Source organism: Chamaea fasciata, unplaced genomic scaffold, assembly GCF_029207755.1.
Source record: "Chamaea fasciata isolate MVZ Bird 193981 ecotype frontalis unplaced genomic scaffold, bChaFas1.0.hap1 SCAF_45, whole genome shotgun sequence".
NCBI lineage: Eukaryota > Metazoa > Chordata > Aves > Passeriformes > Sylviidae > Chamaea > Chamaea fasciata.
The window spans coordinates 1,227,807-1,298,794 of NW_027094130.1; the positions used below are offsets into that span (position 1 = coordinate 1,227,807).

The window sequence follows — 70,988 nt, forward strand, 5'->3', positions numbered from 1 at the left end:
CCTCCTTCAGGCACGGCGCTTCTGCCGGGGGAACCGAGGCCAGCGGCAGGCAGGGACAGCTTGTCAGGTCACATCTGCAGGAGCCGGGGCCTCACACGGCTCTGGGAGGAAGCGCCTGCAGTGCTGGAGTTGTGCACTGAGCCAGAGCAAAGGGGTGAAATGCGGAGTGTTCTGCAGAAATATTCCGGGGCGCCAGGCCAGCCTGCTTTGTGCTCTCTGGCACACAGCAAGCACTGTGCAATGCAGCCCTGAGCTGCTGGGAGAGGGGTGTTAGAAAGGAGCCAACTCTTAGATGAAATTAAATGGGGAGACAAAGTCCTCAAAGCCAAAGAGAACTGTTTCTGAGGAAGGATTCACCTGAGCTGGGTGTGTATCTCCCTCTCCCAAGAGCCAAACACACACACAACACACACACAGAAAATGCTGCTTTTTACTGCCTTTCCCAGCCCAGGGCGAACCGTGTCCCCTTTCCCTTTGGCCGGGAAATAGGAAACTTGTATTCTGTCCCCACCGCCTCCTTTTCTGACCCCTCCCCTCTTCCCCTACTTCCCTTTTGGTCTGGTCTTCACGCTGGCCCCTCTCCCAGCTCACAGCAACACCCAACAAATCAACTAGAACAAATCCAAACCCTAAATAACAACACCTAGAACCAACAACTTTCCTTCTTTCTTCTAATAACCCTTCAGCTGAAGCAAAATATTACCTCCTATCTCACTGAGGGAATCGGGTATGAGCCTGAGGCTTGTGCTTGAGCAGTGAACAGATTTGGGAGTAGAAAGGTTTCAGTCAGCAATTTGTGTTTTTCTTTCTGAATTGCTGAAGGAAAGACACACTCTGGCTTCAGTCAGCAAAAACATTTTCAAGGTGCATTGAGGACATGCTTGTGAGCAATTCCCAGAGAAGGCAGGTTTTGAGAAAATGTTGAACTGTAACAAATTGTGAATTCCCTTTGCATTAACAGAGTGTTGAGCCCTCTATTCCTCCGGAGCAGTGATTGATGTGTGCAAGTGGCTACCTTAGCCTTGAGAATAGAGTAGTCTTCCCAAGAATGTAGCTGGAATGAATTCAAGGGGAAAAGAGTGGTTGTAGGAGGCTCTTGGGCATCAGAGGAGAATTGCAGGAATGGGATGTTCCCCAAATGACCACCAGAGACTCTCAAGAGAGCCCTACTCTCCTGTCAGTAACTTCTGAGAAGCGATTTAAATATGTCAACTAATTTGAGGGAATGTTTAACCTGTGAGTTTCAGCACAGTAATGAGTAGGTCTTGTTTCCATGGTTACAAATGAGTAGGTGGGATTTCTGGCTGAGCACGTGTTAGGAAAGTGATTCCCCACGCACCCAGCACTGAAATAAAGTCATGCCTCCTTTCTCACACCGAGCTGGCACCAGGGATCGGAGCCCTTCTTGGTAACTTTGATTTTAGTCGCTTCTGTTGAAAGGTGAAAATGAAACCTTTTCCAGCTGTTCCCCTCGGGTTTACATTTCTGGGGGCCAAAGCTCTGTGCTGCAGGTGGCCCGGGTGTGTGCAGAGCAATGCAGCCTCCACAAAGCCCTTGGTTTCCCCACAAGTCGTCATGATTTGTTGCCAGGTGTGCCCAGCTGTGGCAGGAGAAAGAGCCCGCAGTGCAGTGGGCGCCGTGCCCTGCCCGGCCAGGGCTCTCTGGCACAGAGGAGCAGCAGCAGCACCTTTCAACCCACTCCTGCCCTGGCCTCACCTGGGACACAGAAGCCTCTGGAAATCAGCACCACCTGGCCCCTTCCCAGCCTGGAGCAGCTCCTGCTGGTGGGCACATCCTGCACTTCTGCTGCTTCCGAACAGGAATCAAGGCACAGGGGGAGACGGACATACAGAGAAGCCCTGGGCTAGTGCAATAAATGGGCAAATGCATGGGGGAATGTGTTAGGAATCATTTCAGCTGTCATGCCAATACTGCCTTCTCTCCTTTTCTCCCTTCACGTTTCCTGTTCTTTTCCCTCTCACATTTCCACCCCTTCCCCCTCCCGAGTCTCACAGTTTTCCTGTCATGTTTGCCTCCCAAGTTTTACTTCTTTTCCCCACCCTTTTCAGCTCCCTTTCCTCACACTTTACCTCTCACATTTCCCCACCTTCCCACTTTTTCCTGCTTTTTTGTTCTCTCATGATTCTCACAGTTTTTCCCTCATTAATCCTACCATTTTCTCCCCTCATGCTTTTCTCCTTTCATCAGTCATTTTTCTCCAGGTTGTCTCCTCATGTTTCTCACATTTGTCCTCGTGTTTCCCAGCGTTTCCCTCTCCCATTCCTCCCACTTTTCCCCTCACATTTATCATTCTTTCCCCCTCATGTTCCTAATACTTTTCCTCTAGCATTTTGTGCCCTTTTTTCACTCTTGTTTCCTGCCACTTTTCCCATCAAACTTCCCACCCTTTTCCCCCCCTCATGTTTTCTGCCTTTTTCTGCCCTCTGGTTTCTCACAATGTTCCCCTCAGGATTCTCACCAGGTTCCCCTCACATTTGCAGCCTGTTTCTCTCTCTTTGCCAGTAAACTTTCTCACTCTCTTCCCCGCACATTTCCCTCCATTTTCCCCATATGTTTCTCACCCTTCTCCACTCACGTTTCTTAGAATTTTCCCGTCATATGTCCTGCCTTTTACTCCTCTCACCTTCCTCTCCTATTTTCACTCACATTTTCACCATTTTCCCCTCCGTTTTCTCACCCTTTCCCACACAGGTTTCCTACCCTTTTCTTCCCTCACACTTCCCTCCTTTTTTCACTCCCATTTCTCACATTTGTCACCTCATGTTTTCTGCCTTTTTTCCCCTCACATTTCTTAACCCACTGCTTCCTGTCAGTGACTCTTCCTCTTCAGTAGCTGATGGGCTTCCCTTCTTTTTTCCTGCAATCCCCTCCTCCAAAGAATGGGTGCCAGAGCAGCGCTCCAGGAAGCCCCTGCCCGTGTGTCTGCTGAACAGAATGGCTGTGCTCAACTTGAACAATCTCGTGAAGAACAACCTAAACTGCAGTGGACTTCCTCCTTCAGTTTTGGTTTGTATTTCAATTCCCACATGGAAACTCCCATGGGAAAAAATTTCTGGCTGACTTCAGAGGCCAGGACAGAACTGAGTGGTTTCCCTCCTGTCCCCCAGCCCTTCCTGGCCCCAGGGGCTGATGGCATTTGTACTCCCTCAGGTTCATCTCCCCACACCAACACCATGGGGGTGCTCAGGCCTGCTCTGGGCACTGCAAACAGGGGCTCCTGAGCCAGAGCTGCCGTGTCTGTGCCTGCAAGGATGCGGCCCCCGTGTGAGCTGGGAGAGAGGCCAGGGCTGCAGAGGGGGGATGTTGTTGGCAGGTGCATGAGGACGCTCTGGGACGCTGCCCGGGGGTGTCCAGCACAGTGGGGATGGATCAGCCCCTGCTCTGCTGCTCCTTCCCGTCTCCCCCAGGGACCCTGCAGAGCCCCAGCCGGGCTGTTTGCCCCCAGCCTGCCCACGGCCACCCTGGGGCTGCTCACGGGGCTTTTCCGTGCACAGCATTGGGCCTGGGCGTGTTCTGGAGAGAGCCTGGGCAAGGAGCCTGGAGCAGCGAGGCCCTGCCCTGAGGCGTCAGCGCTGCCCCAGCGGAGCCCATGGCCTGTCCCTGCTGCAGCCCCGGCACTGCCAGCCCCAGCCCTGTGCCCGGCGCCGAGAGCACTCCGGCCCTACAGCAACACCAGGGCCAGGAGGGCAGCGGGGCAGGGCCACGGGAGCAGCGCTGCCAACACCAAGGGATGCTGCTCCTGGGCACAGCTGCTGTGCCAGCACTGATCTGCCCCCAGCTCTCATCCAGAGAAGAGAACCAAAGGGGGATCTCTGCAGAAAACTTGCCTGCCAGATCCTTGGGTTCCTTTAAAGCCACCAGGAGTGCAGCCCCTCATTGACACAGTCTGTGGCCACAGGGAAGGTGGAGACAAACAAAATGAGAAATGGCACAAACAGTGACACTGCTTTGTGGACAATATTACAAAAGTAAAACAAAGGAAAAGAACCTCCAAAGTAAAGCAACAAGAGGTATCAAAAATGACTTTTATGACAAGTGATTTTGAGAAACTGGCCAGCAGTTTAATGTTTGTGAAACCATCCAGCCATCAGTTTTCCACACTGCAGCCTCGAGCTCCTGCTTCCTCAGGCTGTAGATGAGGGGGTTCACGGCTGGAGGCACCAGCGAGAACAGAACTGACAGGGCCAGATCCGGGGATGGGGAGGAGATTGGGGGGGCTTCAGATATGCAAACATGGCAGTGCTGAGGAACAGGGAGACCACGGCCAGGTGATGGCGGCAGGTGGAGAAGGCTTTGTGCCGTCCCTGCTCAGACGGGATCCTCAGCACAGCCCTGATGATCTGCACATAGGAGAAAACAATGAACACAAAACAACGTAATCCTAAAGAGATGGAAAAACCAATGAACCCAAACTCCCTGAAGCAGTAGTTGGACTAGGAGAGCTTGAGGATCTGGTGAACCTCGTGGAAGAACTGGCCCAGCGCATTGCCATGGCACAGGGGCAGGGAAAATGTATTGGCCGTGTGCATGAGAGCATTGAGAAAGGCACTGGCCCCGGCAGCTGCTGCCATGTGGGCACAAGCTCTGCTGCCCAGGAGGGTCCCGTAGTGCAGGGGTCTGCAGATGGACACAGAGCGGTCATAGCACATGATGGTCAGGAGCAAATACTCTGCTGACATGAAGAACAGAAAGAAAAAGAGCCGTGCAGCACCTCCCGTGTAGGAGATGGTCCTGGTGTCCCAGAGGGAATTGTGCATGGCTTTGGGGACAGTGGTGCAGGCCGCTGAGGGCCAGGTTGAGCAGGAAGAAGAACATGGGGCTGTGCAGGTGGTGGCCGCAAGCTATGGCGCTGATGATGAGGCCGTGGCCCAGGAGGGCAGCCAGGGAGATGCCCAGGAAGAGGCAGAAGTGCAGGAGCTGCAGCTGCTGCGTGTCTGCCAATGCCAGCAGGAGGGAAGCGGCTGATGGAGCTGCTGTTGGACATTTGCTGTGGCTGCACATGGGGACATGTTCATGGATAAAGGACAGTGACAAGTCAGGACAGGCTGCTTTGAGCCAAACATGGCTCATTCCCTGTGGACTGTCCCACTGTGATTCACCCACCCTTGTTCCTGCTCTGGGAAAACCTTCACCCAGGTCCCTGCCTGAGCTCCAGTTGTGCTGTCTGAGTGTGCCAGGAGCAGCCAGGCCTGTGCATGGGGGCTCTCCAGGAGCCGTCCCTGCCCCGCTGCCCTGGGTTTTTGGCCATGTGGCAGAGGGACAAGCCTGGATATTCAGGATTTGTCAGTGGAATCACTCCTAATGCAGAAAGGCTTGTTGCCATCTTCACTCCCACTTCTAAAGGGCATGGAGAACAGGAAGGAATTATAGGCATTATTTTCCTGCCCACACATCATTCCTGGTTCTCTGAGGTCAGAAATCCCCAGCATTTCTGCTGCACCAGACCTTGCCCAGAGCAGAGGGATCCCTGAATGTCTCACCCTCTCCAAAGGTCTCTGGGCAAGGTCCTCAGCACCCCCTTCTGCCAAGGACACTCACAGCTCCCTTGGCAAACCCAACAGCATTTCCTCAGCTGTGGCATCTCTGCACTTCCCCGTGGCACATTCAGGGAACTGCCAGAGGCTCTGGCACAGATCTGCAGGCAGGAGGGCAGCTCAGAGCTTGGAAGGATGCAGCAAGGAGATCCCCGGGTGTGCCCATGATGGGATCTCAGGGAGGGGGCTCAGCTCATTCCCCTTTCCCATGGACTGCTTTGCCCGCAGCCACACAGCTCACAGGGAAGTTCGGACACCCCATTCCCATGGACACAGCTGCCTGGCAAGAATCCCAAGGGCAGTGCCTGGCTCAGCTGCTGCAAATGCCAGAGCCTCCCTGAGAGCACCAGATGACAGTGACAGTATCAGGGGAGGGCAGAACCAAGAGAAGATGTTGTGGGGCTGTGCCTGGGAGGGCAGGGCAGACACAGCCAGGCACTCAGGACAGTGTTCCCGTGCCCAGCTGTGCACAGCACCTCCCACACACCCACAGTGCCCTCCTGCCCCCAGCACTGCTCTGTTCAGCCCCCTCTCCTTCCCTGAGCCTCTCCCTGGGCCTGGACATTTCCCTCCTGAGAGGAGCCTTGTCCCTGCCAGTGCTCACAGAGCCCATGCCACCCTCTGCGCCCTGGGCCCAGCCCTACAGAAACCTGCCTGTCTGCAGGGCCCGGCCTGGGGCAGGGTCTGTCTGCAGCTGGGCAAGGGCAGCTCAGGAGAGCCCTGCTGGGCCCTGCAAAGGGGATGCTGCTGCTGCTGCTGAGGGCTGAGGAGTGGCTGAAGGCCCTTTAGGAGGCTCCCAGCAGAGAGACTGACCACCCAAAGTTACAAATCAGGAGTCTCTGTAAATGATTAAACAGGACTCTGATGATCCTAGGTGTCCCTTTCAACTCAGAATGTTCTGTGGTTCTGTGATTACAATTCCTGTTCTGCTTCACTCATCCTCTTTTGCCTATAATCAGAAGAGAAAAAAACCCCTTGCAACAGCGTTACAACAGTGAAGTAAAAACCAGACCTTTCTTGGAAACTTCCAGGTGTCTCAGTGGGAATGAGGAACACCCAGCCCCTGATTTCAACAATTGATTAGAGGTTGATTAATTAGGATATTTAACAGAAACATCGAATAGGAAATTCAGTATCCACAGCTACAAACCCCTGGGTCAACCCATTGGAGTAGGTCCAAGGGCTTCTTTGTGCCACTTTTTTTTCTGACTGCTCACACTCTGGTTTAAAAACAAAATGTTCATCTTGTAGGTCCACTTCCTGACAATAAGACTGGGCAGTATTTCAGGAATATATTTTGAAGCTTATTGTTCTACAATCTAAGATAAAGGGTAGGAAATGTTGTAGAGTTAATGAAAGATTATAGTAATACAAGTATATAAAAGTAGTTGAATAGAGTCATAGTAGTTGAATAGAGTTGATTAAAGATAATAGTTTTATAACTACATAATAGTAGTTAACAGAGCTACGAATAAATGAAAAATGCATCAAAAGCAAAAATGTTTTTGTCATCACCCCAACTTTCCCATCCTTCTCCAAGCAGGAAATTGAAAACACTCTCAGGAAAGCTCCTGGTCTTTGCAGCAATACCAGGCTTAGCTTCCTTTGGCAAGTGTCCTCCGGAGCTGTGCCCAGGCTGGTCTGGAGCTGGGCGCAGCCCTGCCCCACACAGCCCCTCTCAGCAGCAGCACCTGCCCTGCTCAGGGTGGCTCCTTCCCCCCACAGCTTCTCCCCAGCGCTGGCAGCAGCTCCCCGGGCCAGCTGAGAGCTGTCCCTGGCAGGCAGCAGGGTCCCTGGCCCAGCGCAGCGCCCTGGGCTGCAGGACCCTGCTCTGCACGACAGCCCTGGGCACCCCTGGCTGCAGCCCCGGCTGCTCAGCCCTGCAGCAGAGCCCGGCAACAGGGAGCTGCCCTGTGCTGTGCCTCGGGGGCTGCAGCAGGGACACCCAGCCCTGCCCTGGGGCCACATGCCTGCTCTGCAGCCACGCTGAGAGTCCTCCTGGAAGGGCCTTAAAGCTGTGGGATGTGCCGGCTTCAGGAGATCCCTGCAGGAGCTGCAGCTTCTCTTCCCCCAGCCTGGGAGTGACTCTTCCTAACGCTGCGAGGATTTGTCCCCCAGTGAGCCCTCAGTGAGCTCTGCTCTGTGCTGCCAGCCCAGGCTGAGTTGAAGCCCTCTGTGCCTGTGTGCTGTGCCCGGGGTGGCTGCAGGCAGTGCCCCAGCCCTGCTGGGCTGGGCACAGGAGCTGCTCCTGGGCAGAGCTGTCTCTCTGCAGCGCTGCCCTTGCCAGGAGCTGCCTCTGTGCCAGGAGCCCGGCCCAGCTCAGCAGCACAGACACGGCACAAGGGCTTGAGTGACCCTCTCCAGGCTTGTGCTGAGGCCCTGAACATCAGTCCCTGAGAGGGAGCTGGAGAAACCTCTCAAGAATTCAAAGTCAGAATCCAGCTCCAAAGTTTCTTGAAGTTTTACTGGGTCCCGCTGAGGGACACGACAGAGAAAGTGTCCCCAGGCCCCAGCCAGAGCAGAGAACTGCAGGCAGTGATGACACGTGGGGACAAAGAGGAGCCAAGTCTTGGTGCCCTGGGCCACAGCAGCCTCTGTGCCACCAAGGGCCGTGAGGAGTCACCTTGTCCTGAGGCCCTGGAGCCTCCTGGCACAGCCCCGGCAAGGCTGGGCACTGTCAGCCCCTTGTCCTGCCCTCAGCATCCCCCTCCCATCCCAGTGGCCTCAAGGATGTGCTGGAAGGAGTCCCTGGGGAGCCTTGGTCAGGAATGGCCCTGGGGGCTCCTTAATGCTCCCAGGGACTGCAGGCTTTTCAAAGGACTTAGGGCTTTGCTTTTGCCTTGGAGTCTCAGAGAGGTTTGTGCAATCACGGCCTCCAGTTATCTGCTTTAATTAGTCCCTTGAGAGGCTTTGTCAGTAATGACACTCAGTGCACTCATTAATGCTTCAAAGCACTTCAGGTTTTTAAAGGTACTTGATGCTTCCCTTTTAAAACTGACTTTGTGAAAGGTCTGTGCCATTGTTGCCCAAATTATCTACTTTAACAAGTCCTTTGTGATTCTCAATCAGTAAAAGCACTCAGTGGGGCTCATCAGTAATTCCAGCTACTCAAGGTTTATTCAAGGACTTTTTTTTGGCACTGAGTCTGAGAGGTTTGTGCACTCGTGGCCTCCAATTATTTGCTCTAATCAGTCCCTTGAGATTTTTACTCAGTAACAACACTCGGTGGAGCTCATTCATGCTTCAAGGTAATCGGGGTCATTTAAGCACTTCTTTTTGCCACTGAGTCTCTGAGAGGTTTGTGCAATCATGGCCCCAATTATCTGCTTTAAGGAGTCCCTTGAGAGCTGTGCATTGACACTCAGTGGGGCTCATTCATGCTTTGAGATACTCAGGGTGTTTAAGGTACTTTGGGTTTTTCCTTCCCACACTGAGTCTCTGAGAGGTTTTGGTGCAATCCTGGCCTCCAATTCTCTCCTCCAAGGACTCCATGAGGAACCTGTGTTGGGGATGGACCTCAGGGTGACCCTTTAATGCTTCCAGACACTTTGGGTTTTTCCTCTGACTTTGACTCCTGGAAAGGTTTGTGCAATCTCTTCTCAGGCCCTGAGGTTCCAGGGCTCAGCACCAAATGCATCACTGGGCTCATTAGGAGAAAGCAAGTCCTGACAAACCACGGCTGTGCCTTGATTTCCTTCTGGCCTGGTGCAGTTCCTTAGGAAGTCTTTTTTTCCTAGAGTTATGGAGAAATATTTCAAAGAGCGTCGAAGGAATCAACACTCTTCTTTTCAAAGGGGGTATTTTTCTCTTGAGAGCAGAGGTCATTGCAGCATTCAAGTGACTGATACTGATCCAGGGTCTCTCCTAAGGAAGTCTGGCCTGGTCAGAGGAGCTGTGCCTTGAGGTCTGATCCACTTTGGACAACCATGCTCCACATTCCCTAACCCCATCCTGCCTCTCCTCACTCACCTGGGACCTGCTTTGCTCAGAGAACTGGGTTCACTCAGACAAAGAGAGGTTTTCTTCCTTTCTTAGCAATCAAAAACTCCTAAGTTCCAAACAATCTCCTCAATTTGTGGCAAGCCCAAGGTGTCACCAAGGAGGTTCCCCTTCCCCAAGGCAGAACCATGCAAGGAATGTTTTAGACACCAATGAAGATGCACAATAAACAAAAATTTAGAGTCGGCTGGAGGCAGAATTAGACCAACTCCTCAAGGACAGACAAGCTTTGAACTCCTTGCAAGTCAAAGCTCCAGGTGGGTTGTTGGGAGGTGTGCGTGAGGCAAGAGTGAGGGCAAGGGAAATGCAGAGAGCCCTGGAAGTGCTTCTGTGCACACAGGCTGTGGGGAAGGGCGCTGCAGCCCAGGCCTGGGCCAGGAGTGAGGCTGGATCATCATCCCAAGCTGCCCGGGGCCATGGCAAGGGGCTGTGGCCATGGACACTGGCCTGAGCCCAGTGCCTGGGCCCCTTGCCCAGGGCTGGTGTCAGTGGCCAGAGCCAGAGGGGATCCCTTGCTGGGGGCTGTGCCACGGCCACCTGCCCTGTGCCGCGCTGGCTGCTCAGGCACCGCGGAACCAGCAGCAAACGCCGCTGCCAGGGCCAAAGGCAGCTCAGCCAGGCAGAAAGGGGCACTGCTGGGCACTGGTTCCATGGCAACCCTCCCTGGGAGACCACACCTGGGTCACCTGTCCCGGCAATTGCCACGGAAACCCGGCTCATTGGGAATGCAATGGTGGACAAAGGTTTTAGGAGGGCCTGTCCCAATAGGACAAAGGGTGCTGGTTTTAAACTGAAGGAAGGGAGGTTCAGATGCGGAGAGATAAGGAAGAAATTTCTGAGCATGGGGCTGGTGATCCACCAGGACAGGCTTTCCCAGAGAGCTGGTCAATGCCCCCTCCCTGGAAACATTCAAGTCCAGCTGGGACAGGGCTCTGAACAACCTGATCTGGTGAAAGATGTCCCTGCTCATCGCAGGCGTTTGGATGAGATGAGCACTGCAGAGCTCTTCCCATCCCAACCATTCCAGGATTGCATGGGGAGAAGGGGTTGCTCACTGGACTCCATCCACTCCCTTGACTCCTCCTTGTCTCTGCTGGAGCCCACATCCAGCAGCCAAAGCCAGCCCCTTCTCCGGCCTTTCCCCCCCTGCCCCAGGGGCTGCCAGAGCCAGGGAGGCACAGGTGACCTTGAGGCTTTGCAGGGCTCAGGCACAGCGGCTGTGCCAGAGTCAGGGCTGAGGTGTCACTCTGCGGGCTGGGGCAGAGCCCAGGCAGAAATGAGCCCTGAAGCAGCAGCTGTGCAGTGGGGGCCAGCAGGCCGGGCTGCCAAGGGAGGCTTCTGGCCATGGCCTGGAAGCAGCTGCTGCTGCCAAGGTGCCTTTGGTGCCTCAGGCTCTCCCTGGCACAGCTCCCAGCACGGCACTCTGCACTTGTGCCCGAGCCCTTCGTTGTGTTGGCTTGGCCTGGGGCTTTTCCTGCAGCGGGACCTGCCCTGGTCATGGCACAGGAAAGGCAGTTCCTCATGGAGCAGGAGGCTCTGCCTGGAATGGGCTCAAACAAGTCCAACAAGGCCCTGTTTACTTCAAAATTGCTTCCTAGAGCACTATATTCTATATAATTGTTACAGCTCCTATACTGTGGAGTAAATAACTCTCTTTTCTCTATTTGCTCTGTTGTGTAAATAAATCTTTCTGTCTAATCCTGATCAGAATCAATCATAGCTGCATTTATGGAAATATATCTGGTATTGAATCGGTAATCCTGGGGGACAAATTGCATTGCAGTTCAATTCCACCTGTCCAGTCTTTTACACGTAAACCTTTGACAAAGTCTGGGACTAGGATTGGATCCAGCCACTCCCAGTCTCCTCTCTTAGATGGAATTTGAAAAGTCAGGCATCCTGGAGGGGTTTGAGGATCCATGGTGTCTGTTGGGTGTCATTTCTCCACCTCGTGACTCAGCAGGAGTTTCTCCAGTGAAGAAATGAAGCTTTTGCCTGAAGCTCCCACTCTGCCCATGACAGGAAGCTGTCAGAGTCTGTCCAAGGATGTGATATGCCTCACGACTGTCTCCAATGATTGAGGACTGAGACCCCAGGCTCTGAAAGCAGCCCCTGGCCTGGCTGAGGTGGAACGCTTGCCAAGTCTCGGAGGAGTGGTATGCATCTCCATGAGAGCGGAGTGCAAGAACAATGGAACTGGTCACAGTGGACTGAGCCAAGGCTGCCTGTCCAAACTGGGCTGTCCGTACTGGAGGTACGGTTTGCAGCTTGTTCCTGACCACTCAGCCTTTACACAGCTGGCTCCCGCTTTGGCTCTGTGCCCCTTGCTTTGCTTCCCGCCTTGACCAACCTATAAAACCTCTGGAGACCCCCGCTCACTTTTGTGATCACCCCACTGGAGAAGATCGCGTCTATAGGCATCGTTAGGCGTCAAAGACTCGACCCTCCACGTTCATAGCTATAATCCCCTTCCCCTCTTTCTCTCTCTTTCTTACTATTTTTTATTTCTCTCCCCACTATGGCATTTGTTGCCACTGAATAAAGGTGCATTTGTGATTGAGTAAACTGAGTTTGTCCCCCGCTGTGTCTTTTGTGCTCTGAAATCCCTAAAACAAACCATCAGGTTCCCTGCGTATATTTGCGGACCCTGACATTAAATTGGTGTCACGGACAGGATCTTGATGGACAGAGGGGTTGCGGGTTTTGTATAGCTTGTAACAGGGGAAGGACCCTCGTCTCAGCCGCACCTAGCACGCCACTTGGGTGAGCGCTGTTAGAAAGCAAGGGGGGCCAGGGAAAATTCCCACACACTGTACACACCCAGGCGTATAGCACTCCCTCTCATCAGGATTTCACAAAAGGATCTCATTGTGCAAAAGATGGGACTGTAGTTAGGTTTTGTGTGTTTTGGGCTGCTTGGTGTCGTTGAGGAGACAACTCTTTGGAACTAAGGTGAACCTCCCAGGCAGTTTTGGTCTCCTCGCCCATTCCAGGGAAGCAAAGGGAAACAGTTTTAGCTGTGCCTTTGGTGTAACTTGAAGTGTACCTCCCTGAGAGTGGTTTTGGTCCCTGCACAAAATGAGTGAAAAAGATAAGAATGCATTTTATGCTTTGCTAGTGCAACATGGTGCTAGACCTTCTTCAGATGGAGAAAGGTGGGCACAGAATAATTGGTTTAACTTTGAAAACATTGTAGATAGAATATATTCTTTGCAACATGATGCTAGATACAAACTGGGCAGAAATAAAACCATTCTTTGCTCAGTTTTGGGGGCCTGTCTTTCGGCAGCCATAGAAACCCGTTTTGAACGGGTGAGTGAAGAAAAAGCAGTAATAGAATCCCTGCAGAATTTGGTAGAAGCTTTGCAAAAACAATTAGAACAGGAAAGAAATCAGAATTATTTGCTGCAGATTTCCCTTGCAGAAGGGCGAAGTAAAAACTTAAAATCTGCAGATTCACCCACAGAAGGAAAAATAGAAGGAAAGGAGACATACAACATGAAACAAATACACCCTCAGAAAGAATTAGTACACATGCAAAATTGTGGGGAACACTGTTGCTCCAACTTGAGACCTCTCATCAAAACAGAATATAATTATATAAATGAAGAAGATGGTGATCCCCACATAACCACCAAAGAAATACCATACACAGCCACTGAATTAGCTAAATTAAAGAAAGAATACTCCCGCCTCCCTAGTGAATCAGAGACGGAGTATGTTTTCAGAGTTTCCCTCACAGGGGGCGACCAAATTAAATTAAGTGAACAAGAAGCAAGTGGCTACTGGGGACATGGAGTTTTCTTAACAACAGGAAACACACATGCTCCATGGTCCCTGACACAGCGTGCAGCTCACTGGGCAGGGGGGTTAAACCCCCTTGAGAGGGGCGACCCTCTGGCAATAGTCGGCACCTCAGACCAACTCCTAGAAAACATACACAAAGCTGCATGCTTGCAAATGATACAGGAAAGAAAATTAATCTCTGGCTGTGAGTCGCCAATGCAACAGCCTGTCAAACCTGAGATTATGACCCCCCTCATTCGAGGTCTGCCAGAGTCTCTTAAACCAACAGCAATTCTTCTTCAAAAAACAATAGCATCTATCACTCCGGTAGATAGACTTGAAAGATTTCTCGGACATACAAGAGATCAAACTGGTTCCACTGACTCCTCACCTTTCACAACTCCTAGCACACAATCTAACAGCAGTCATAAACTTTGGACATGGAGTGAGGTAGCAGAGGAGTTAATAAGTTACAGTAGAAAATATGGACCAGTGAAGTACTCAGAGGACAAACCAGAAAAACCCAGAGGAGTCAGGCACATTGCTTCTCCTAATGAAAAACCAGAAAAGGGAAAACAAATTTCCAGTCGGCAGCAGCTGTGGTTGCTAGGGCTGAAAAGGGGAGTTCCACGAGAAGCAATGGATAACTTCCCTTATGATAAATTGGCTAAAATAATTTCCAATTGGCCCTGTCCCAAACCTATTGTGTTGGAATCATCCAACCAACAACTCAGTGCACCTCCTCTTCCACAAGCCTTGGGCAACCAGCCACAACATTCCCCAACACAGGTTTTAAGCAATGAGACACAGCATGCTCTCTCCCTGCTTCAGGGAAGTGAAACACACCAACCTCCTTTAAACTAGAAACTCCGTTTCTTGATAGTGAGCGAAGAAACGGAGACTGGATGTTTTTGAGGAAGCTCACAAAGGACCCGAGAACAGGGGACATATTGATTACAGCAATAGTTGGCCCCAAACAAATATTAATAACTTTTGTTGTGGACACAGGGGCCCAAATCAGTGCATTGAAAATCACACACGCCCAAAAGTGTGGGCTTGTTCCCAGCAAAAAACCATGTTGTGTTTTAAATGCCCTGGGAACTACAGAGTCTATGAGTATGGCTCTAGTAAAACTCACACTGCCCGGAGAAGACAACCCAATAGCTGTCCAAATGGTCATTGGAAACATTCCTGACAGTTTGTTAGGGATGGATATACTTGCTGGGAGACAATGGGAAGACTCAGAAGGCTTTCTCTGGTCTTTCGGAGCTCCCAGCCTTAACATCAGGCTGCTACAAACAGCTCCTTCCCTACCGCTCAGCAAAATCACTTCTGTGAAACAATATGCTTTACCCTCTGGTGCTAAAGATGGCATCAAGCCAGTCATTCAGGAATTGAAAGATCAAGGAGTAATTGTTAACACTCACAGCCCTTTTAACTCACCAATCTGGCCAGTTAAAAAACCCAATGGAAAGTGGAGACTGACAGTTGATTACAGACGGCTTAATGCCAACACAGACCCTCTTACAGCAGCGGTCCCAAATACAGCTGAATTAATAATATCAATTCAGGAAAAAGCTCACTCTATTACGGCAACAATAGATGTTAAAGACATGTTTTTCATGATACCCATACAACAAGAAGATATGGACCGTTTTGCCTTTACATGGGAGGGACAGCAATATACCTTCACACGTCTACCCCAAGGGTAGCGACACTCCCCCACTTTAGCCCACCATGCTTTAGCCCAAGAATTAGAAGAACTATCTAAACCTGACACTGTAGCTGTTTACCAATCCATAGATGATATTTTAGTGGGAGGGGAAGAAAAAGAAGTAGTGGAGGATGTTCAACAGAAAATAATTTCCCACTTAGAAAGCCTTGGTTTGCAGATCCCCTCAGAAAAAATACAAAAACCTTCTCAAGAAGTGAAATTTTGAGGCATCTGGTGGAAAGGAGGTATAACATGCATCCCACCAGACACCCTAACTTCTTCAGATCAAATCAAGATGCCCGAATCTAGAAAAGAACTCCAACAAGCTCTAGGACTGTTGGTATTTTGGAGAAAACACATTCCAGATTTTTCAATTATTGCCAGACCTCTTGATGATTTGTTGAGAAAGGGACAAAATGGGACTGGAGCCCTTCTCAGGAAGAAGCATTACAATTGTTGATTTTTGAAGCCACAGCTCATCAGGCCCTAGGCCCTATCCACCCAGCAGATCCTTTTCAGGTAGAATGGGGATTTGCTACCTCAGGATTGTCAGTACATATATGGCAAAGGGGTCCTGAAGGCCCAATCAGACCTGTTAGCTTCTACTCCCGTGGCTTGAAAGATGCTGAAAAAAGATATACAACTTGGGAGAAAGGCTTATTTGTTGTTACCCAAGCTCTCATAGAAGTAGAAAAAATCACAAGAAAACAACCAATTGTGTTGAGAGGTCCCTTTAGAGTCATTAAAATAGTGATCACAGGGACTCCACCTCCTGAAGGGGTAGCACAACGAGCCTCAGTAAGGAAATGGTATGCACAAATAGAGCATTCTAATAACATCTTTTCAATTACTGAAGGCGCTGTGAAAAATTTACCAATACAAGACACAGAGAATCTGAACAGCAGCCAAGACAAACCTGCCTCGGTTCTTAAAATAGCCCCTCCCTTCTCCCCTGAGCAAACAGCACATTCATGGTTTACTGATGCCTCAGCTAAGCGTGAAGGAAAAGTGTGGAAATACAGAGCTGTAGCTTTGCACACTTCTTCTGCAGAGCGGATCATTACAGAAGGGGAAGGCAGTGCCCAAATTGGGGAACTTAGAGCTGTTTGGAGTGTTTTCCAGAGGGAGGCACAAAACACCTCTCTTGTCTGTATTTACACTGACTCCTATGCTGTATAGAAGGGCTGCACTGAATGGCTGTCTTTCTGGCAACAGAATGATTGGGAAGTTAACAGAATTCCAGTGTGGCAGAAAGAAAAGTGGCAAGAAATTTTACAAATTGCAAGTCAAGGGAATTTTGCTGTAGGGTGGGTAGCCTCTCACCAGACAGATGATAATCCAGCAGGAGAATGGAATAACAGAGCTGATGAATTAGCAAAATTAAGTCCTCTGAAAAAGGATGAAATTACTGAAGATTGGGAGCACTTATTAGAATGGCTGCATGTAAAACGACAACACACAGGTACAAAAGATTTATACAAGGAAGCTCATGCCCGGGCTTGGCCCGTTACCAGAGAAATGTGTAACACCTGCATTTCAGCCTGTGAGCAGTGTCGCAAACGGCTAGAAAGACATCCTTTAGAGGATAACCCAATACACTTGAGGACAGGTAAAGGCTTATGGGATGCATGGCAGGTAGATTACATGGGTCCCTTTAAGCAATCAGGAGGTAAACATTTTGTGTTAGTGGGGGTTGAGATTACATCTGGATCAGTTCAACCCGAGGCATTTAAAAGGGCTACAGGGGGAAACACTGTTAAAGCATTGCAGATATGGTTCGGGACTTTCCCGAAACCACAGGAAATTCAATCTGATAATGGGTCACACTTTACTGCTAAAGTAGTACAGGAATGGGCAAAAGGTGAAGGGATAAAATGGACTTTTCACACTCCCTATTACCCTCAAGCTAACGGAATTGTAGAAAGGACTAACGGTCTTTTAAAACGACTTCTGAAGCCACAAGAGGGAGGCTGGGATGGCCGGTTGCATAAAGCTGTGCAAAGTGAAAATGAAAGATGGGGGGTAAATGGGTGCCCCAAAATTACTGCTTTTTGCCCAAATCCTCTGAGCTTAATCTCCTCACAAAGAGGACCAAATGATCCCGAAAATCCAGTTCATGACCCGGGACACCCTGTTTTGGTAGACCTCCCTACGGTGGGAGAAGTACCACTTGTGTTGAAAACTTCTCTGAATAAAGTTGCGTGGATAGCATCTGATGCCTTAGGAAAAGAACATCGGATAAATACCCGCTGGATAATTCCATCATTTTAATGTTCTGCCCTTAGGTGGCAGATTTTTCTGTGTTTTCCTATTGCAGGAGAACTCCGAGGGGACACTTCAAGTGACATGAAAACAAAATAACCATGTTAACATTATTAATACTTCTCTGTATCCTGCCACACTCCCATGGCCAGGAGGCAGCTGAGTGGCCGTGGTCTGAAGCCACTGTTAGATATACCAGTACTCAAGAATCACATCCCAGAAGTCGTCACCTGAACCTGGCAACCTCAGGGTATCATGGTGGTCCACGTGAGTGGGGATGGGATAAGAATGAACGGGTTACAACTCTAAATGGAACAGTTGGTTTGGGGATATTTTTGTGGGTGGATGTTGGGATCGGGATTGTGTGGGGCTGGGTGGGTGGGATGTGGTTTGATAGTAAATCAAACTTGGAGAGTTCTTGATCACATGGACTGGGATCACATGGACTGGGATTTCACAGGCTGGACCATCTGGATCAGAACCATAGAGACTGGGATCATCTGGACCGGGGTGGCCGCCTCGGAACGATGCGAACCGAGGCGGTCCCGCCCGGCCCAGGGCAACCTCCCCGTCCCTCCCAGTCCCGCCCGGCGGCGCGGCCAAAACTCCCCAGAACGAACGCGGCGGTCCCGGAGCGATCCTGGAGCCGATCCCGGAGCGATTCCGGGTCCGATCCCGGTCCCTGTTTCGGCCTCGGTCTCAGTCTCGGTCCCGGAGCGCTCCCGGTGCTGATTCCGGTCGCGGTGCCGATCTCGATCCCGGAGCGGTGCCAGTCTCGGTGCCAGTGCCGGTTCCAGTTTCAGTCCTGGTCTCAGTCTCGGTGTCGGAGCGGTGCCGGTGCCGTTTTTGGTCCCGGAGTGCTCCCAGTGCCAATCCCAGTCTTGGTCCCGGAGCGGTGCCAGTCTCGGTGCTGGTTCCGGTGCCGGTCTCGGTCTCGATCCCGGAGCGCTCCCGGTCTGGGTTCTGGCCGCAGTCCTGGAGCAGTCCTGGTGCCGGTGCCGGTGCCGGTTCCGAAGCGCTCCCGGCGCCGGTCCCAGTGTCGGTGTCGGTCTCAGTCTTGGTTCCGGTACCAGTTCTGGTGCCGGTTTCGGTGTCGGTCCCACAGTGCCGGTCCCGGAGCGGTGCCGGTCTCGGTTCCGGATTCGGTCTCGGTCTTGGTGCTGGTGCCGTTTCTGGTGCTGGTCTCGGTCTCGGTGCCGGAGATTTTAGGGTCTTGCGGGTGATTTTAAGCCAAACCGGGCCCTTTTAGGACCGCGCGTTCCCTTGACCCCGCCCATTCCCCCTCAGAATTCCCGCCGTTTCCTGGACCCCGCCCCTTTCCCCTCCCAGTTCCCGCCCTTTCTCTGACCCCGCCTCGTGCCATTCGTTCCCCGCCCTTTCATTGACCACGCCCCTTTTCCCTTGGGCCCCGCCTATCTGCTGGCGCGTTCCGTCCAGCGCATGCGCAGACGACCCAGAGGTGGCTCTCCCGGGCGCCGCTATCTTTGTTCCCGGTCTCCCGAGTCGGCTCCGACGTGTCCGAGACCTGCGGGGGGGGAATGGGGGTCTATAGGGGATCTATAGGGGATCCATAGGGGATCTATAGGGGTCTGAGAGGACCTGGAAGTCTCCTTAGAGGATTTGGTGGGGGATCTGCAGGAGATTTGGGGCGGTCTGTAGGGGCTTTGGGGCGGTCTGGGGATCCCTAAAGGGGGCTGGGCGGGTCTCGGGGCTCTATCGGGGTCTGGGGCTCTGTAGAGGGTCCAGCGGGGTCCGTAAAGGGGCTCCGGGCGTCCCTAAATGGGGTCTGGGTGTCTGTGGGGGATTTTTTGGGGGGTTGGGGGGTCTGTAGGGGATCTCTAGGGGTCAGCGGGAGCCTGTAGCGGGTCCGGAGAGGTCTGGGGGTGTCTGTGGGTCCCTGTGGGGGATTTGGGGGGTCTGGGGGGGTCTGGAGGTCCCCAGGGGGGTCTGAGGGGATATGTAGGGGCTCGATAGAGGGTCCGGGGGCGCCTGGGGGACCCTATAGGGGATCTGGGGTTCTCTGCATGGGATGTGAGGGGGTCTGGGGGAGTCTTGGCATCTCCATAGTGGAGTTTTGGGGCCCATAAAGGAAATTTTTGTGAATTTTTGGCTCTGAGCAGCTAATTCTTGGAAATTTGGGGTCCAAATTGGGCAATTTTGGGCGCTCTGTTGGGATTTTTATTTTGAATTTTGGGGCCTCTGATAGGAATTTTGGGGAATTTTGGAGGAATTTTGGGTCCAAACGTAGGAACTTGTGGAATTTCCTGTCCAAGCGTGGGAATTTTGGGTAATTTTGGGTCCTAACTTGGGAATTTGGGGAATTCTTTTTCCTAGATATCCTCTTCAAGTTCTCGGTGAGTGGCAGCACGGCACGGGCAAGTCCTGCCTGCTGCACAACTTCATTGAGAGCAAGTGTAGGAATTTCTGTGAATTTTCAAGGATTTTGGCAGTTCTAGGGGGTCGTGGGATTTTTGGGAATTTTGGAGGGATTTTTTTTCATTTTGGGGGACGTCTTGTGTATTTTGAGGGGATTTTTGAGGTATTTTTAGGACTTTTGGGGTGGTGTTTTTGCATTTTTAGAGTGTTTTCTGTTGCAGTTTGCGGACTTTGGGGAATATGTTGGGAATTTTGAGAAATCTGAGGAGTTGGGGGATTTTTAGATAATTTTGGAGAATTTTTGGGGAGTTTGGGGGGTTTTTAAAATATTTCTGGAGATTTTTAGGATTTGGGTTTTTTGGTTTTTTTCTTTTATTTTCTGGGTGATTTTTGTTGGTGTTTAGGGAAAATTTTGGACATTTTTTTGGAATTTGGGAAATTCTGGGTAGTCTGGGAAATTTTGGGAATATTACTGGAATTTTTGCAGGCATTTTCTGGGTTTCTTTCTTTTTTGAGCTATTTTGAGGCTTTTTTCAGTTTGTTTTTTTCTATAGTTTTCCTTTTGTATGCAATTTTGGGGGGATTTTTTTTTTTAATTTTTTGGGAATTCTGTGTCTCCGGGCGCTCCCCCATCCTGCGGCATTTTGGGCAATTTTCTGTCACTCTTGGGTCATTTTTGGTCACGCTTTGGGTCATTTTCAGCCGTATTTTGTAATTTCGGTGGCATTTCTAGTCAGTTTTGGGTCATTTGGGGGCCATTTTGTGGCCATTTTCTGTCACTTTTCGGGCATTTTTGGTCTCTTCAGGGGCGTTTTTGGTGCCGTTGGAGCCATTTTTTGCCGGTCTCAGTCCCGGTCTCCGGGCGGTGCCGGTCCCGGTGCCGGTCCCGGTGCCGCTCTTGGTCCCGGAGCGCTCCCGGCGCCAATCTCGTTCTCAGTCCCCGTCCCTGGGCGGTGCCAGTCTCGGGGCTGGTTCCGCTGCCGCTCTCGGTCCCGCTCTCGGTCCCAGTCCCGGAGATTTTAGGCGGGTTTGGGTAATTTTAGGCCAAACTGGGCAGGTTTAGGGTGGATTTTCGGCCCCTTTGGATGATTTTAGGCCAAATCTGGTGGGTTTTAGGGTGGGCTTTAGGTACATTTCATTGATTTTAAGCCAAACCAGGTCTTTTCAGGGTTGATTTTACGCCCTTTTTAGGAGTTTTAAGGGGATTTTTTGCCATTTTGTGTGGATTTAAACCAGTCTGGGCAATTTTAGACGACATTGGTTGGTTTTAGACCCCTTTAGATGATTTTATCCCCAACGGGCTGATTTTAGACCGAACCCTGTGGCTATAGGGTGGCTTTTAGTGCCCTTTGGGTGATTTTAGGCCACTTTGTGGGGATTGCAGGCCTCTTAGGGTGATTTGAGGCCAGACCTGATCCGTGTTAGGGTGGATTTTAGGCCCTTTTGGAGAAATTTAGGCGCATTTTGGTGATTTTAAGCGAACCCGGGCGGTTTTAGGACCGCGCGTCGCCTTCGCCCCGACTCTTTCCCCTCACGATTCCCGCCCTGTCCCTGACCCCGCCCCTTTCCCGTCCCAGTTCCCGCCCTTTCCTTGGCCCCGCCCTCCCAGGCTCAGCGGCGGCAGGAGCGGGAGGAGAAGACGAGCGGAGGGAGCGGCGGCTCCAGCGCTCCCTGAACTGGCGGCACCGCCGGGATCATCGCCCCCATCCCGCAGGTGGCCGGGGAGGGGGAGCTCGCCCCAAATATCCCGGGGGTCCCTGGGTTTGGGGTTTTTGGGGTGTCCCGGTGTCGGCAGAGCCCCTGGAATTGCCGGGACCCCGCTGGGGCTGGAGGGGCGGGATGGGCGGGAAAGCGGTTCGGGGTCCCGGTGCCGGCAGTGTCTGCTCCCAGTATGAGCCTAGTCAGTCCCAGTATGAGCCCGGTCACTCCCAGTATGAGCCCGGTCACTCCCAGTATCCGTAGGTGGGGAGACAGAAGAGGGGGGAGCTTTAAGGGTTCCTGGGACTCGCCGCAGCCCGGGGCGGGCAGGCACCGAGCAGACCGGCGATCTCCTTCCCCTTCCCTGTGACACGGAGGCAAATCCCATCCTGCCCTTGTCCTTCCTCCCCCAGACAAGGAGCCGAGCATGGAGAGCAGGGAGGACAAATCCCCGCGGCAGAAGCTACTGGCAGAGGCCGTTTTGAGCGGCTCCACAGCGCAGGAATGCAACGGAGAGGAAAAGGGCCGAAGATCCCTGAGGAGGAGGGGCTGCAAACGCAGCTGGCGAGGATGTGAGGAGGAAAGAGCCAGGCCGGGCCGGGAAGGCGGCCGGAGATGGAGCCAGAGCTCAGAGCTGGTGGTCCATGAGCAGCTTCGTGATGGGGAGAAGCCCTACAAGTGCTTCGAGTGTGGGAAGAGCTTCAGCCAGGCCAACAGCCTGATCTGCCACCAAAGCATTCACACAGGTGAACGGCCCTACGAGTGTGGGGAATGTGGGAAGAGCTTCAGCCAGAAAATCAACCTGATCCAACACCAGAACATCCACACTGGGGAAAGGCTGTACAAGTGTGGGGAATGTGGGAAGGGCTTCAGCCACAGAGCCAGCCTGAGCTTGCACCTAAAAATCCACACTGGGGAGAGGCCCTACAAGTGTTGCCAGTGTGGAAAGGGGTTTCGGGTCAGCAGCAAGCTCCTTGAACACCAGCAGACACACACAGAGGAGAGGCCCTTCCGCCGCCCTGACTGCGGGAAGGGCTTCAGGCACAACCCCAACCTCATCATCCACCGGCGCATCCACACTGGGGAGAGGCCCCAAGAGTGTCCCCAGTGTGGGAAGAGCTTCTCACAGAGCTCAGCCTTGACCCAACACCAACCAAGGCAGCATCAGGAAAGCCCTGCCAGTGCCCCCGGTGCAGAAAGAGCTTCGAGCTCTGCTCCAGCTCCAGCCCCCACTGGAGGAGCCACATTGGGCAGAGCCCCGGTGACCCACATTCCCTGTGTTCCGTGTTGGGAAGTCACCTTGCCGATTATCCTTTTGATTAGACCTTAGTTATTTTCTCTTCTCCCTCTCTTTGTACTGCAAAAGCCAAGAGAGATTGTAGCCCTGCTTTCGTGCCTGAGATCTTTTGGTTTTGTGAAATTCTTTTCTCAGGGAATTTTCTGTAAACAAGAGGAGTGTTTTTCTAAAAACTGTAGCATTGTTTTTCATTCCTTTTCCTAGGAGAGACTTCTTCTTGATGTCCCTCTGGTCTGACCAGTGTGATTGATGAGGTTTGTCTTTTTGTCACCAATCAGATTGGTCTGTGTAAAATACTAAGGGAGACACATTCGAAAAACTAAAGGAGTCATTTTCAGCCTTGGGAAGCTCCGAGTCTCCCAGCTCGGTCCCGCCCAGTCCCGCCCGGAGGCGCGGCCAAAACTCCCCGGAGCGAGCGCGGCGGTCCCGGAGCGATCCCGGAGCGATTCCGGGTCCGATCCCCGTCCCGGTTTCGGGCTCGGTCTCAGTCTCGGTCTCGGATCAGCGCCAGTGTCGGTGCTGGTTCCGGTGCCGGTCTCGGTCTGTCCCGGAGCGCTGCCGGTCTCGGTTCTGGCCGCGGTCCTGGAGCCTTCCCGGGGCCGGTTCCGAAGCGCTCCCGGTGCCGGTCGCAGTGTCGGTCGTGGTCTCAGTCTTGGTCCCGGTACCAGTTCTGGTGCCGGTTTTGGTCTCGGTCTCGATGTCGGTCCCAGTGCCGGTGCCTGTGCGGGGCCGGACTCAGTTGCGGTGACGGTCTCAGCCTTGGTGTTGCTGCGGGTTCCGGTGCTGATCTTGTCTCGGTCTTGGTCCCGTTCCCGGAGATTTTTGGCCCATTTGGATGATTTGAAGCTAAACCTGGTGGATTTACGGTGGATTTTCGGCACAATTGGCGATTTTAGGCGAAACCGGGCGGTTTTAGGACCGCGCGTTCCCTTGACCCCGCCCCTTTCCCGTCCCAGTTCCCGCCCTTTCCTTGGCCCCGCCCTCCCAGGCCGGGCCCGGGCCCGGGGGAGGAGGAGGAGGGAGGGAGGAAGAGGCGCAGCGGCGGCAGGAGCGGGAGGAGAAGACGAGCGGAGGGAGCGGCGGCTCCAGCGCTCCCTGAACTGGCGGCACCGCCGGGATCATCGCCCCCCATCCCGCAGGGGGCCGGGGAGGGGGAGCTCGCCCCAAATATCCCGGGGGGTCCCTGGGTTTGGGGTTTGTTGGGGGGATGTTTGGAGCTCGCGGGGATCCAAAGCCGAGCAGCAGATGCCCCTCGGGGGGATCATCGGGCACTCCCCGGGAGGTGTTTTTGGGGGGTCCCGGTGCCGGCAGTGGCTGCTCCCAGTATGAGCCCGGTCAGTCCCAGTATGAGCCCAGTCTGTGAAAAACAATGTTCACTTTCTATGTAAATTTTCAGAAACAGGTTTAATAGAAAATGAGTCAGTTAGGAGATAAAAAAAAAGCTAAGTACGTTTGGCCGGTTGGCTTGGCATTTAGCCAAGTCCACACTCTGCTGTATCAGAGTCATTCTTTAAATACCATTTCCATTGTATCAACCTGTTGAATGTTCATATTTTTCCATAAACTAGTTTCCATATTCCGGGAACTGTTTTGCATGGTCCCTCCTTGGGTCCGCTGTTTTAGGGCATGCGTGTTTCTTGGCTGTGTCTTCATTATCACCTCCAGCTTGGGCCTTGGTCCATACTTTCTTCAGATGGTAGATGCTGATAGTTGGTATCTCAATAGCAGAGTCTCCTTTACATGTTCACTAGATGTTATCCCGACCAAACAGACAGTTTAAGCATACTATATCATCTAGTACCTCTATGCCTAATTTTCTTTACTAATAGCAGAACTAAAAAAACTTATATCATTACACAATATTCTTAACCATATAGAACACATCTTGCAAAAAGCCAAGTTTATAATATGCATTTATAACACCGGTCAGTCCCAGTATGAGCCCAGTCAGTCCCAGTACCCGTAAGTGGGGAGACAGAAGAGGGGGGAGCTTTTTGGGTTCCTGGGACTCCCAGCAGCCCGGGGAGGGTGGGGACTGAATAGATGAGGGACCCCAATAAAAGTGTGACCCCCCAACAGCTGGGACAGGGGGGAACCAATTTGGGCCTTGGAGCTGCAGGTGGACACAGGCAGCTGCTTCTGCTCCCTCTGTGTGTCCCCGTGTTCAGCAGTGCTGCTCCATCAGTCTGTGCCCAGCAACGGGGAAAAGCCTCAGCCCTGCAGGGCCAGCGGGAAGGGAGCTGCTCCATACAGGAACAGGAAACAAAGGAAACACATTCTTTAGGATGTGTTTTCTGTTAAAAAAAAAAAAGGATGAAAAAAAAAGAGAAAAGAGAAAACCGGAAAAAATACAAAAGATAAAAACTGCCCCAAAACCGTGTAGTTAAAAGTCTTCCATAACTGTGGATTAAAAAGATGTAAGTGATGTTTTGAAATGAGAACTCAGTTGCTTTGTAAATGTGCTCGTGGCAAGGATTCATCAGCTGCATTCTTTTGCAGATTTTGGAATTATTTCCTAATATGAAGTAAATTTAAACTTAAAGCAATAGGAAATTGAAAGATGGATTGTGTACGACTGCATCTTGAGTGTAAAAATTTGGCAGTTTGAAACTTGGAGCAAAAGTGTTGCAAATGAAAGTTTTAAATCCCATTGGATTGTGTGACAGCAGTTTTTCCTATACTATGTGTAGCAGCCCAAGGATTTCATCAGTGGGGTGGTGGGTGCTTTTAGCTTTGTCCTGTGCCACTCTGGGATGTCATGAAACAGGACTTCACCTGCCACCAGCCCGCGTTTCCCTCTGCCACCCCAGCTCCGTGGACCTTGTGTCCCCCAAAGCAGACACAAAGTTTTCCTGCTGCTCTCCCTTTGCACAAATCCACAGAGAGCTGGGATTGTTCCAAGTCTTGTCTCTCCATTGTGCCATATTCCTAAAGAACCAGCAGCCCATCCCGATGAATACAGCGAGTTACACTGATGGTTGTCAGCTCCATTTCCTGCCTAGAAATCCTGAAACTGCTTCTAAATGCTGCTCTCCTCAGCTCTTAGACACCTACTCACACAAAGCTGGGAAAAAATCCCCTGGCTTCCGGCTTACAAGTGAGCCAAAGTTAGAGCTCTGTGGAAAATCTCTATCCATCCCTATCCTTTTAATACATCTGTATGTGAGGTGTGCATGGATGTGTCTTGTATAGAAAGGAAGGAGTGCACAAGCACCGTGCCTGACACTTTCCCTCTCTGTGTTCATTCCATACCCATGGGTACAAAGACATTATGGAAACCCTGGCGCAGACAGAGCCTTCTGTGCATGGATACAGAGACATCCAAGAGCCCCTTGGTCATCCTGCTGGAAGGACGACAAAAAGGGTGTGGGAACTCAGCAGTGAGGAGAGCTGAGGGCTGGAGAGCAGCTCTGAATGACACTAAAATGTCTCTGGGCCACTGAGACATTGCTACTCTTCAGCCAGTGCCAGTCCCTAAGCCTGGGACTCAGTCTTCCTCATGCTGAGGGGCACCAAGAAAGGCAACAGTGTGATGGAGACTGGCATGGGCTGGGAACTCACTGGGGAAAAATAGAGAGCATTGTGAAGGAAAAGGCAGGTGGAGGACAGAACTGTTCAGAGAAGAGCTGAGCTACAGCTTGAGCAGGCTTAAAAATGTCATTTGGGGCCATCCCAGATTGATTTCATTTCAGAAGGTATTGAACAAGTTTATTTTTTGGGCGGTATCATGTTTTCTCTTGGAGATGTACACTCTGCAAACTTGAGCCGCATTGCCAAAATGCTCAAGGCAAGTCTCTGCTGCAGGGCACACCATTTCTTCTTTGGCTGATTCCGGCCCGGTGCTGAGCCCAGCAGAGCCCTGGCAGAGCCCAGAGCAGCCTCAGCACCCGCAGAGCCCGGCTGCAAGGACAGAAACCAGAAACCGCCCGTCAGCTGAAGGCTCCTGTGCCCTTGTCCCAGCCGCCCGCGGTGCCCAGGCCACGCTGGCCGTGCTCAGGGCTGGGCCCAAAGCTGCCCATCAGTGCTGGCAGGACGTGTGCCCAGCCTGCAGCCAGCCACGGCGCATCCAGCCCTCAGCAGCTGCCCAGAGCAAGATGCTCCTGTGCTGGCTGCCATCTCCCAAAAGCTCTTACCCCACCCGTGCCAAGAAGACGGGGACCCACCTCACGCCATCCGCCGCTGGAAGAAAAGCTGCTCCCAAACCACGTCCTCAGCCTTCTCCAAGGGCGCGGCCCATCCACGCCACAGCTGGTCCCAAGCACTTCCCAATCCAAACTGGACACCACCTAGAACACTTCCTTTAGAAAAACAAACAACCAATTAACAGACAAAAAGGGGAAACAAGGGAAAAGGTAAAAGATGTGATCTCTGTCAGGGGCTTGAGGAAGGGCCAATTCCGACATGCTTGGGAAAAACCCACCCACCAGTGAGGGAAGCCCATGCTTTCACTCTTCCCCCCTGCACTGCCCCCCAAAAAAATGGTGATCCCAGAGCAAACAAGGGCAGTGGAGCAGCCCAAGCCCTTCCTTGCCTGCAAGGCAAAGCAGCCCATGGACAGGCTCTGGAGTCCCACCTCTGCTCCCACCTTGGGGGTTTGTTTGTGTCGGGCTGGCTGCCCCAGCCCCAGCCCAGGGCACGGTGGGTGGTGGGGGCTGTTGGCAGGGCCAGGAGCCAACTCCCATTTCGTAACCACCCCAGCCTGTGCCCCCAGCCCTGCCAAAAAGCAGCTTGGCAGCCCACTGAACAATCAGTTGGACCTGCCCCAGCAAAGGGAGGAACCTGTGGTTCCTGGACAGGCCGTGCAATGCCCAAATCTGGGAGCATCCCCCTGTGCGTGGACTCATCTGCAAATTGGCTAGGGAGCCTGGCTTTGAAGAAGGTGCCAGAATCGAAGTCAGTCATCTTCACCTTTGTGGTGGCCAGGTCCCAGAAGAGGTTTTCATCCTTGATGTTGTCCTCGCTGTCTCCAGCAGCAGCAGCCCCACGTTGTCCAGCTTCTCCAGGGGCTCCTTCTCGTTCCCTGGGGGTGAGACCAGGCTCTCAGGGCTCTGCCCAGGGCCCCAGCTGTCAGTGAACCAGGACAAGCAAAACCAGCCTGGATGGCAGCCACCAGTGCTGGGCAGAGCAGCTCGGCTCCAGCACGAGGGCTGCCTGTGCCCATCCCATGAGCCCTGCGCAGTGACACAGGCAGGACAAAAAGTCTGGCTTGCTCTGCTTCTGATCGCCAAGGCATGTGTGCAGCTGGAACTTACCAGGGCCCTGCATCGAAGTGTGCCTGTGGCTCTCTCCCTTCTTCTATGGCAGATGAGTATCCTGCATCCAAGGATCACAGAACAGGTCTTCTAATGAGGGCCTGTCCAAGGAGTGCACTGATAAACACCACCTGATCAGATCTTGGCAATCTGGGGAGAGAAACCAGAAGCCACCAGTCAGTTGGAGAAAGCTCCTGTCCCACTATTTCCATTCCCAGGCCATGCTGCATGTGCTCAGAGCTGGGCCCAAACCTTCCCACCAATTCCCTGTTTTGGAGGAGATCAGGAGAGCAGGACATGTGCCACCTCCTCAGCAGCTGCCAGAGCAGGATGCTCACAAGCCAACTGCTGTCTCCCAGCACTGGTATTCCCCCCGTGCCCAGAGATGAGCATCCACCTTGAGAGAGCCGTTGTGGCAGGGAGAGCTGATGGCCCCAGCTGATCTTCTGACCCCTCCTGAAAGGGTGTCTTCCACAGACCATCTGGTGCAGCAGGATGCCCAGGGACCAGATGGTAGCTGGCTCGCCATAGTACCAGCCACAGTGGGTCCATTCCGGGGGGCTGTAGGATGGTGTTCCTATGGAATACAGATGGAGTTCATCAGGGGGATGCTGCTGCTCCCAGAGCCTGGCCCCAGCATCCCTGGGCATGCGGGGGCTGCACCAGTGGCACGTGGGGTGACCTGCTGCTCTCTCACCAGCACCAGTGACTTGTTTACAAACTCAGGGTTGGAAAAAAAGCTACTAGTGTCGGAAGGGGGCAGCGGAAGCCGTGGTAAGGCCTGGCCATGACATCCAAAGGAAAAACCCACTCAGCGCCGGGGAAAAACCATGCCCTCATCCTCCCTGCCTGCATTGCCCCAAAAAACATTATGAAGCCAGGGCAAATAAGGCAGGCAGAGCAGCCCAAGCCCATTCTTGCCTGCACACCAAACTGGCTGCTGCACTGCTTCTAGCCCCCGCTTCTCTGCTACTCTCACCCACAGGTGTTTTTGTCGAGCTGCCTGCCCCAACCCCAGCGCCAGTCCTGGGCAGAGTGGCTGGCAAAGGCTGCCAGCAGGGCTGGAAGCTGGCCCCCCACACACCCCTGCTCAAAAGCCACTTGGCTGAAGACTCAGTGCCGTGTCTGGCAGCAAAAGGGAGAGTCCCTGCTGCCACACCCAGGCTGGGCCATGAGATGCTGGGACCGGGAGCACACTCCTGCGTGGGCTCACCTGCAAATTGAGTGTATGCTGTCTTTTGCAGGTAGGTGCCACAGCCAAAGTCAATCAATTTGGCCTGCCCGGTAGCCAGGTCAACCAAGATGTTCTGGGGTTTGATGTCCCTGTGCAGGACCCCGCAGCTGGTGCAGTGCCGCACGGCTTCCAGGACCTGGCGGAACAGCTCCCGCGCCACCTCCTCGGACAGGAACCTCCGTGCCCGAATGAAATGCTGGAGGTCCTGACACCGCTCCGGGCGCTCCAGCACCATCACGATGTTGTTGGAGAGCTCCACCCACTCCAGCAGCTGGACCACACCAGGGAAGCCAGTGGAGACCCTGTCCAGCAGCACGATCTCCAGCGGTGCGCTGGTGCCGTTGGGCTGTGGGAGGACCACGATGCCGTCAGTGGGGCTGAGGCCCTGCCAGGGGTGGGGAAGCGCTCACCCTGCCCGGGATGTTCTGCACCCTCCAGTGGCCGCACGCCCGCTCTCCCTTGAGGCGTCCTGGCGGATTCCACCCTGCCGGGCCTCGGCTCGTCCCCGCCCGGCACGCCCCGGCTTCTCCCGCTGGCCCCCGCTCACTCACCAGCTCTCCCCAGTGCCGGACGCGGTTCCGTGGCACCCTTTTGATGGCCACCTGCAAGGCAAGGGGAGCAGCGGGCTGAGCTCACCGCCCGCCCTGCCCAGCCCCATCCTCTTCCTCCTCCTCCGCCCTTCTCCTCCTCCTCCTGCACCCCCTCCTCCTGCGCCCGCCGCTCACCGGGGCGCCATCCGAAAGCCGCGTCGCCGCGAAGACAGTTCCGAAGCCGCCGCGCCCCAGCAGCGAACCCAGCCGGTACAGCTCCTGGAGGCCCTGCTGCGCCTTCCCTGCCGGAGAGACGCGGCTGTCAGCGCTCGGCCTGGGGCCAGGAACGGCCCCTGAGCGCCCCTCAACCACCCCAGGCCGGGCATCCCCAGGCGTTCGCTCCTGGGAAGGCGACACTGGCGGCTCGGGGCCGGCGGCCGCGCTGGCCAGCGGCGGAGCTCGGGCCGGGGAAGGCGCAGCGCAGGCGGCGGGAGCGGCCGCGCCGCGTGTGTCCGCGGGGCCCGGGAGGGGCCGGGGCCGGGCTCGGAACAGGCGGAGGCAAAGCGCGGCGATACTGTCCCTGGCCCAGGCACCGATCCCCGCCCAGCACCGCCATCGCCAGGACAGCCAGAGGCGGGCGGAGGCGAGAGCGCGGTGGGAGGCCCGGGGGCGGGGACGGGGCAGCCCCGCCCGGGGCCGGGGGCGGGCCGGGGGCATGGCCCGGCCCTGCAGGGGAGAGGGACACTGGGAGAGGAGGGGGACACCGGGACAGGGAGACTGGGAGCGGGTGTGGGACTGCAGGAGAGGGAGAGGAGAAGCAAGAATAGCTTTTTTTGCTGCTGCTGCTGCTGCCGCTGCTGCCGCTGCTGCCGCTGCAACTGAAGCCCCGGGGCCGTTTTTCCCCGGGGCCGTTTGTCCGTCGCCCGCTCAGCCCCACGCCGAGCCCCGTGCGCCCGGGGGCAGCCCCTGAGCCTTCCAAACACGGGAACTTTGCCCCGTTGAGCCAAGACCCAGAGCCTTGACTCCTGCACTGTGGCAGAGCAATCCCCTTGGCTGCTGCTATGCATTGTCCCTGCTGAGGGTCACACACTGTCAGAGAACATTCCTTGAATGCAGAATTCGTACCTGGCCCAAGCACTGCACTTGCGTCTCCAGCATTGCTTTCCAAGAAAAACGGGGGTAGGCAAATTGTGTGTAGCTCATGGTATTTTACAGCGTCTAAAACTTGCCAAGTCATGGATCTTAGAGGTGAGATCCATTTGTAGTTAATGGGATGGAGAAGTAGTGCAAAATGGAAAAGGGGAGCATAGAAATAAATAGAGAAAACCATCTTGGATTGGTTCTTTCCATTTTTGTTTCATTTTTTAAAAGCTGTTTCAGCTGTCCCAGAATCTTCTCCACAGTCCTGTCTGCTCTTTCCAAGAACCCTTCCTGGAGAACGAGCTGCAGCTTCTGTCACTAAATGTCCTACCAACGGCAGCAAGTTTGTGAAGGAAAATAAAAAATGGTTTTACAAATATATTAACGACAAAAGGAAGGCTAAAAACCGACCTTTGTTCTCTGCTGGATGTGGGAGGGAACTTAGGAACTGCAGATGAGGAGATGGCAGAAGTGCTTAACGCCTTCTTTGCCTCAGTCTTTAGTGGGAATATGGCTTGTCCTCAGGACAGCTGCCCTCCTGGGCTGGTAGATGGTGTCAGGGAATAGAATGGTGCCCCTGTTATCCAGGAGGAGGCAGCCAGAGAACTGCTGAGCCAAATGGATGTTCACAGATCTGTGGGCCCAAGTGGGATCCACCACAGGGTGATGAGGGAGCTGGCAGATGAGCTTGTGAAGCCGCTCTCCATCATTTACCAACAGTCCTGGCTCACTGGTGAGGTTCCGGAGGACCGGAAACTGGCCAATGTGACAGCCATTCACACAAAGGGTGGGAAGGAGGAACTGGTAATTAGAGGCCAGTTAGCCTGACCTCAGTACCCGGTAAGGTCACGGAGCAGTTTATATTGAGTGTCATCATGCAGCACCTACAGGACGGCCCGGGGATCAGAGCCAGCCAGCACGGGTTTAGGAGGGACAGGTGTTGTTTGACCAACCTGCCTCTTCTATGAACAGGTGACCTGCGTGGTGGATGTGGGAGAGGCTTTGGATGTTGTCTGTTGGGACTTCAGCAAGGCCTTTGACACTGTCTCCCACAGCACACTCCTGGAAAAGCCGGCGGCCCACGGCTTGGACAGGAGCACTCTTTGCTGGGGAGGCAAAGGCAGAGGGTGGTGGGGAATGGCGCTGCATCCAGCTGGCAGCCGGTCACCAGTGGTGTTCCTCAGGGGTCTGTTCCTCGGGGCTCCTGAACTCAGCCCCGAATCCACCTGATAAAAAACCACCGAAATCCCTGCGGAGCTCTTGGTCTTCCTTCAGTTGTCTTCAAGTCTCCATGGCTTGTGCAGCTGCTTGGAATCAGTTCGGAATTCTCTTAAGGAGGAAGATATCAAAGCGCACCTTGTGATTTTTGGTTTTTTAATTGCAGGAGTATTTTTTTTATTTTTCATTTCATTGAAGAGTTGACTGAAGCGTTCTTTAGGTGATCTTGGTGCTGAATGTCTCCTTAGGAGTTCTGAGCACAGCGAAGAATGAGCCCCTTGCAGGCTGACCCTGTTTGGACAACCTGCTTCTCACCCAACCTCACCACGTGTGACATCACCCACCTTGGACTGCGCTCCCAAAACATAAAAGAAAATTCAGCATTTTTTAATAAAAACAAACTTATGTAAATAATAAAATTAGAAATTTATTTTTCAGTTTTATAATAACATTTTTCTATATTTTATTACCTAATTTTTATATTGACATTAAAAAATCAATATATTTTTAGCAACGAAGAAAGTTATTGATCATTGGTTCTAAGTAACACACTTCCCTTCATGAATTGATTGACCACTACTGGCGATTGATTTCTTCTTCTTCATGCTGATTTGCTCTATTTTTAGTCCTTTTGTCATCTTCTTTAGCATTTTCTCCGACAGGGTAAAAAGGGCAACTTTGGGGTTCATGGAGACATTTCTGGGGCACATTTGGGGCAGGGAATTTGGAGAGAACTTGAGGGTCTGGAGGACACATTTGGGAAGCGGGTGGACACTTGGAGGGGCACTTAGGGATTCTGTCGGACAATTCGGGGTCCAGGGGGGCACTTGGAGGTCAGGGAGGGGAATCCGGGGCCCTGCGGGGTCCGGGCGGGCACCTGGGGGGCTCTGAGGGGACTCTCTGGGGCGCGGGGGATGATGGGAGTTGTAGGCGCGGGTAGAACAGGGTTGAACGGCGCCGCGGAGCATCACGGGAGGTCGAGGCGCAGCTCCAACGGCTGTCGGCGGGGCGCGGGGCATGATGGGAGATGGAGTCACGACTGGAGGAGCGCTCCGAGTGCGCCGCGGAGCATGCTGGGAGCTGTAGTCCCGGAAGTGGCTCGAACGCGGCGTCTGGGGCTCCGGGAAGGCGCTTTGGGGACACTTTTGTGTCCGAGCCGCGGTTTGAGGTCCTCGGGGGGAACGTGTACGGCTCGGGAGCACTTGCGGGGAGCTTGGGGAGCTGTAACCGAGCTCTCTAGGGCCCCGGGCGGGGCAGGAGTTTTTAGGCGCAGAACCGTGTTCCGAGGGACTCCGAGGCCAGGGGGGATGATTGGAGATGAATTCCCTGAAGTCGCTCTAAGGGGAATCTGTGGGGTCGGAGCGTTCAAGGGATCCGGGGACGCTTTGGGGGTGGGCGAATGGGCGCTGAGGGAACAGTTAGGGATCCTGGAGGGGCTGGGGGACACTTGTTTAGTTCAACGTGGTTTTTTGCTCATGAAACGTACGTATTGTATTTAAAACTTAATATTCCATAGGTATGGGTTCTACAGGCGTAGATATCAATTAGCCTAAGTGCAAAACCTAATATTCCATGTAAGAATGATGTTCTCTACTGTTAAAAGCAAAATTAACCAAAACAAACCAAAAGGAGAGGGTTAACAATTAATGAGAAAGGAACAGAAAAGGTTGTTATGCCACTGTAAACTTTCACTCTGAGTCTACATTTCAAATGATACAGGTGACCCATCTGAAGGAGGATTTCTCCTCAGGGGAAATGTCTTTCTAAAAGTTTCCTTTGTTGCCAGGAGCTGCCTCTGTGCCAGGAGCCCGGCCCAGCTCAGCAGCACAGAAACAGCACAAGGACTTGAATGACCCTCCCGTGGATTTGGTGTTTCCATTCAACTCTGTCCCTGAAAGAGTGTTCCAAAAACTTCTCAAGAACTCAAAGGTAAATTAAAACACTGAAGTTTTTTGCAGTTTTAATGGGACACACAGAGAGACCCAATGGAGAAAGTGTCCCCAGGTTCCATCACTGCAGGCACTGATGACAGGTGGGGACAGACAAGGCAAAGGTGTCTCTGGTGCTGAGCAAACCTGGATGTGTTCCATGAATCCAAAAGGCCAAGGCCTGAGCCCCGGCCCCTGGCAAGGCAGGGATCTGTGGGGCAGGGATCTGTGGGGTAGGGATCTGTGGGTCAGGGCACAGCCGTGGGTCACAGATCCGTGGGTCAGGGCTCTGTGGGTCAGGGCTCAGCCGTGGGTCACAGATCCGTGGGTCAGGGCTCTGTGGGTCAGGGCTCAGCCGTGGGTCACAGATCCGTGGGTCAGGGCTCAGCCGTGGGGCTCACCGTGGCAGGGGTTGCTCAGGAGGTCACTCGGGGGGCGCCGGATCCTGTGGGGCGGCTCCAGCGGCTCCTGTGGGGCAGAGACGGGGGCGGGACAATCTGTGGGGCAGGAGCCATCTGGGGGGCGGGGATGGAATCTGTGGGGCGGGGTTTGGGATTCGGGATCTATGGGGCAGAGCGGGGATCCCTCAAAATTCCCACAAAAATCCCCAAATTTCCCAAAAACTCCAAATTTCCCCCCCCAAAAATTCCAATTTTTTTCCTCGAAAAAATTCCCAAAATTTTCCCCCATTTTTCCCAATTTTTCCCCATTTTTCCCAATTTTTCCCCAATTTTTCCCCATTTTTCCCAATTTTTCCCAATTTTTCCCCATTTTTCTCAATTTTCCCCAATTTTTTATAATATTCTGAAAGTTTCCCACAGAATCCTCAAAAAATTCCCCCAAAATTCCCCAAAATTTTCCACAAAAATTCCCAAATCTTTCAAATCCCCCCAAATGTTCCCATTTTTTTCCCCAATTTTCCCAAATTTTGGGGGCTTTCCCCCAAATTTTCCCCAAAAATCCCCTTAAAAACGACCCCAAACCATCAAAAAATCCCAAAATTTTCCCGATTTTCCCCCAAAATCACCTAAAAATTCCCCCCAAAATCCCCAAATTCCCAATTTTCACCCCAAATCTCCCAAAATTTCCCCAAAATTCTCCCAGATTTTCCAAATCCTCCATTTTCCCCCCAGAATTCCCCTAAAAACAACCCCAAAAATCCCAAATTTCCCCCAAATTCTCAAATTTTCACCCCAAATTTCGGGTTTTTCCCCCAAAACTTTCCAACCTCGAGGGCCACCAGTGGGCGCTCTGCAGGGAGAGAATTTGGCGGATTTTGGGAAAATTTGGGGGAATTTTGGAGAGTTTTGTAGGAATTTTGGGAGAATTTTGATGATTTGGAGTCATTTTGGGGCAAATTTGGGGGAATTTTTTGGGAAATTTGGGAGAATTTGGGGGAAAATTTGGGTAATTTGGAAAAAATTGGGGGGATTATGGGAAAATTCAGGGGATTTGGGGGGAAATTTTGGGGGATTTTGGGAGGAATTTGGGAAAAAATTTGGGACTTTTGGGGGGAAATTTGGGGTTTTTTCCAGAAATTTCGGGGTTATTTGGGGGAATTTTGGGAAAATTTGGGAATTTTAGGGGGAAATCCGGGGGATTCGGAGGAATTCAAAGAAGGAATGGTGAAATCCTGGGAATTTTTGGACCATTTTGGGTCATATCGGGGGAAATTTTGGGTGATTTGGGAGGGAAATTTTGGGAATTTGGGGGGATTTTTGTGATTTTTGAAGAAATTTTGGGATTTTTTTTAGATTTTGGTGAAATTTGGGAGAATTTGGAGGATTTTTGAAAAATTTTTGAGAATTTTGGGGAATTTGGGGGGATTTTTGACAAAATTTTGGGAAATTTTTTTGGATTTTGGTAAAATTTGGGGAATTTTTGAGGAAATTTTGGGAATTTTTGTGGGCTGTTTTTGGGGGGAATTTCGGGAGAATTTTGGTTGATTTTGGGGGGATTTGGGGACAATTTTGGGGGAGATATTTGTGGAATTTTGAAGAATTTTGGGGGATTTTTGAAGAAATTTTGGGAATTTTGGGGGGATTTTGGTAAAATTTGGGGATTTTTTGGGACTTTTGAGGAAATTTTGGGAATTTTTTTATATTTTGGGGAAATTTGAGGGGAATTTTGGGGATTTTTGGGGAAATTTGGGGCGGATTTTTTGGGGGGGAAATTCGGGACAATTTTGGGGTCATTTGGGGCCTCGGTGTATCCCGTCATGCCCCACGCCGCGTTGCGCCACGGTGTATCCCGTCATTCCCCGTGGTGCCCCTTTGCACCTCGGTGTATCCCGTCATGCCCTGCGGCGCCACTTTGCGCCTCGGTGTATCCCGTCATTCCCCGCGCTGCTTTGCGCCTCGGTGTATCCCGTCGTGCCCCGCGGTGCTGCTTTGCGCCTCGGTGTATCCCGTCGTGCCCCGCGGTGCCGCTTTGCGCCTCGGTGTATCCCGTCGTGCCCCGCGGTGCCGCTTTGCGCCTCGGTGTATCCCGTCATGCCCTGCGGTGCCACTTTGCGCCTCGGTGTATCCCGTCATGCCCCGCGCCGAATTACACCTCGGTGTATCCCGTCATGCCCTGCGGCGCTTTGCGCCTCGGTTTATCCCATCATTCCCCCGGCGCCGCTTTGCTCCTCGGCGTACAAATGACGTCACCCGCATTTATTTCGCCTCACATTTGCATAAATTTACATAAGGCTGGCGCATCAGTGAGGTGGGCGGGGTCAGAGCCACGCCCAGGCCCCTCCCAGTACAAACCAGCAACTCCCAGTCCCTGTGGTAAGTGATGTCATTCGCGTTTATTTGTGCTCTCATTTACATAAATTTGCATCTCGGCGCGGTGGGCGGGGTCAGAGCCGCGTTGGCCCCTCCCACTCCCTCCCAGTACAACCCAGTAACCCCCAGGCCCCGCCCAGTTTGTCCCGCCCTTATCGCTCCATATAAGGGAAGGGGGCGTGGCCTGACAAAGGGCGTGGTCGGTTCACCTGTGGGGGGAGGGGCAAAGGTTAAACCACACCCAGAAACCCCAAAACCAGTTTAAACCAGAATAAACCAGTAACCCCCAAACCCACTCCCAGTCCATCCCAGTATAAACCAGTGACCCCAAACCCACTCCCAGTCCATCCCAGTATAAACCAGTGACCCCAAACCCAGTCCCAGTCCATCCCAGTATAAACCAGTGACCCCAAACCCACTCCCAGTCCATCCCAGTACAAACCAGTGACCCCAAACCCACTCCCAGTCCATCCCAGTATAAACCAGTGACCCCAAACCCAGTCCCAGTCCATCCCAGTATAAACCAGTGACCCCCAGTCCCCGTCCCAGTGCCCTCACCTGTCCGTACTGGTTTGAACTGGGATCTCTCGATGCTCGGTGGCCTCCAGGGAGCGGCTCAGGGCCAGGGCCCGGCGCTGGGGGATACTGGGAGTTACTGGTTTATACTGGTTTGTACTGGTTTGTACTGGGTTATACTGGTTTGTACTGGTTTGGGGGTTTTCCTTACTGGTTTGTACTGGGACAGGGTTTAGGGGTCACTGGGATGAAGTGGGATGAACTGGGAAGGGATTTGAGGTGACTGGTTTGTACTGGTTTATACTGGTTTGGGGTTTTTCTTTACTGGTTTGTACTGGGAGGGGGTTTGGGGGTTTTTTGGGATTTTTGGGGAGAATTTTGGGGATTTTGGGGCATCAAAAATCCCAATTTTCAGTCGGAATTTTGGGTGAATTTGGGGGATTTGGGGGCTTTAAAAATCCAAATTTTTAGTGGGAATTTTTGGGTGAATTTTGGGGATTTTGGGGCTCCTAAAAATTCCAATTTTTAGTGGGAATTTTGGGGTCATTTTTGGGGATTTGGGGCCTCCAAAAATCTCAATTTTAGTGAGAATTTTGGGGGATTTTGGGTGGGAATTTTGGGGTGAATTTGGGTAATTTTAGGGCTTCAAAAATCCCATTTTTCAATCAGAACTTTGGGGTCATTTTTGGGGATTTTGGGGCTCTGAAATCCTGATTTTTGGGGCGAATTTTTAGGTCAATTTTTGGGATTTTGGGGCTCTGAAATCCCGATTTTTAATGGGAATTTTTGGGGTAATTTTTGGGGCATTTTGGGTGAATTTTGGGGGATTTTGGGGCTCTAAAAGTTCCAATTTTTAGTGGGAATTTTGGGGTGAATTTAGGGGATTTTGGGTGGAAATTTTGGGGTGAATTTAGGGGATTTTGGGACTTTAAAAATTCCAATTTTGGGGTGAATTTTTGGGATTTTGGGGGCTCTAAAAATCCCAATTTTTAGTGGGAATTTTGGGGTTTTTTGAGGGATTTTAGGTGGGAATTTTGGGGGGAATTTTGGGGATTTTGGGGCTTTAAAAATTCCCACTTTCAGCAGGAAATTTTGGGGTGATTTTTGGGGATTTTTGGGCTCTAAAAAATCTCAATTTTAGTGGGAATTTTGGGTGGGAATTTTGGGGTGATTTTGAGGGATTTTGGGGCTTAAAAAATCTCAGTTTTCAGTCGGGATTTTGGGGTCATTGTTTGGGATTTTGGGGCTCTGAAATCTCGATTTTTAGTGGGAATTTTTGGGGGTCATTTTTGGGGCATTTTGGGTGAATTTTGGGGGATTTTGGGGCTCTAAAAGTTCCTATTTTCTATTCCTATTCCTATTCCTCTTGGGTCTCACACTGCCGTCTTCGGCTCGTCTGCCGTGCCCTCAGCGCTACAACAACGCTGCTACCTAGAGCCGCCGCTTTGCCTGACTTAACGTCTGTGCTGCGGCAGTCCCTTGGGGTGTTGGATTAACATTTTCGGCTGCAGCAGTCTCATTGCAGTTTGGGTCTTTTCTGGACGGTAGCAACAGACTCCCTTGCACTCCTGTGCAGGGCTCGTTGCTGTACCTTCTAGACAGATCTGTAATGCATACATGTTGAAGAAACACACTGTCTTCCGTATGAAGTGCCAGGAGTTAAAATGAGTCTAGATCCGTGAAAGATGGAAACCTTTAGAATTCACTAACTCAATTTCTCAAAGCATTTGTGACCATGTTGGGCTTTGCGTGGTGACCACGAGCGCATGAAAGTGTATAGCAGTTTCAGAACATCGTGTATACTTGCCTAATTTTTGTTCTACAGACTGAACCATCCCAATGTGGTGGCTGCCCGCGATGTCCCTGAAGGGATGCAGAAGCTCGCACCAAATGACTTGCCATTGTTGGCCATGGAGTACTGCCAAGGTGGAGACCTCCGCAAGGTGGGGTCCCTAGGATGGTAACCTAGGAATGGATCACCTTCTGATCTGATCCTAGGTTTTCTACTGAAGTTTTCCCTTCAAACCTTTACTTTCATACCCTGATGTTTCCTATTTCTAGTCATGGCATCAACAAGTGTTGGTGGCTTGGTCCTTGGTATTATGTTCAGCTTTTGAAGACTTAAGTGCTTTGTATATTTTTTTAGGTGCAAGTGACACTGTGAGGAGTTTGCACCTAGAGAATGAGGGCAAGTGTAGGGGACGTGCAACAGTATTTGAGTATGGCCAAGACCATTGTGGGGTAGGTGCATCTGTAGGCTGTACCCTTCCTGAAAGTGATGAACTCTTGTCTGTCATAGGAAGAGATAACACATGGTAGTTCTAATCCTAAGGCTTTTCTGACCTTTGCTATAATCTGCCCATAGCTAAAACACAGACCTTAGGCCTCAGATTGGAGTTGATAGTGTCAGGCAAAGAGGGATGGAACAAATAGGATGAAAACGGGATGACAGTGACTTCTTTCATCTTCTTTCCCATGCAATTAAACCAAGGCACAAAGCTGTAATTGCTGCTACCGCAGGTCACAGTCCATAGAGTTTTGTGCTTCTGGAGAATTTAATTGCTGTTGCTGAAACTTCTTGCATCCCTGAGAATTTGTGGAACTCTGGAGTTCACTCGGGATAGAGAAGGGAAAGACTACATTCTGTGTTCCTTACTTGCAGTACCTGGACCAGCTGGAGAATTGCTGTGGCTTGCGGGAAGAAACTATTCTTATCTTGTTATCTGACATTGGTAAGTGGTGGCAGTACCTTCAGTTGTCTGAACTATGGAAACCCTTTTAGTCCTGAGTCCACTCTCCAAATATACAGTAGTGACCTTAGTGACTCCATTTCAGACTGACCTTTTATGATCTTGATCATCTCCCAAAAGTGTTGGGAGTCTGGGGAAGTTCTTGCCTACTGGAAGCTAGCCAGCATTACTACAGTTTACAGGAAGGATGTGAAGGAACATCCAGAGAGAGAACTCAATTTGTGTCCAGAGTTCTATGGTGCTGACTTTACCCCTGACACTCAGCGTTTCGTTGTATGTTTGATTGTACAAGGTCTGATGTGAAAGCCATGCTTATTACTAGATAGAATAGATGAATCCTTACTGAGCTCATGCTCGGTACTGTTACTCAGCTCTAACAACTGGCTTTTTCTGTCTCAGCTTCTGCTCTCAGATACCTTCATGAGAACAGGGTCATCCATAGAGACTTGAAGCCAGAGAACATTGTGCTGCAGCAAGGAGAGCAAAGGGTAAGCAGGAAGCAGTCGTCTCTACCTGCACAGACAAGTAAACTTACAAGGAACCTGCATGTGCTTCATGCAGTTACATGGTCCCTCTGCAAGAGCACTCAGCCCAGGATAACACCTGTCTCAGGTCACTGTCACATAGTATTCTGTGTGCAGCTGAGGTGAGACGTTGTATTAGACGTCTGTTAACACCTGACATTTTGACTTTCAACCATTAAGGAAAGAAGCAGACTGTACTGATTGACCAAATATCGGAAGGAGCTAGAGGTGTAACTGCTAAGTGTGCTCCAACACCTTCAAATTCATTGTGGTTTTAGAAATCTACAGTAGCCTCCCATTTCTGCTTCTATCTCTTCACTGGCACCTTTCCTGCATAGCTTTGAAGAGCCAGACCTTTTCTTTCTGCTGTATGATGTGCTTTTAACAGGACTTCAGTCTGGCATTCTTATTCTCTGTTGTGTGTTTCAGTTAATACACAGAATCATTGACCTTGGTTATGCTAAGGAGTTGGATCAGGGGAGCCTGTGCACATCCTTTGTTGGGACACGGCAGTACTTGGTAAGAAAGGAATTCAGCTAGAAGAGCAGCTACTGCCTTCTAGAGGGATAGAATTAACTGTTACCAAGCTTTGGGCTGGGATTAGGTACTTGCACGGTATGGGGTGTGTTTGTGGTGCTGAAGCTAGCAAAGGTGACTGCTTTTTTGCTGATGCTGGATTTTGCTGAGACTGGGTTTTGTGCTACCTGCATCTGTTATAAATAAGCAGGAGTGCCAGTAACCTATGCTACTCACTCCAGGAGGGTCTTAAAGCACGTGAGAGGCAGCGTTCAGTAATGTCTTTAATTATTTGTACAAATGTTAATGAGATGTTAAGGGACAGAGAAAGCTAAGAGCTTTCTGGCCAAAGCCATCTGGCTTTGTCTCATGCGTGTAAACTGTATCAGGCTCCAGAGCTGCTGGAACAGCAGAAGTATAGGGTGACAGTGGATTCCTGGAGCTTTGGCACGCTTGCCTTTGAGTGCATTACAGGCTTCCGACCATTCCTACCCAACTGGCAGCCAGTGCAATGGTGAGTGAACCGTGGCTGGGTGGTAAGTGGGCATGATGTGACTTTCCTGTTTACAGGAAGCAGAAGTGTGGTCCCTTGATTCTGAGGATAATATCCCTATGTTTCTTGCCCTTTTGGAAAGTGACCCCTTTCACAGGGGCTTGACTCACCTGAGCAAGTTCAGCATTCCTGAGACTTGCTCTATGGGATAAGGGCTGACTCCCGCAGGGCAGGTAACAGAAACCAAAGTGGCATCTGTATTATATGTCAAGAGTAGCTTTCAAGAGCCTACTAGCATGCAGGCTGGGAAAGGCGGGCAATTTTTTCACCATTGTACTCGCTTACATTGGGCATACTAAAGTGCGTCAGAAGAGTGAGCTGGATATTGTTGTTTCAGAAGACTTATCCGGAGAAGTCAAGTTTTCTAGCAGTTTGCCCTGCCCCAACAATCTAAACAGGTGAGTACTGGAAATTGCTGTGCTGAGATAAACTGATTCTTCTGCAAAAGGACCAAGTTTGTGTTATATGCCTTACTGTGTTAATCTGTGAATACATTGAGTGTGTGACACAGGCAGTACTACTGTCGCTTGTCAAATTTATGTAGTCTTGGTTTCTGCCTTCTAAACGCTGCGTTTGTGATGGGGAGAGGTGGAGTGCTGGAGGGAGAAGGAGGAGGGCAGTTTTGTCAGTCCTCCCACACAGAACAGGCCGTATCGTTACTGCAAATGCACTTTTTCCCTTTTCTGATCTCCTGGTTTTTGTTGCTCAGTGTTTTGTCTGGGAGGCTGGAGAAATGGCCGCAACTCATGTTAATGTGGCACCCACGTCAGAGAGGTACAGATCCTACATATGAACCCAATGGGTGTTTCAAAGCATTGGATGACATTTTGAACTTGAAGGTAAGCAATATGTCTGTATTACCCTAAAAAGTTTTCCAGAGGGCAGTTTCCTGAGCCTCTGAATCCTAGACTTAGGAGGAAGAGTGAGGCAGAAACTCATAGAACTGTCTCCTGACCGTTAGTGACAGGTGCTTTCCTCTTGCTTCTTTGAGGACAAATACTCCCTGAGCTTGTTGGGAGTAGCGAATAGCTTCTGTGCATGCTTGGTTCCATATTCTGATAGAGGATTCTACAGGTATTTAACTGCCATGTGGCCTCTCTTCCCCTTGATGGAGGACAAGAACTTTGCCATAATGCTAGGAAGTAGCTGATTCTGCCAAGTGCTTTGAAGAGTTTCTTGGTGGTCATTTTTTCGGTCCCTCAATCTCTGCTCTAAGATGACCAATGTATCTTCAGCCTTTCTCATGCCATGCTACTCTTCTGGTAGTTGCTTCATGTTTTGGACATGGTTACGGGAACTGTGCACACCTACCCTGTGACGGAGGAAGAGACTCTGCAGAGTGTGAAGGCCAGGATTCAGTCAGATACAGGAATTCCAGAACAGGACCAGGAACTAGTGCAGGAAGCAGGACTTGAATTGTTTTCTCAGAAGTTGGTCACTAAACATACAGCTGATGGCAAGGTGAGTCTCGGTATTCCCTTTCTTAAGTTTGAGTGAATCAGAAGTCACTGCACTCGCTTTGGGATCACAGCACTCCCTGCTGTTGTGGCATGCTTTTGTCATGGTAACCTCACAGACCTAACAGCCACTGTAGCGTAGGCAGCCTGTTGCCTTTGGTGCTCTGTGTTTGGTTGAGGAGGACTCTTCTGTTTGTGGTGTTGCCAAGGCTTGCTCTTCCCAAGAAAACCTGGTTGGGTCTTTTGTCTTCTGCAGGTGAATGATACTGCAGCAGCAGACACAGACCTTCTCTTCCTCTTTGATAACAAGAAAGTTTCCTGAGGCCCAGGTGGCCTTGCGTCCTCATCCAGAAAGTGTTGGCTGCATCCGTAAGGACTCCTCTGGCATGAATATGAAGGGCGGGCCGGGGTCAGTGTTGAGAGGGGCGTCTGTGTTTTGTGGTCTGTATCATGCACAAAGAGTAGAGGGAGCTTTTGCGTATTGGGACTGAAGAAGCAGGAAAATGGACTGTCATTCATTCAGTTTATCAGAATAACTAAAAAAGGGAGGTGTTTGATTTTGACATGCTAGGGGAGCTGCACAGGGGTTATCCAGCTCTAGGCTTTGCAGGCAGTAACATGCCCCTCAAAGGAGCAATGTTTTGGTCTGTTTTGTGATAACACAGTATTCCTGCTTCACGCTGATATGTCCATTTCCCTTTCTCCCACCTCCTCTGTTTTCAGTTCAGGATCCAAAGAAGAATCTCCACTTTTTCCAGTTGCGCAAAGTGTGGGGTCAGATCTGGCAGACGATGCGGATGCTGAAAGAGGACTGTAATCGGCTTCAGCAGGCGCAGCGAGCAGCCATGTACGGTGGCCGTTTCTCCACAATACTTATCTCTGTCTTTGTGCGCTGGTGGAAGGGAAGACAGAAATGGGACCCTGTTGGAATGGGGAAGCCCGTGATTGGAGCTGTATGCAATTCATGAAAAGTGGAGAGTTAGCCCTTTGGCACAACTGCATTTGTCCTCACCGCTGTCTCAAGTATCTGTTTTGGATGTAAATGAAAGCCTGGTGGATTTCTACTTTCAGAGGCTAATAGGAACTTCTTGTCCTTGCAGGATGAATCTGTTGCGTTACAATAGTACCCTCTGGAAGACGAAGAATTCTATGGCCTTCCTTTCTCAGCAGCTGAAAGCAAAGCTGGACTTCTTTAAAACAAGCATCCAAATTGACCTGGAAAAGTATAAAGAGCAGATTGAGTTTGGAATTAGTGAGTATAGAATCTGGCAAACAGGTCTTTTCATGACTCTTATCCTCACAAAAACACCTGCCTCCTTCTCTGTGAACCTGAGAAAGCCAGTCACTCTTCTTTGATTCCTGTAGCTTCTGAGAAGCTGCTGTTTGCCTGGAAAGAGATGGAGCAAGCTGTGGAACTTTGTGGGCGGGTATGTTTTTAAATCTAACTGCTAATCATAAAGAGGTTTGTTTTTTGTTATCTCTCCCCTCCTCCCCCTTTAGCTTCATTGTCCCTGCCTTAAATAGAAACCCCTTGTATCTGCCCTGATGTCAGATTTCACATTGCCTTGGTTTGTGTGGCACAATTTTTGTCCATTATTAGTACTACATGAAGCTCATTCTGTTGTAAGGCTTAGGGGGAAACGGGAGATCTTGGCGAAGCCCCAGAAACCTCTTGGAATTTCCTTGAATTGAAACGACTCGTTTGTCTTTGGCCAAGGCTGCTGTTTGCATCTTGTTGGTTTGTTTAGAAATAAGAATGAGAAAGGAAGAACCAGTGTGAGTGTGAGTGGTAGTGTCTCTAGGTATGAGACTGTTGTGTTGCTTATGTTCTACCCTGCTTTCAGGAAGATGATGTGGAGCAGGTAGTGAAGAGGATGATGGCCCTGCAGACAGACATCGTGGACCTGCAGAGAAGCCCGCTAGGTCGTAAACAAGGAGGAACACTGGAGGATTTGTGAGTGGAACTACCCTGAGCTTCAGATGCAGGAGTGTTTCTGGCTAAGCTTACTCACTAGAGGACAGTGAAAGGGCTGTTTCTTCCACCCAAATTGTGGGGGACTGGGAGCACTTTAACACTAAAGATGTTTTTTGACTCATCTGTCATTGTTCTGAAATGGCAGACAGGTATAGAAAAGATTTGAGTTCTCAAACTATTTGTTCCATGTTTTGGTTCTTTGGAAATCCTTTTCTTTCCTGCTTTTTACTTCTAGAGAAGAACAAGCCAGAGAGCTGTACCGAAGACTCAGAGAGAAGCCAAGAGGTAAAAGACGCTTTAGCTCAAGGTCAGCTTGCTTTGTGTGTAACTTTGGAGGTGTAGTAACGATCATTGAGAAAACTAGCTGACTTCTAGGGCTTCCCAGACACTAGCAGCACATGGGCTCTCCTGGATTGCCTTTTCTCGAGAGGGAAGTCAGGGAGTCAGTTCCACACTAGGCCAGCCTTCCTTTCTTGGTGCTTTGTGAGCTGTTCTCGAAACTCCTCTGGAGCTCTTCTCAGAGCAGGCTGTTGCCACAAGCAACAAACAACCTTTCTGGGTAGAAAGGATGAAAGACACGACTGTTCCTTTGATCCAGTCCCAACTCTCCTTTTCAAGTTCTTTAAATTTTGAAGAAGGTGGCTAAAATTCAGTGTAATTCATCCCACTCAAACTTGCATATCCTGAACTTTGGCTGTTTCAGGATTAAAGCAGTAGTGGAAATGAGCCGCTAAGAATCTTCTCACTCTGTCCTATAAACCGACCTTTCTGTGTAATATTGGCTCTCATTCCAGATCAGAGGAGAGGCGGTGACAGCCAGGAAATAGTACGACTGCTTCTACAGGCAATCCAGACCTTTGAAAAAGAAGTTTGAGTCATTTATGCTCAGCTCAGGTGAGCTTTGCACATTTTATTCAGAGTTGAGAGAAGGTGTTTTCTCTTCCAGCAAGAGAAGGTTTAAAACTCATTGCATACGGCTCTTGAGATCTTGCAGTGTTAACAGAAAATAATTAACTTCAGAAATGTTCTACTGCAGTGGCCCATGTGTGATCTGATTAGTTTTTATTTTTTTAATAGTAAAACTGTAGTTTGCAAACAGAAGGCATTGGAATTGTTCCCCAGAGTGGAGAAAGTGATGAATCTGATGAGTGAAGATGAGGAAACAGTTGTTAGGCTTCAGGAGAAACGACAGAAAGAACTGTGGAACTTGCTGAAAATTGCTTGTGTAAGTAAAATAAGAACTCCCCTTTAACCTGAGAATATGGTTTGTAGCACAGGCTACTGAAACAATAGTAAATTGAGTGTATCCTATGGTTCTTTTCTTTATTTTGTATCAGTATGAAAGCCAAGTTCCAGGTTGTCTCATATTCCCGGCTGCTGAAAACTAGTGGGAACAATTGCACTCTGAATATTCTGTGTTTTCTTCAGAGTAAAGTGCGTGGTCCTGTTACTGGCAGTCCAGAGAGCGTGAACACATCCCGTCTTGGTAGCTCAGGTCAACTGCTGCTGCAAGTCCCTTCTGGAACATTCAGTGTATCAGAATCTGTAAGAAAAAGGTGAGGCAAAGTCTGGAGTTCTTCGGCTGCTAATGCCACCACTACAAAGCTAGGCTTCCTGCTTTGTGAAATAATGGCCCACAGGGTTTCTCATATTTTACACTTTGTGTTCAGCTTGCATTGTCAGCAGCCTTAGTTTACTTGGTAGTTAAGACTTGCTGGGGCTTTCAGATCTTCCATATGAAAATTGGGTATCATGTATGGCTTCACTTCCCCCAGCCTCAGTAACAAAAGTGGTTTTTTGGTTTTCTTCCTTTAATCTGAGATGGTTGGGCTCACTTGGAAGTACACTGCCAGCAAGAACTGTTGAAGTATTGTCATGTAAGGTCACAGTAGCTGAGCTGTGTCATTGAGACTGCTGCATGCGTAGTTCCGGCTTGCTTAAATGAACTGGGTTACCACTTGGAATGAAAGACCTTGGTTTTGTTTTTGCCTGTTGCCCCATCCTTAAGTTTATAGGCTTCTCAGCTTTTCCTCTAGCAACAGTGTTTCCACCTAATAAGAACCCAATTCCATCTTGGAATACATTTCCTTTCCCCCATTTAGTAAATCAGGGGCTGCCACCAACTTTTCATTTGCAGTATGAAATACAAGCCTATGACCTGACTAACTTCAGTGTTCTGCAGCGTATCTGCCAGAAGTATTTCTTGATGACAGAGGCAGCATCTCTTTAAACTGCCACAGAAATTAATAGTGTAATAATTGCCCCTTTCAGTGAGGAGCTGCTGCTGGAATCTCGGAAACTTTGTAGCCAACTAGAAAATGTGATGCATGACACAATGAAGGATCAAGAGCAGAGTTTCCTGGTAATGTATTCACTCTTCTGTAAATGGACTAAGGAAGTGCCTGGCTTCGAAGTTCTGAATGTGCAACTTTGCCACCACTAACACAGCTAAATGAAATCTGCATTTTACTCATGGCCAAGGGGGAGAGTAGGAGATGCACAGAGATAGGAAGCACCGGTTCCCTCATAATCTGCCGCCTGACTTACTCTGCTTGCCAAAACTGGGAGCCACATGCTGGGAACTTGCTGCGCTAAACAGTAAGGGATGGGGCAAAGCACTTGGCTGTTGTACAAAACTACTGCAAAACTGCACACAAATTTGGGATGAGCGGGTGTCAGGGATCCTTAATTTAACAATGCAGAATATTGAAGAGAGAGTAAAATACTGGAGAGTGCAAGTAGGTTGTTTCCTTGACAGCAGTCACGTGGCTCATCATGAAATTGACCAACTTGTTCCCAGTAAATTTTTTATAACTCTTAACACACTTTACCTTTATTTTAGAAAAAGCTCAACTGTAGCCTGGTGTTGAATTTAATTTATTCTTTCGGCTCTAGACTGGAGCTGGCTGCAGCTTCAGGTAGAAGAAACAAACAATCCAGAACAAACCCAGATGTAGAATCACTCTGGTTGCCTCTGAAGCCATGCTGCTTTGGGAAGCCAACTGTGAAAAGCTGCTGCCTCTGAGAAGGGAATATCAGCTGCCTTCTACTGTCACCAACTGCTTATGTGATACATATGGCTTAGCTTTTAGTATCCACTTCTCAGACACTTTTTCACAAAGATACATTAGGGAATGCCTGTTCTAACTGCTTGGAGAATGTTCTTAATTGTGCCTTAAGACAGCAGATCTCTGTCCTGATACGTCTTCCCTTAGGCATCGCCTGGGGCTGTTTTGCTGCATTTTAGGCTTTCTAATGAACAATGGACAAGGTATACCCAGTCACTGGTAGTTGTCACCTTCCTAATGAACTGTGAACTTAATTGCTTAACTTTGCTGATTTGCACTTTTTTTCTTTAAGTGTAATGGTTGTACTTACCTAATACTTGTTTCCTGTCTGGGAACAAAATTATCTAAAACATGTAAACTTTTGGTTTGCTCTTGTTGATGCGCTCAATAACACTATAATGGAAAAAGCTGCTTTCACTGTGCAGGTCTCTAAAACGTGAGAGGTGTAAGAATGTTAGCCTGGAAACCAAAGAAGGAAATCTTCAGTGTACAGGTATCGTGTAACAAAGCATTTGCAGATTATCTATTAACCATGCTTAAAGTTGCATGAAAAGATGAAAAAAAGACCAAAAAAGCCAGCTGGATGGAACTTTGGTGAGAGTCAACACACACCAACCTTGTGTTCTGACTGTGACCAATTTATTTCATTCTGTTCTAACCCCAAATTTCCACTACAACACAGAGACCTCCTTTTATAAAAGGCTGTGAAGTATAGGACATGCAAAATGCAATACAATAATGGGGAGAGGTTGGATTTTCTTTTGGTTTTTTTTGAACAGATTTAAAATACAGGAAACTGAAATGTGGCACAAACATCACAACTTCCATGCATGCCTTCAAGTGTCTTCCTTTGTTGTGCTGGCACACTCTGGACTTCAGCATTGGGTTAAAGTCATTCTTGGGCAGAGTAGAAAGTTCACACTTCTTCAAATTTCCGAGTAATATTAAGGCTGAAATGCACCGGGTACACTTTTCCTTCATCTTCCAGAGCACCACCAGTTGTTTTACTTAAAGCTGTGTTAGGCTTCCAGCTCAAATCCCAGCCCAATTTTGTGACCTCCAGCACTGAAATTCTTGCCATCAATCAAGCCCGAGAGGGTCAGCTTTACACCTACAAAAGCAAGTCACGAGAACCATCATGCACTGACATCCCAGTACAGTGCTCTTCCTCAGGTCCTTGACCTCACTAATGTGGCTTAGTTGCCACAGGAACTTGCATCCATAGACATCCTTTAGTTCTCTGAGTCTGCGTAGACTTCTAGCTCCTTTGTTCATCTAGTCTGTTCTTAAGATGACAGTGAATTAAACCATAGTGTAGTACTTAACACCATTTGCTGCTACCAGTGAGAACTGCGTACCAGGTCGAAGGGCATGAGTGTAACCAATTCCAGTGAGGCTGGCATTGTTCACTTTAGCCTATAGGAAAAAAAAATCACAGTATTTATAAACTGTGTAAGTATTCATACAGAAGTATCCCAGTCCCCTGAGAAGGTGGCCTATGCATTAACACTCTTGAGCTACTTGGAGACCAACCTCTCTTAGAAGCATGTTCCAATCTTTTCCTTTTCTCAGGAGTTTTCAGCTTAAGCAAATGGTGCGAATTCTGCCTTCACAGAATGCCATGCTGTTTTTCACCGCCTCCTCTATTATGTCTTTATATCTTTTAAAGAGCTACTTACTGCAGTCCCTCAGAGCCTGTCTTGTTCACATCACTCAGGAGTGATTTTCTTTTTTCTTCTAATGAGCAAGAAATACATGAATATGCAATCCCCTTTTTGCATTACTAAGTTTTGAGCTCTTAACAACAGTATTTCTCATTTTCAATTTTGCTTCAGTGGTCCTGGAACTAATGGTTGTTTTGAAACATAAATGCTTGCTACTTCAGTTCTTGGTATTAAAACACACACGTCAGCTAACTTTCAACGGTTAACTTACTGTTAGGAGAAGGCTGTAAGCTCAGGTAAACTTCCACCATTGTAATTATAATATGGTTTTACATTATGGATTTAAGAATTAAAAGGACACTTTCATTATCTTTTAAAAGACATTTTTCAGCACAGTAGCATGCTATTCCAAGCACACTAGTCAGACTATTTCACTATGGACAAAATTATATTTAAGATTTCTTTTCCTCCATAAGTTCACAAGTACGATGTGTGAGGTCCCAATTTAAATTTGAACCACAACAGAAGCCACAGTTCGCAATCTACCATACTTCCTCAGTAACTAGTTCAAGCAACTGCTTCATTACAAATTTTCAGTATTTAGGGGAGCTTGAAATACTCATTTCTGTAACAAAATTCTTACCACAACGGAAGTCTTCTCATCCATTTGGTACTTTCCAGCAATACCAAAACGTGTGTTGTTACTGCCAGCAGTCCATGCAAGATTGACTGATGTCTCAACCTTATTAGTAACCTTCTGATAAACAGACCCACCAAACTCAGTGCCGTCATTCCTGTTTGTAATAGATGCAAGTGTGTCAGGCCTTGCTTTGTTTAGTAACTCTTTAGATTAACCCTTCCCCACAATGATTTGACATTATCTCCTAAAATGAACCAAGAGATCCAATACTTCCCTGAACCCAGGCTCACTACTTCCTAGCTGGAGCTGGCAGACTCCTGCTCCTATTTTTTTTTGCACAAAACATGTTTTGCTTGCAGAACAGAACAAGACTTGCCAGAGACCTACAGTTTAAGGTTCTGACAAAAAAAACCAAACCAAACAAACCAAAAACAAAACCAACCCACCCAGATAACCTGGTTGCTTGTCTCAAGTAAGCCAGTGTGCAGTAACACATAAAGGAGACTTCAGTTATGAGAATAAGACTGAAAACAATGTTGTTGCATTATAATCATTTAAATACACCATCTTCAGAGCGTCTCAGGCCACCTGAATGCCAAGATTAGGGCTACGCAGCGATGACAGCTGGACACAAACACAAAGCATCGCATGCCTTTCTCCTTCATCGTGGGCATTTCTGAGGGAGAAAGTTTCTGTGTGGAGAGTGTGATTGATAACTGGCTAGCTGCAAAAGGTCACGTAGACATGAGGGAGCTTTGCTGAGCACACAGGCACTCTCATGAGAACCAGCAAGGCAGCAAGCTTCGCATGTCCTTGAGCACAGCTGGGATACGATAACAAGACCTTGTAGCTGAAAGATATGAGGCAGAAGCACGGTAAAACAAAAACTTACTCAAACTATGTAACCACAAAGAAATGTAGAAAGAGGCGTAGCTGACTTTTAGTCTGAGCACCAATCCTGAGCTTAACCTTTCCAATATGCATGAGCTTATTAGTGTTATTATAAAAGCATTGTATGAATTATCAATAAACGAGATTTGCCGATCACTCATATTGAGTGCCACATTTCTCCCGCTGCGGATTTCCCACAAGAACGGACCTTCCAGTTCTTAAAATCTTCTTAGTAGGAGGTGTGATGGTGCACTTTGACTAAATTGTGGTCAATTCTGTCTCCTAATAGCTGGCATCTTCAGATTCTACTGGCGGTGTTGTGAATGTCTTTTCAAGAGTTGAGAAGGAAAGTGTCTTTTAAGGATTCTGATCTTCCAGTGTGATGCGTGGATACCAGTCAACATGTAGACTGATGACAGGCACAGACAGTATTCTTGGCAATTGCTTAGAAAATAAACAAAACATCAGGCAGTAGAATAATCCTGTCAACAAGGAGGATAACAGTAACTTTTCCAAGGGACAAATGTCAATGTCACTTTCAGTTACATTGCAGGAAAAAATGATAAAAGAAATGGGTGTGACCCAGAATTCCCACAGCCAAGAGGATATGTGAGTACCAGTTTGGCTGAAATGACTGTTGCTTGTCATTCCCCAGTGACAGTTTTGAGAAGTCATCACAGGCTCTTTTAATTTGTGAATACTGATGTGTATAAGTCAGGTGTCGGTATATGTATTTTCACATCCTTTTTTTTGCTTTTTCCATTGTGCAGCAGGTAATCTCAGAACAGCAGTGGCTGTGCTGAAGCAATATAAGTAGTAATCTCTGATTTTTTCCAATGATGTTTGATTGCCAAGTGATATCCTCAGCAAAGTTGGTCAGACCCTCTCAGTCCTACTCCTTGTAGCTTCTGAGTACTGAGATTGTAGAAGGCCTTACTGAAGCTGACAGAAGTAATTTTCATTGCCTTCAGTGACTTTTCAATTGGGCTGAAAGTGCTGGTTGGTCTCAAAAATACTTTGTGAGCTTTGATCTAATGAGTGGAGACCAGTGGTAAATCAAAATGGAAGGAAGAGCTTTGTGGGCAAAATGTAGTACAGGTTAATTTGCTTTTTCAAATTCTACCTTATTTAAATTTTACATCAGAAGTTGTGGAGGTCTAAATCCCTACTACCACCTTAAGGTATCTCTGCCTCATCATTGCTTAAGACACTGACTGAATGCACATAGTTTAATTTAAAGTTGATTGCATTTAACAACAGAATTTTTTAAAGCCTTTAGTCGTGTAATAATGGTAGATAGCGCTTCATTTAGTCAAGAATGACCCGATACAGTTATCTATCATTTACATTAGCAATGTTGAACCGACAGTAAATTCAATTAATTCTTCAATTTTATGCTCTTAATATTTAAAAACCTGAATCCACTTTAAAATCAATTTGCATTATTTTGAGGATGGGATTCTTAATGTTAAGCTCCTATTAAATCCGCATTTTCTCTACTGTAGGGTTGCTTTGAAGTTTTTTGTCATGTTTTTGTGGAATGTTGGTCTTAAGCAGTTTTTGTGGGTTTGTCTGTGACTTAAGGAGCTCTCTATTGGATACTGATCTATGCAGTTGAAATAGAACACTGGAAAAACATGATTTATAACAAGTGTTCTCATAGCAGACCAGGAGGTTGGGTTGATATTTCTTCTTCTTCCATCCAGGAACACCCGTGGCTGTGGGCTATAATTTATAACAACAGTGCTGCTTTGACCGCTTTTGGTTACTGTGGGCTTGTTTTCAGGAATGATGAGTATGTAGTTATCCCATCTTGAAAGAAATACATAGCACATGTGTTTATTTGGATTAATTAGTATGGTTTTATATCACAGTTGGTAGAAAGCTGGAAGAAAAGCCCAAGAGTAAAGGAATAAAGGAGGCAAACCAAACAACTGAGGGTTGTGACTGTGGTTAAAGTCCCTTATGAATTCTGAGTGCTCCAGCAGCGGTTTTCTGTGAGTCACTCTTTGAAGCTGCCCCATCATTTTGTTATATATATTCCAATATATGTCAGTCCTGTCAGACCCTAGAGAGAACACTTGCAGTGAGTAATTTCAGGTCTGAGTGCCACAAGCAGGCTGCTGAGAAAGCTGGCCCAGCCTTTTTTGTTCTTGTTGTTTCTGATGGTTTGAGCTGCAAGTTCACTCAGTTGAGCTGCTCTGTGCTCCAGCTCTGTTTCTTTAGTGATGCTGCAATACTTGCTGCACGGCAACTCAATTGGAAAACAAAGAAATTAATGATACAGACAGAAGATCTGTTCCCAAAGCAGGGTGAAATTCTGGTGGAAGGGCTTCTGCTGCTTGAATTTTAAACACTGTGCTGTGAAACCTCTGACGTCATCTGTGGGTTAGTGGTTGTATCACCTGGGATAGTCCATCCAGGCCCTGTTGATGCAAACGTGCTTTTCACTGGTGCTGCTCCCTATTTTGGAGAATATCTGAAAATAAGGTGTGAGCAAGTACTGAAAATTTCAATTTTTGCTCCTATTTACCCACTTGCCTGCTGTTTTAATTTTGAAGTAGGGTGTCAGATAGAATCTGTCTAATGGCAGCGGTGTAAATAGCATGCCTTCAGTTCCAAACTGAAACCCCTTGCAATCAGCAGATGTCCCAGCTCAAGGAAAATGGGTTGCAAGCCCAAAACATTCACTTTCCCTGCCTCATTTCTAATGGTCTTACCAAGGAAATAGCCAGACTTGGATTGTGCTTACTCTTTGCAATGAAGAAGTTATTAATGCTGCGTTTTCATGCTCCCATCGTCGTTGTACTCCAAATGTCTGTTCTGTGGAATGGGCAGGATTAGGCTGTTTAAGACAAAGCCATTCCACATTTACAGTGCCTGTAAGGTCCATAGTAAGAGCCCTAAATAGAAGTATCATTTTCAAGATGCCTTCTATTTTACAAGCAGCCAAACAGAAAATGAAACCCTGGGTTGAATTGTAGTCTTCCTGAAGGAAGTGTCAAAGCCTAACAAGGGAGCTTGACCCAACTTTGTACTTGTTGTTGAGTGAAATAAACTTTAATTCTTAATGAATCCAAACACTCTTAATGAATCCAATACTACTACTTTACTGAAAAAAGCTGTAATTACTGGACAATCCCCTGATTTTCAGCTGCTGTAAATCACTCTATCTTCACAGAATGGAGAGGGGCACTTCATTTAACAACACTGAAGAATTAAGACAGGGAAATGGCATAAAAATCAGAAAGGATCTTAGAATCAGGGGAAACAGAGTAATGAAAAACATATAAAGTTGGGCGTTGCTTCTGTGAAAAGACAAGTTGTACATCCATGTACATGTAGCTGCATTAAGGAAAAGCGTTAGTATTCAAGCCGAATGATGTCATGGGAAAACCGGTTTGTTTTTTTTAAGCATGCAAAACTTCTGTCAGTTGAAAGGGGATAAGAACAGCATATTAATCAATTTGCCTCCTTACCTGTTGTTTTGTGAAGTAGTTAGGATTGCTGGCATTTGCCATCTGGAATTTTATGCCAGTGGCAGATCCCTGACTGTGATGGTAGAAGGGTAAGGACCTCATCCAAATGCATCAACAGGAATAATGTTTCACTGTGAAACTGCCAAGTATTTCAGACCGGTGCCTAATAAGGCAAAAACTTGTTGTAAATATGTGTGAAGTGTAATTTATCTAATGTAATTCTGAGATGTTTAGAGCCAGTCATTTGAAATAGACTCCACTTCTCTGTTAACTTTTGACATTGGAAAGACTGTAATCATGTTGCAGACCATCAGCCCTTGGATTAAAATTTCAACCTACAGTGAGCTTCAAACTGCTTTGCATTTACCCTTAGAAGAAAAGGGAGGTTGAATAATTTTTGTTACGTTGATTTATCTTAGGAAAATGGGTGTCAAGGTTCTGAATTACAGTAATTATTGTAAGCATGTAAAATATTATCAACTACAAGATAGATCTGATGTGGTGTGGATGGATTAGTGCACATGCTAAGACCAATTTGAGAACATTTCAAGTTTTGCTACGTTTGCGAGGGCTAGTTACATCCACTTAAAATACAGATTGGCTCTAAAATGGCAGTGGTTTGCAGGTCCAAAGTGTTAGGACTTTGGTTAAAGCAAAAGGAACAAAATAATTCTTTTTCTTTTAGCTTGTCATGCAGTTTGTGCTAAGGCTTTCAGTAGTACTTTATTGTGACAGCTCATTTTCCTTTTCATTTGATGCCCTCATATACACCTTGTCACTCTATTAAACTAGAAAGATTTAGTTTCTTAAAGAGCCTTCAATGAAGCTGTTATAAAGCCTTTTCTCAAAACAACAAATATGGAGCCTGAACACATGAGATTACATTGTTTTAGTTTATGTTGCTTTTTTGAGGAAATAAAAACAGGAGAGAGCAAGAGTTTATTGCTTAATAAGTATCAGCTATTATCATCAAAAGGGTTCATAATTTTGAGTTTCATTTTTATTTTGACCAGAACACTTTTAGATAATAAATGTTGCAATTGAATCTTGTTTTTTTTAGGAAGTTGTTAAAACAAGCTAAATGCTTTCCATTTATGGATAACAAACTGATGCTCTAAGTTTAGGAATTACTGTGCCAAAATTTGAGTATTTCTTTGATTTCCTTGTAACCCATAAAACTGACTGTTTCTGGGTATTCTGGGACCTTTGAACTAGGGGTCTTACCTCAGGTGGGATGTCAAAAGAATATATAGATTGTGATGCTGTTTTCTCTCCATTACTAGGAGCAGTTTTTGATCCGGGCAAGTTGTGATTCAGACAATGCCGCTAGATTTCTACTTGAGAATCTGCCTTTTGTGGCCTGTTTTATGGGTATTTTCACTTTTTTCATTGCAAGTTTTTAGGATTTTCTAAGTGTGTGTTTCTAAAAAAGCAGCACCCAAATTAATTGCATCTTATCAGTACGTAAGAACTACTTTATGGCATTTTAACCTGCAAATGCTATGATAGCGTGTGTGGAAATGGAATTTAACTCACTTGGCGGACTTGAAATATATCCCTAAGCAGTAATTGCAATATCTTTTCAAATTCTCGAGCAGGAAACCAACCTTTTTCTAAATGGAATTTTTATGAACTGTTTTAAGGACTGTTTACTGGAAAGCTGCCTAATCACTGCATTTCCTGGGTAATGACTGAAATATGTGTGCTGAATTAGTAGCAGGAAGATGCTCAACTACTCTGGCAGGGAAGAGTTGATACTGCTTTTGCTAATGCATGTAAACCACAGAGAAAATTCTGAATATGGAGAAAAATTTTATCAATAGCCCCATTTAATTGTATCCTTCATTTGAACGGTGCCTTGCTTCAGCGATTTTTAAGGAAATTATTGAGACTATTTTTTTAAGTGGTAGAAGTAATAATTAAAACCCGTCCATGAAAAGATTTGGGAATACATTTAATTGATAGAAAGATTAGGTATATCAGGGGAAAAATCCACTTTGCTGGCATTCTTCTGGTTTTGGGTCTTGGCAAAGGAACTAAAATGGGTTAAGAGGAAATTGCTTGTTCCACAGTGTGCTGTGTGTGGCTTCCTGGGGATTTTACCTTTACGGTGAGTGTTCCTCTGAACACAATGAAGCTGCAAGCGTGTGCTAAATCCAGTTAAGGGGATTTCCAGTTTAGTCTTTTGGCTCTGGAAGAGTCCCTAACTGTGCACCTGGGACATAGGATTGTCCAAAAGTGTCCCCATTGCACATTGCGAGGAATCCTGGTCTTCATTCTGCTGGTTTAGTTTGATGCTTCCATATTCTTCTGAAAAAGAATAATTGCTTTCTGTCCAGTGCCTACATTCACAGCTGTCTGGTTTTTACCTTTTCTTCAGCTGCCTCTTCTCCACACAAGTGCCCTTGTCTACTTAACTCTTTCTTTTATGGCAGCTGTTCAATAGCTGGAGTTAAACTTCTTGCCCTACTCTGAATTTCCAATTTCCCGTTTGAGGATGAGGCAATCACCGCTGACTTCCCAGAGGGCACTCCTTCGCTTAGTTATCCAGCTCTTAGCAGCTTTGAAAGGGACAGAGAAATGGAAGGGAATAGCTTTGGTTCATAAATATTTTTGCATTAATAATAATTAAAGTTAAGATCAATGATTGTAGTACAGATGACTACCAATAGTGCTTTATAGCCCCTTTGGGAACTGAAATTGTGTGAAATAATTCAAAATAGCCTCCCTAGAATGGTTATTCTGTGAGCAGCAGTAGGTCTGTTTTAAGGCTGGCGTGGTGTCAGGAGGTCTCTGGGCATGCCAGGAGTTTCAGGTTGATCACTTTTCTGTTATTTTTGCCCGTCTCCAAGTGTTTCCATTCTACATTCGGTCTTCCTGAAAATATTAGTGTGTCTTCCTTCATTTGGACATTGCAAAGCATGACTGCTTTTGTGGAGGACTTTTCACCCTTTCCCGGTCTTGTGCCTTTTGTTTCTTTTGGATGTAAATCCAAGCAAGCTGCCAAACTTTTATATCTTATTGGGATTTAGCAGTGGTGTCAGCGAGTACAAAAAAGAGTTCAACATGTTTTATTGTTATCAAAAGCATTTCCAGGAGTGGGAATGAGGGATAGGAATCCAGGGCACAGGGATGGTGGATCCCTGTTTATCTCTGTAGTATTTTAGAGTGTGTTTCAGTGTATCCCTGAACCTCTTTTGCAAATATTGTTAAAAAGGCAGTGCTTCCCAAAGCAAGAAATGAACCCAGGAAAAAAAAATCTCACAGTCTTATCACAGCATGCTTTTTCTTTCTTATAAAACCAACATAATCAAAATAAAAACCAACCAAACCAAAACCAAAAACCTCAAAAACTAACCAAGCAAAAACCCCCCCCCCAAGCCCCCAAAAAACTAAAACAAAAAAACCCCAAGCTTCTATCCAGTAAATAAGACTTAAGTTTTAAGATTTATAACTACAGAAGGTGTCTTGATCACAGCTGAAAGAGGTTTGTAGTTATGCACGGCAGGCCTGTGAATTCCTTAGCAAACCTATGATTTTCTTCTTTTCTGAAGTATGTCTGTGAAATGTTTTGGAGTTTTGTATTGGAAAATATTTTTCTGCAAAACACATTTTAGTGGGAATAAATAAAAACGCCAACTAGTATAAAGATGGAATCATGTCTTTAGGAATTTATACTAGAATAATCTTGAATCTAGAGGAAACTTGAATGTGGGGAGTGGAGGTATTGAAAATCTGAGAGGGTTTTTGCTCGCACCAGTTGTGTTTTCATGCTGTTTACTTGGGGTAATATATTTCATGCTGCACTGCAAAACTTTTAGGTGCCTTCAGCATGTTGAATAAGAAGCTGTAGTTTTATAAAATAGCATTTATTTTGTTGTGGATGGGCTGCTTTATCACCTACATACAAGGACTCGCAATCACATACATTGTATCTCATGTTAAACAAGGATTTAGGAGAACTCCATGGAGTTCAATGAGCCCATTTCTAGCTGTGTTGACAGCAGATTTCTACCCAGATGCCGGATAAGCATACTTGGTATTTTGAAAAGTTTTTCCAGGCTCCAGCTCTTTTGAAGCAGGCACTTAATGAGCTTCTGTGTATTTAGCAACCTTCATCAGATGCCTTTACATCAACTTGTGCAGGCTGCCGTTGGGCTCGTATGAAAAATCAGGCGTACGTTCTAAAATGTGAGAATGCTTTTTTTCTCTGTGAATGTTTGAGGGATCTCGTGCTCCTTTACCACAATTTAGTCGTTCAAGCCTGAGGTGCTCTGGTCCCAGGGAAGATCGATAGGATGTTGCCATTACGGCCGTGTCTGTCAATTACAGCCAGATTCAGGCAGTCAGGTAGGATTGTAAATTTGTGCCAACCAGTCACAGATGTTCCAGCTGTGCAGACATGTGGCACTATTTATTCTACTCTTTTTTCATAAAGGCCACAGGGGGGAAAACATTGTCCCTACCCAGAGACTGCAGCCGTTCTCCTGAAAGCACCTTTCAATCTTCCTCTCCGTGCTGGGATGATGGCATTAGGTCTTTTTAGCCCTCACATGTTTGTTTCAAACTCCCACAGCTCACAAAATTAATTTCTGTTGGGAACACAATGTGGTGATGAGGCAGGTTATTCTGGCTGGGCTTTTCCTTTATCTGCTATACAAAGCAACTGATTCACTTTCTATTAATTACCACCAGCTATGGGGACTGCCTGGTGTTTTTCCTTTGGACTTTCAGCCTTTTGAGCTCGTTCTCAGGTTTGCTGTTTGGAAAAGCAGAGATGACAGGAGCGGGAAGGAAGGATACAGGAGAAAGAGGCTGACTTACCCAAACCTTAAAGCACATCTCAGCTGGGAATGGTTATTGTGTGTGGAGCACTATATTTTACTTATATGCAGCACAATATTACTTGTCTCAACTTCCCTCCTCCCCCAACCCTATGAAAGGAAATTCTAAAAAATTGCTTTTTAACTAATTATAAGAAATCCAATAACACTAGCAGCTTATTTCTTTCTGACTAAATGTAATGAGATTGGAGCATTGCTTCATCAGGAGAATGACCTAATACAATAGCTCATTGAACCATGAAAGATTCATTAAAACTACCTTGCAAGGGGATTTTTTGGGCAATGTTTTATGTGGTGGACTTTTTTTCTTTTAAAAATAACTCCCAAGTCTAAAGCAGTTACTGCATGTAGTTGTAATCAATTTTGTAACACTAGGCAACAGAACTGGTTTTTAATTACCTCTTATGTTCTAAAGATGTTACAGAAAAATCCTCACAGCTGAGCTGCACTTCATTTGTTGGAGGCTGAGGTTTGCAGCCAGGTGACTTTGCAAAATACCCAGATGTTACACACTGGGATTTTGCACAAAACTTCAGGAGTTGGTGATAATTTTCAAACTGCCAGAAAATTTCCATTTCCTGCTGACCTAAATGAAAGAATCTATCCCTTCCCTGAGATGTGAGTGGCAATGTGTCTGTACAGCTTTTAGAGTTGGCTTCTCACAAAGGGTACATGATGCCCATTTGCCCCTCAGCTTTGTATCTATTACTGAATGATGCATTTTAAACTGTTCTTTGTATCCATGATAACTGTGGGTTCTGAAACAGTAGAGACTTTAATACACTAAGCTTGAGGTATAAAAATGAGGCATCTGTCAGAAAAAAATATGGACTGACTTACAACCTCTATAATTAAGGTGTCAGGAAATCTCAAGCTGTTAAAATCTATTTTGAGCTACCCTAAAACATTACATCCAACAAGACAATATCCAATAACAGTAAGAGAAGGGGCAGAAGGTAAGATGATGGTTTGCAAATGCATAAAAAAAGGAACTAAAAAACTAGATATGGAATTCTAGAGTTCAGTTCAATTGATGTAACTGTCCCCATCATCCTTTCTGCTGCCAGTAGGAAAATGTCCAGAGCATGTGTTTAAGCAACACACACTGAAGCCTGTGGGCATGTTTGACTCTTTCTGGCAGTGTGCACAAACCCAGGCTGCTTCCACAGGTGAGAGAGGTAAATGCTCTTTCCTCCTGAGATACATCTGAAAAAATCCTAAAAGGAGCACCTTGTAATCTGGGGAAAAACCAAAAGGTTTCTCTTTCTACTGAAATCTTGGAGTGAAATAAAAGGAACCTGCAGAAATCAGCCTCTCTCTTTCTTTACACTGAGTTACTGAGCCCTGCGCCTCTCAGGGTCGTTCACCTGCTGCCCCAAAGCGTTTCCTAGGTGTTCAAACAACAACAACAACATTAAAATATGAACTAACACTCAAATAACAGCAGTTCCCTGCTTTGGCAGGCTTTTCCCTCAGGGCAAACCATCTTTCGCCGCTTTTCTTTTGCAGAGCAGAAGAGCAGGAGAGGCTCAGGAGACAGAAGGACGATGATTTGGCCAAATTGCTGCCAAAGGCTGATGCCTTTAGTTTAAGGAATAAATACCTGTCCAAACTTGGAACTCAGGTATCACTGATTAAAAACCAGAATGTTGAGGGGTTTATTTAAAGGATTTGGTTGTTTTTACCAGCCAGCAACTCTACCTCTGAGTGAAATCCCTGGGATTTTTTCTCAGGAAGAAACCTCCCAGTAACGAAAAATCTAATGAAGAGAAAGGATTCGAAGGTTAGCCCATTTCAGAAGCTGAGGAATGTCTTGAATTTTATTTTTTTGCAGCTCCCAGCTCATTACTCCTCCTGTTTCTCAACCCTGGCCCACAGAAGTGTGTTGAAATAGCAGCTTGGCCCTGTGGAGAAGCAGGAATCCACTGAATTTCCTGGGACGCAGAGCCCAGCGCCAGCAGATGCTCCGTGCTTTGCGGCAAGCCTAGATCCTAGATTTCCAATATTGCCTAAAAACTCCTCCTTCCTGGACAATCCAGAGGATCCTGATGGGGGATTGTGGCTCTGGTGGAACCTCTGAGTGCCTGCTCCAGCCTCTTGGCTCGAATTACTCCGTGAGTAGCTGAGTCAGGGGCCAGGGGTTGCTCTCTGGCTGTGAAATGGGAAAATTCCATCAGGAAAGTGCTGGGATGAGCCTGGAGGGAGGTGGGGCTTCTCCAGCCTCTCCTTCTTGGACACCTTCCTTGCTCTGCTTCGTTTTTCTGGGGGAGGAAAAGGTGAGGAGAAGCTCCCCAGGGAATATTGCAGAGGAATCTCCAGTTCCAGAAGTACAAAAAGTGCCCAGCCTCAGGAATTTATCCCAGCTCAGGAACAGCACTAACCTCTCCAAGCCTGAACAATGTGAAAACCGATTTATTTCTTAAGACTTAGTGACTAAAACAAGTAAAAAGAGGTAATGCAAGGACTGGATTTTGCTTCCAGAGGGAAAAGCCTTGAATTCTATGCTGGAACTCATCATTTTCCCATCATTTCAGTGGGAAGCTCCTTGCTGAACAGGGACTTCCCAGGGCTCCTGCAGAGTGCGCTTTGCTTTGCTTTCATTCCTCCTGGAGGTAATTGGATCAATTATCTCTGACCCGAGCTGAGCTTGCTGTAAAGGGGCAGGAGGTTTGTGGAGCCCCAGGAATGGGGAACATTCCTGGGATACTCCAGGAAATGTTCCTGGGATGGCTCCAGGGAATCCTGGTGTGCCACAAAAAGCTCAGGAGCCTTTGACGTTTGTTTGGCTGCAGGGAGAGGAGTCCGTTAGAATCAAAAAGCTGCATTTGATGTAGAATATCCTGAATTTCATCGTTTCAATCTAAGCAGAACTCCCAGTCTTAAAGCTTGGTTTTAAAAGAGATTTTTGTGCAGTGGAGATTTCTTTGACGTGCCTGGAAAATTCTCATCTTCCCGAGGGACATTTTGGGTGAAAGTTCTGGATTCTGGAGGACAATGAGGGGACCCAAAGGAGCAGTTTGGGAGCTCCCTGTCCCCCTGAGCTGTCCTGGTCCTTTCTGGGCTCCTCGGGACCAGCCCTGAGGCTTTGATTGGACGCTTTCCTTGTGAATTTGGGGTGTTTTTTAAAGAAAACCTTTCGTTGGACACTGTCACCCGTGCTTTTTTGGTTGTTGAGGGTTCTGGTGTTGCCTTCGGAGGCTTTGGGAAGGGAACTTTATCCCAAGAAATCCTCCCTTTTCCAGGGACCTCTCACTAGAGGTCAGCACTGCCGCGCTGCCGGCTCGGGAATGTTGGATGGTTGGGATTAAAACCACCGAGGCTGCAGCTGCTGGGGCTTGTTTGGGTGCCTGATGTGCACCAGCCTTGGTCCTGGCACGAGGTGTCCATCCTGGGGTGTCCGTCCCTGGCAGTGTCCAAGGCTGGGCTGGACATTGGGGTTTGGAGCACCCTGACGTGGTGGAAGGTGATTTTGAAGGTCCTTCCAGCCCAAACCAGTGTGTGATCCCATGGAACCGAGTCCAGTCTTTGGGAAAAGCACCTCAGTGCCTTCAATCAACTTCTCTTTGAATGTTTATTAATGGAAGGCAAAGCAAAGGGATGAGCTGGGAGGGAAAAAAGGGGAGGGGCATGGTCTGAGGGCTGAAGACATGGAGCTGTCAAAAGGGAGGAAGGGTGGAGGGAAAAGGGACGGATGGTGTAGCAAGGCAGGGAGAGGGTTGAAGGCACGGGAGCTTCCCACAGGCATCAGCTGCGTCAATCATCAGCTGTGCCTGGAGCTCCGGCTCCTCCGTCTCCAGGCGGTCTCATCTTCTGTGGCCCCTGAAGGTCTTCTAAGGCCACCGGTTCTTCTGAGCCAGCAGATGACTGCAGTTCTGCAACTCGCTCCTCGAACATCAGCTGGACAAAGAGGCTTATCTGGGAGGGGCTGTCGTCGTCTCTCAGGGCCTGAAGAGCTGGAAGAGACAGGCACAGAGCCCCGGTCAGAGCCCGGATGTGCGGGAGTCCAAGGAGACCCTCCTGCCAAGGGCCATCCGAGCCAGCTCCTGCCGTGGCCGCCACAAGAGAGGAGAGAGAGGCCAACGGGATTCGCCGCAAGGTGCTAAACACGAATCGCCCCGCCCGCGTCCCCGAAATCTCTCCGTGTTCTGCGCACGCCAGCCCTTGTCCGCACAGGGAGCCAGGCCCTCCGCAGGCAGGACAGGGATTGCAGCCCCCTGCGCGAGCATTGCGGCTCCCCCCGGCAGCCCCGCTGAGAACCCGCTGCCCTCACTCACCCTCGCTGAGGGCCTGGAGCTCTTCCTTCTGCCTCCTCAGGCGCACCCCGGCGATCCCTGGGAACACAGAGCCTGTCAGGGCCCCAGCGGCACGGCGCCCTGCCAGCGGCGCTGCCAGCCCTGTGGCCACACGGCCTCCTGCCCCGGCAGGGCTCGGCCCGGGCCCTTGCCGCATCCTGCCGCCCCAGGGCACGGCCGCAGAGGGCGGCAGCAGCCCCGAGGGCAGGCGCGGCTCCACGGCGCCGGGCGCGGATGCCGCTGCCGGGACGGGGGCTGGGGCTGGGGCTGGGGCTGGGGCTGGGAGGGAGCCCGGGCTCGTGGCTCACCGATGAGCTTGGTGGCCGCCTCTCGCAGGGGCTCCTGTGGGTGCTCCAGGTAGGGCAGGGCCAGGCGCAGGTGTTCGGCCGCTCGGCTCTTGTCGTCTGCCAGCTGGAGAGAACGGCAGGAGGGAGGGAAGGGTTGGCGCGGGCTCAGCCCCTCGGCCGGGCGCTCCCGGCGCCCGGCCCCGGCCTGCGCTGCCCGCACAGCCCCGAGGCCCGGCCAGCGGGCGCCGGGCTCCGGAGGGGGCGGAGGGCCGGGTGCTGCCCGGGGAGCCGCGGTGCCGCCCCGCCCCGCGGCCCCGCTGGGCCGGCGCTCCGTCGGCGCCCGACTCGGGGCACAGGAGCCTGGAGAAGAGCCCGCGCGGCCCCACGGAAGGGAGCGGCGTGTGGGGCGCAGGCCGGAGCCCCTGCGTGCGGCGCTGGGCAGGGGCCACGGCTGCCAGCCCCGCACACCGAGCCCCGCCGTCAGGGGGCTTCTCCAGAGGCCGTCCTTACCACGCACTCGGCGAACTTGAACAGCTTCTCTGTCTTCAGCACGTGCTGGAGGTCGCTCCTCTTCAGGAAGCCGGCCGCACAATGCAGCGTTTCCCGAGAGGCCTGGAGAGCAGCAGAGACGGGAGCTGGCAGCACAGCCCAGCCCAGGGCACGGGCCCTGCGTCCCTGCGCCAGGGCCAGCAGGAGGCTGCGAGCCGGGAGAGGTGCCCGGGCAGGAGGCAGCCGAGCCCCGTCAGGGATGCACCGGCATCACACAACGCCTCACCTTGGCCACGCGCTCGTTCACCTCGTGGCAGTGCAAGTAGAGTGGGAGCAGGCTCTGGCTCACAACTGTGTTCAGTGGCTCTTTGCCCTCATCCGCTACCAAGCCCATCACCTTTTGGAAAAGCTGAATGGAGAGCAGCTGCACCTGGCTGTTGTCCTGAAGGAAAGGAAGGAGAAGAGGCCTCAGCACCAATTTCCCCAGCCCAGCCGGGCAAAAGCCTAAAAATCCCCAGGGCACAAAGTTTCTGGGCAGCAGCTAATGCCCGTGGCACGCAGAGCCTTACGTTTCCAAAGAGCCACAGGAGGAGGTCGGCTAGCTTCAGGGCAGTGGTCCTGCCGATCACGGTGTCTTTCCGCTGGCACACATTGGTGAGCGCAGAGAGGGACATGGCGACCACCTCTCCGTCGGCATCACCAAGCCGCTCCAGGAGGCTTGGAAGCAGGCTGCGTACACCTCCGGCCTGTATGGAACACACAAGGCTGTGCTGGGAAGCCACCAAGAGCTGCAGCGCCAACACCGCCCTGGCTCTGCTAGCCCACCCTGCCGCTGCTGGGCCCAGAGGCCAAAGGCCTGTCCCGAAGCACTCGAGCAGCTGGAGCAGGAGGCAGGAGAGCTGGGAGCAGCTGCCTCAGCTCCTGAAGCCCAGCCAGCCCAAGGGGCTGCTTTCCCCAGCGCAGCTTCAGCCGCTGCCCCCTTCTCACCATCGAGGGCTCCTCGCTGAGCAGCACAAGGCCTTTGAGCGCCAGGTGACGTCTCTGCCTGCACGTGCCCCGCAGGTGCCTTGACATCTCCTCCAGGACACGGCCTGCGCATTCCCTCAGGTCCAGGTACTCGATGACCTGAAAGGCACAGGGCAGTGACAGGTGACCCGAACAGCAGGAGCCCAGAAGCGCACAGGGCCGGGCCCAGGCAGCAGCAGCAGCAGCAGCACAGGGCTCGGGCACCGGCCCAGGCAGCTGCAGCTACGAGAGGGCAGAGGGCTGAGAGGCAGCTGAGCGAGGCAGCGCTGGCTCACCTCCACCAGGAATGCCAGGGAGGGCAGATCCCAGCGTGGCTCCTCCCTGCTTAGTGGCTGGAGTAGGTAGAAGCCAATGCGGGAACAGGTGTGGCCCAAGTGACGGCGCATCTCCCTGTCAGGGGGAAAAAGGCAGCAAGAGCCTGAGGTGGGGGGACAGTCTTCTCCCAGGAGGTCTAACTCACAGGTCCGGTCTTTCCCCAGTATCTCTGGAGGGGGATGTGGGCGCTTTGGGAGGCAGCCCCTTCTGGGCACCCTCCTCTGCCAGCCTTTTCCAGTCGGCTTGGCCGTCCCTCGGTGACGAGGCCCTCGAGGCCATGAGCACAGGGACTGTGTGGGGCACAGGGGACAAATGTGGGAGAGAAGGGGTTCTCACCTGGCCAGCAGACCCACGGCATAGTGCTGGGTGTCAGCACAGAGCAGCGTGTCCCAGCCACGCTTGCGCTCCATAGCCATCATCTCTGTGTTCCACCACATTTGGCTGAACAGAGCCTTCATGGCCTGCACTGCAAACCTGTGTGCAGAGCAAAACCCAGGTCACACGGCGAGCGCTGGCGCCGGCCACAAGGACATTGAAAAGACAGGAGGACTGGCACCTGTTGGGGTTGCTGGGAAGGCCGTGTTCCTCCTGGCACGCTCTCCAGAAGTCAGCAACTTCCACTGGCATCTCTTGTGTGGTGATGACAATGTGGAAGAGGAGAGCAACAAACAGATGGGCTGAATGAAGGAGCACTGCCCTGTGGCATTTGGGCACCTGGACAGTCAGCCACAGCCCCAGAGTTGCCTGCAAAAGAAGCAGCCCGAGACAGAGCTCAGTGCTAAGATGTCCGTGTGGCAGGGCCCGAGGGGAGACGCGGGGGGAGCGACGGGCCTGGAGCCCCCTGAGCCTGCCCTAAGCCAGTGCCTGAGGCAGGGAGAGGACGGAGAGCTGATGGAGAGGCGACCGGGGAGCGAGCAGAGGCCGGTTCCAGAAGCTCACCGCCAGGGCAAAAACGTCCTCGTCGTCGCCATCGGAGGTGGTCGTTGTATGCAGAGGCCAATCCTCCATCACGCGGATGAGTGCTGGCAGCACCTTCTCCGCTGTCACAGCCGACGAGCCTATGGCTCTCCACATGCTTGCAGCAGCTCTGTGGGATTGGAGCTCTGTGTCAGGGCCATCTCAGTGACAGTAGCATGCCCTGTGCAGCTGTGGAGGCCCAGGTGACAGAGCCCTGGTGCCCTGAGGGGCAGGGAGGGAGCATGGCAGCAGGCTGGTGGAACAGAGGGGCCCAAGGGTCCTGGACCACTCCGCCTGTCTGGCAGAGCCCATTGGACAGGCTCTGCAGGGCAATGGGCCCTAAAGGCTGCTGAGCCCTGAGCTCTCAAGGCAGGTGGGCCCCATACCTGTCACACGTTGGGGCACAACGCAGGAGGGTCAGCACAACGTCAGCAGGTTGCTCTTCGGCCAGCCTCAGAAAGTCCAAGCGCATCCTGGCATCCAAAGTGACACAGGCCGCCAGTCTCTGGTGAAGGTCCTTCACCATGGCTGGCACCTGGAGGAGACATGGGGAAGACCTGGAGCGCTGTCCAAGGGAGCAGCTTTCCCCAAGAAGTGCTTCCCCTCCCGCCACACTCTCCTGGCCTCCAAGACTCAGGGTCTCTTTTGTGTTGGTGTTTCTGAAGGCCACGGACTCAGTCACTGCCATGTCCGTATTTGCTGCGTCACTGATTGCAGCATCCAAGCGCTGAGCCAAATCTGGGCTGACATTGGGCTCTGCCTGGAGCTCAGTCAGCCTGCGGTCAGGCTCAGCTGTTGCACGGGTTCTGGTCATCCTAAGGCGAACGGGCACGAGCCTCCGGAACATCTGCAGGAGAGCAAAGGACAGGGAAGAGAGACGCGTTCCATGGAGTGCTCCAAGCGCGGAGCTCGGCCGAGCAGTGACAGCAGGCCCAGCCCAGGCGGGGATGGCTGCACGTACCTTCAGTGATCTGCGGAAGCGGCCACGGGTGGGCTTCTTCTCCTGTGTCTGCTCCATGGTTGCATCTGGCAAAGAGCGAGCGCAGCCAGAGCTGAGGGCTTGCAGGAGAGGCCAGAGAAGCCAGCCCTGCTCTCCCCAGGCAGGGACAGCCCCGGGATGCCCCAGGGGATGGAGCACAGCTGCTGCAGGGGCAGCCTCGGCCCCTCTTCCATCCTGTCAGTGGGCGGAATGGGAACGGGGATGGGATGGGGCCAAGCTGTCCGCAGTCATCGGCCTTGTGGCCCGGCTCTGCCACTCACCATCCTGCTGTGGCTGGAACTGCTCCAGCTCTTGAGGGTGTTGTGCTGGAGCATCTCCAGGGCTCGTATTTCTTCTCCTCCAGCAAACTGTGAAGAGGTCGCGAAATCTGCCCGCCATGTCAGCGTCTGGCCTCGAGGGCACCTTCAGACAGATGCCTCTGAGGAAACCAGGGAGAACCCTGAGGCAACAAGTCGTGCAGTTGTGCCTTGAAGGCACCTGCGACAAAGAAGCCTCAGGAAGGCTGCAGGACAGCAAGTCCTGCACACTGGTCTTGAGGGCTCCTGCCACAATGACAGGAGACTCCTTGTGGTGCTTCAGGTCACCAGATCCTGTGGTCTGGCCGCGAGGGCACCGACCGCAGGGTTGGGAGATGCCTCGGGAAAGCTCCGAGTCACCAAGTCCCGCAGTCTGGCCACGAGGTCAGCTGCAGGAGCAGCGCTTCGGAAAGGCTCCGGGTCGGGCACAAACGAGCGGGCTGTGTGGGAACTCCTCACAGCACCTCTCCGGTGCGTCCTGTCCCGTGGCGTGCTCCGAGCACTGTGGCGTGGCTGCGTTGTTGCCAGCACCTATGTCACCGCGTGTCACAAAGGCTCCTCGGACACCCTGTGCTGTTCCCTGCCACGGTGACCACGCTGCTGCACCGTGTCACAAAGGGCCCATGCACACCCTGCCACCTGCCCCGGCCCTGCCCCCGCTCCACCCAAAGTGGCCCATGTCCGAAGGAATCCCTCGGCCCAAGTGTCTAAGAGAGCCCAACAGGACCTTGAATGATTTGATGGCTCGAGCCATCGGCAACCGCTGCCCTGCTCTGCGGGCTCAGGGCGGCAGAAGGAGCCCCCAGGGCTGCCGACGCAGCCGCAGCGGGAAGGGCACGGGGCCTGCCGCAGAAGCTGGCACGGCCTCCCTTCTCTCAGCTGATAATTGTCTTCAACCAAAGTCAGACTTTCACTTCAAAGCCAGCTCAGTGCAGGCAAACCCTTGGGCAGCTAAGATCTCCAAAAGGCTGCTCGATCCAAAATGACCATTTCCTCTTTAATTTCTCTTTTTGGGTCACTGCTGATCCTCTCCTCCTCTTCCCCCTTCCACTCAGCTGAGTTGGCAAAGGCTGGATTAGCCACTTTATCCTTATGGATGAGCATGGCAACTTGTTTTGGTTTGGGAAGACAGGTATTTGCTAGGTAAAAGTTGGAGGGTTTTTTGGAACGGAGAGTGTAAACTTTTTTTTTGCTAAATTATAAATTTACAATTAGAGGTTTTTAGGCAAAGATTTGGGAAATAGGAATAGCAGTTTTTTATTAGTATGTATTACAAAGTAAACAAACAAACCCCCTTCAAATAACTACAGTATTAATAACAAAAGAAAAACAGTATTAAGAACTTTGAGGGCTTTGTTTTACAAAACTTAGGGCAGTTTGGTTTTGGTGTTCTTGCAGGATTTTTAGAGCAGCAAGCTGAAAGAGGGGAAAGTTTCGGGCTGGTAGCTGGGATGGCAGGGTGTCCCGGCAGCGCGGGGCTGCAGGGTCACTCTGCAGCAAGAGGAGCAGCGCTGAAGAAGCCGAAGGCGGGGCAGGGCTGGCTTAACTCCTGCGGGTGGCAGAGAAGGCTCCGGATTCCGGCTGAACTGGCCAGAGTAGATTTTTGAGGACTGGATTTTTTTTGGCTACAGTGAAACTTTTCCAGTTAGCAACAGTTTAGCCGGTTTTTTTCTTTTTTTTTTTTTGAAGGTCCGGAGGGGGGGGAAAAAAAAAAAAAAGGACAGCTTCTAGCTGCTTTAAGGTTTGTTTTTTACTTGCGTGGGGGTTTTTTGTTACTTTGTTTCTGTTTTTGTTTCAGCTAAGTATTTTGAAGTGTTTAACATTTGGTCTCTTTGGTAACTTATGGGGAAAAAATTCTTTAGAGAAAGAAGGAACAAACCTAACTCCCAACATTATCTACTTTGAATTTTTTTTTTATACTAACATATTATATTGAGTTTAAACTGTTAGAATATATATATATATTTATATATATATATACATGCAAATATGGATACAGTCACATTGTCATGGGTAGTTTACTTTAAGACAAGGTTTTTTTAAGATATGCATTGGGTTTTTTTTTATTTTTTTGCATTATTTACCAGGTGCAACTTGGTTTCTGAGTGAAGACAATTTCACGGATGGGATTGTTTTTGCTGGAGGCAGGATTAATTTAAACAGGTTTTTTCAGTATACTTTTCATGTGTACTATTGGAACTTTATTTTTTGTTGTTGTTTGCACGGGCTTAGATTGGGCAGGATTTGCTTGGTTGGTGGAACTTTGAGTGTTTACTAGCTATGTGGCTTTTGCTAAATTAATACTTTAGGTTTTGAAAGTTTTTTTTACTTAGTGCTTTTAAGGTAGTTTTAAGCAGGTTATTGCACTGTTTAATTTTTTCGACCGCTGGTGCATGATAAGGAATATGGCATGCTTACTTAATGCTGTGTTTTTTAGCTTAGGTGCTTATAAGACAATTTTTGAAATGGGTTTTATTGTTTGATTTGATTTTTTCAGGGGTGCTGTGTTTTCACAGGACTTGTTTTTTTAGGCTCAGGATGGTGTTTTGGACAGTAGCATGAGGCACAGGGTAGGTTTTTAACTATTTAGTGATGGCTGTTTCTATGGTTAGTACATAGCGCCTGCCCTGGTGGGTTTGGGGAAGGGTGATGTAGTTTATTAGTTAGGTTTTTTTATATTTATTTGGAC

The 70,988-nt window shown here is 49.7% G+C and overlaps 1 pseudogene; it reads left to right on the plus strand.

Annotated features, from left to right (window-relative positions):
* The first annotated feature begins 33,460 nt into the window (after nucleotides 1–33,460).
* Nucleotides 33,461–49,735, plus strand: LOC136303968 (inhibitor of nuclear factor kappa-B kinase subunit beta-like; annotated as a pseudogene).
* The last annotated feature ends 21,253 nt before the right edge of the window (nucleotides 49,736–70,988 follow it).